The 68,160-nt window shown below is 46.2% G+C and overlaps 1 protein-coding gene and 1 long non-coding RNA gene across 2 annotated transcripts; one reads left to right on the top strand and one right to left on the bottom strand.

Annotated features, from left to right (window-relative positions):
- The first annotated feature begins 9,305 nt into the window (after positions 1 to 9,305).
- TRIB1 (tribbles pseudokinase 1) lies at positions 9,306 to 14,698 on the top strand. The gene is made up of 3 exons (XM_061447725.1): positions 9,306 to 9,739; positions 10,164 to 10,456; positions 12,458 to 14,698. The coding sequence occupies exons 1-3, from the start codon at positions 9,437 to 9,439 to the stop codon at positions 12,924 to 12,926; spliced, it is 1,065 nt and encodes a 354-aa protein (XP_061303709.1). The 5' UTR covers positions 9,306 to 9,436; the 3' UTR covers positions 12,927 to 14,698.
- Positions 14,699 to 44,216: 29,518 nt separating this feature from the next.
- Positions 44,217 to 49,184, bottom strand: LOC133266302 (uncharacterized). Its single transcript, XR_009742310.1, has 2 exons — positions 49,068 to 49,184; positions 44,217 to 44,434 (listed from the first exon to the last, which is right to left on the bottom strand). It is a non-coding gene; the product is annotated as an uncharacterized LOC133266302 (long non-coding RNA).
- Between the last annotated feature and the right edge of the window lie 18,976 nt (positions 49,185 to 68,160).

Raw genomic sequence — 68,160 nt, 5'->3', positions numbered from 1 at the left:
ACTACATCTATGAATTAGAAATAGCCAAAGGTAAAAGGAGCTGCTTTGCTGGTCAGATGGCAATTATCCCTTGGCATACGTGAAGCAGAAAAGACCGGTTTCATTGAGCTTTGGGATCCTGAGTGTTTTAGATGGTGTTTTCCTTGGTCATATTGCTGCATTTACAATCTCACATTGAGTGTAAAATGTAGCTGAGGTTCCTAAATGCTAAACATCTCACTCTGGGTTTCTGTGTGCTAACAGCTTTCCTTTCATAGACCGTTATTAACCCCAATTGCACATCAGAGTGCCAACCACTTCAAACTGAAATGGTTATTTTGTAATTGAAGAATATTAATCTGCAAGCTGATTTCATAGCTGGAAAAGGGAACTGAACCATTATTATTTGCACTGAGCTTTTGTGTTCAGAACACTTCATGGGAATTAGCTGGGTAATTTTCATAATGTGGCCTAACCCCAAAGGTCCATCTTTTCAAATCTCAGCAGTGATCATGAGTGCTTCTGTCTGAAATAGCTGAAGGAGACAGGGGGTGGTTGAGCAGTATGTACTTGTTTGCATTGTTATGTGTAAAAATCAGGTCCCTTTTGAGCTGGCTCAGGTCTCAAACCCATAGTATTTAAGACAGGTCACTATTTTCAGTTAAATACCGCAAGGGAGGATGTTAAATAAAGCATTTGTCAAAAAAAAAAAAAAAAAAAAAGGGGGACTAAGGGGGAATGTCCTGAACTGTTCATAGCTTTTCGTTCCACTTCTTAAGTTTGTGGTTAAATTTACTCCAGCACCATTTATAAGCAAAATACAGAAACTTGTGATGGTTAAACAATCTCTGCAGTTTCTGACAGAGGTGCATTAATGTCCTCATGGATCTAATTCAATCCCTGGTGGTAACCAGGTTTCCATGTGTACATACATTCTACATGGCCACAGCATCACACCTCGAAGTTAGTATAGGTGCCTGGATGCTTGAGTGTGCCTTCCAACAACGCATAACAGTATAAAGGCTAAGTTAGACACAGATTGATTTGTACTGACAGACTGGTGGCAGCAGGTTTGGTTTGCTTTGCTTTCGGTGGTGTTTGTACCAGTATACCCGTAGATAGCTACAGTTCCTGATACAGTCATTACCCTCCTGTTCCCATGAGTAATGCTGTGAGGGAGATTGCTGTCTTGGTTACACCTTGTTGTCCTACGTAAAAGAGAAAGGTTTGACCCATATCAGTGCTGGTGGCCCTAGTTGTAGCTGCACTCAACGTGTCTCTGTGTTAGCTAATGCCCAGGTAATAAGGTGAACCGCCTGCTTAGGATGATGCAGCTGAGAGAGAAAACAAACAGATCTGAAGCAACACTTTAAGAGAACAAATAGTCAATCACTCACTTACTGCCACTCTAAGTGGAAAGGTATTTCTGAATGTTCACATTCCTGCCTCAATATACATGATCTTCCTTCTCTCCTTTGCTAGCCTGAGCCAGGCAGCATCAGTGAGTCAGAGCACCCGAACAGTGAGTGCCTAGATTCTGAAATCCAGTCTTCAGCTGAAAGAAATGATGTTTGGCAGCACTTACTTGCTTAGCTTTAATACCAGATCACAGATGAGGTGAACAGGCACGTCTATTTAAGTAGAGGTAGGTGTCTTTCTTTTATCATCAGATACATCTCTTTTCAAGTATGGCCACAGCCGTATTATGCAGAAAAAGATGAATACACATGCACTTCCACCAAGATTGCTGACGAGGGTACTTGAGTCCCCTCAAAATCAGTGCTGCACTGCATAGATTCAACTGAGAAAACTGTCTGTATTTGTTAAAATCAGTGAAGTTCTCCCCAAAATGTTGGCATTTCTGAATTTAAGCTGTATCATAACACCCAAAGAATGCTGGTTCAATAAATGATTACTGTTCTTTCTCTGGACCTCAAGTTTGAGCAATCCTGTTGGGTTTCCTTGGCTGTCTCTCTCTTGTTGATTCTCACGAGTAATTTCCTTCCGAAACAGAGATTACAGGCTTGGTCATCAGCGTGAATTGCAGCTGACACTTTACCAGGTGGAAGGACAGACCAGCCTTGGCAACTGGGGAAGACTTCTGTGCCTGTCAACTCACCTGATGGAAGTTATAAACCGCTTCTGACCCGCTGGGATGGCTGTGGTTCCTGGCAGCTCTTTGCTCTTCCATTTGCAAAGTCTGGGGTTCATGATGCAGCTGTGACCTCTTTGTTCCCATGTTCATGTCCCCAGTGAGATCTGCTCTGGATAGGAGTAGCTTGAAAGAGTTAAAGGGTAAAAATAAGTGTTTGTGATGAATAAGCTGATCTGTATGATTCACAGAAGTGGAAACTCAACAGCAGTTAAACCTTCCAATCTTAATCTGTTTTGCCTATAAGATACCATATGTAAACAGGCATATGTTAACAGTTCACAGGGTAATTTGTGTCTCAGTGTTTGACGTCAGAAAGTTTGCAACAAGATGTAAGGCAAGAAACTCAGAGGTGAGGTGGGTTTAACTTCCCTTAATGCAGCAAACCTCAGTGTGGCTGAGGAGGGTCTGTCACTGACACAGGTGAGAACCTGCCGCTGCCGGAGAGGCAGTTCCGTGGAGTGATTGAAGAAATGCCCAATCAAACATTACAGCAAAGACAAGGCAGGAGGGATCCATGTGCAGCAGCTTTCAGTGGTACCCCGAGGCATGAGCTGTTAAGGCAGCTCTCTCACTGGAGCTGATTTCCCCCATGAGGCAGAATTCTCCATTTTACAACAGTCTCTGAAGTTTTCAAATCCATGGAGCCAGGACATGTACAGATCAGAACTAATCAGGCAGGCACCCCACGGAAGATTTAGCACACTTGTGCTAAAAGGAGCACACATTCCTCTGAATCAAGGACATACTCATCATTGCTGCTCCGGAGCTGTGATCTTATTCATTCTAGAAGAATCAAAAAGACCAGGCTAAGTCAGTGCTCCCTTGAGAAATACCCGGAGCAAAAGCAGGGGCTGCAGGAAGTGATACCGATGACTCAGCAGCCAAGGCCAACACACTGCCTTATTTTAGACAGTGTCCTCTTGGACATACATCATGTTTCCTCATGAGTGGCTGATGACAAAGGTCTTACCTGCCTGTGGTCACCAGTACCTCATGACGTTCTTCTTGAGAATAGTTCTACTGTTGTGGCCCAAACTAGCTTAGAATGCACTGTGTGATGTGGTAACTTCCACTGCCACTTCAAGTGAATGTTGATCTACATCTTCCCTAGAAATCTCCATGTATGGATCCTGAGGTACTGTGTGCTCCATTAACTGCACATTTCTGTAGCAGATAGTGCTGTTATACAATGAAGAGGTTGCACTTAGGAAAGGGGCTTCCTGGAGTGGACAATGTTAGAGTATCCCAAGAACAGGTCTTCCTTTCTTTTGCTATAGCCAAAGCCTTAAACTGATGGCTCCCCACAGATGAGTATTGGCTGCACATTTCAAGTCTTCCATAAAAAATGATTTATTTTCTGGTCATGAAGTCCTTACTGTTAACGCAGATTATTCCAACCATACAATGTGGTTCCAGCAACGCACAGAGCAGGACCCTATGTGGAGGTGCCAGAGACTCTAGGCTGCCAGCCAGTACCTGTAAGAAGCAAAACCATTAGATTGATTGTTAAGCAAAGTACAGTTCTGGGGTACGTGTACATCGCACAGTAGATACCCGTGTGTATGCATGAGTAATGTCAGTGACTTAACAGGACTGCAGCAATGTACAGAAAATAGAGTGTTTCTTCATTTCAGAATGGGCTGAGCAGAGAGCTGCCTCGCTTGCTTATTCTGATGTTAGCCCGGACCTGAAGACAGAGCTTGAAAGCACGCACATGAATTGAATTGCATGGGAAGCTTACCAAAGGAAGTGTTTGCTTGTAAACTCAGTATGAATAGGATCTTCTCTGACCGCAAGGGAAATGGAGAGACACTCATTCACTGTCCGCTTGTGCAATCGGCTTCTGAACTAAAAACAGGATTTGAGGTTTAAAACCTGAACCTTCACATGTCTTTCAGGCAACAGAAGAGTTGCTCTTTAGTCCACAAAGGAACAAAGTCAGGAGGTGCTGCTCGTGAGTCTCCTTGGATTTGATAACAACTGGCTTATCAAAAGGGAATTATTTAGAGTTCCTAGCAACAGCAACCCTCAGTGCGGCTTCTGTGCAGGCTTGAGGAGAGGCATCTGAGCACCATTACACTGCATTTCTTTTGATGTCACTATGTGCTTGTCATGTGTTTTATGTCTTCACAGGGAATCTGCTGCTGAGTTCCACAGTGTCTAAGGATGGTTGTGGCTTTATCACAGGTGCCATTCCTGCTATAAAAAACAGGAAAGTTCTTTATCACCTGGCCACACAACTCCTTTGAGCCCTGTCTCTGCAGGGTAATTCTGTACACTTGTAGATTACGGACAACCTCCTGGTTTTAGATTGCTGCCTTTCAGTCTAGCAGTAATTTAGGTTTAATTATATGGCTTGAGACAACTTGTAAAATAGAGATACTTCTTTTTCATCATTTGCCTGATGGTTTAACATTAGCTGCAGTATTTGTGTGTCATGGCTCTCTCATCCTGTAACTAAAATAATGACTTCTTAATTTCTCCCCATAGCAAGCAGCCAGTTTATTTATAAGTGGCCTAATCTAATAGAGATTTACGCTGTGCATCCCATGAGACATACTATCAAAGTTACCAGACCTGTCCCAAGCACTTGGGAAGTGGGGAGATGGTTACACAATTCTCATTGCCTCTGGCTGCTCTAGTTACAAAGATAAAGGGTCAGAGAACTGGAGCAGCGGAGTTAATTTTGTGAGCATCCAAGGAAAAGCAGCCAATCAGGTGAGGCAGGCACTGGCTGAGGGTGAGATGGGCAGATGCTTGAATACCATGTAACAAAAATCTCCTTGAATAAAACAACATGCCAGGAAAAGGGAATGGCTGTGCCTGACCCCCAGACAGTCTGGAGTCTTAAATCTTCATCTAGCAGGTGCAATAGTGCTGCTTCTATGTTTTAAACCAGAAAAAAAACTATATGAAGAACAACATTCAGCTTGTCACAGCCCTGGCAAATCTGTGCAGGTATGTGCCCGATCTGTGATAACACATTACACAGGAGCTCCAGTCCCAGCTCCTCATGTAGTACCTGGGACTTAGGAAGACAGGAGCCAGTGAGCAGTCCTGCTTGCTGTGACCATCGTTTTCCAGGCAGGATCTACTCTTTGCAGTGATTTTGTCATGTCCTTTGTCTGGGAGCTCCTCGGACTTCCTGAGCATCAGGAAGGTGCCTGTTGCACTCTGTTCTCCTCTGCGAAGTATTGACCAGTACTGCCAAAGGCCATCCCTCCCCACCTCACTTCTACTGGGCCCGTTGGAGCATCCTAGGCTGGGTGTTTGTTCCCCTGTGGCCTGCTGGTTCACAGCAGTTTGTTTCTCCATCTCTCGTGTAGCAAGACTCATCCACATGAAAGTCAATGTTTTATCCCGGCATTAGGCCTGTAAGTGTAACTGTGCACTGATTTGTGTTCCACAGTGATTTACAGCGCTATCCATAGGGGATGAGGAACACTGCCCTGGTTCATTTGGAAGGGCTCTAAAGCCATTCAGACTGAAATTCTCTGCAGGCACAGCTGAGAATTGCCATGCAAATATTCATCTCATCTATGCTAAGCAAGTAGCCCCCCCCCGAATTTGGGGGCAGAGATGGAATGATCAAGGCTTGTGCAGGGAATAGAAGGAAGACTCCCAAATAACTTGATTTCAGGAGGAAACTAATGCAGGAGATATCCTGGATGCTTAAAAGCCTGTGGTATGACCTACAACAAACAAGAATGAACCAGATGGCAAGTGTGGCAGCCCCATATTCTGCCAACATGTTCTAATACTGAAGTGCTGCAACACTTCTGATCCTCACATACCTCTCCCTGGAGTTCCTCCTGTTCTCTGCACTCGGTCATAACCAAACCGTGGTTTGGTTACATGCAAGCACTGGTGGAGATGGGAAAGAGGACAAGTTTCAACCCTTTTGAGAAGCACCATGCCCTGCAGATCAACAGACATCATGGCTGGCATCCCTTTGGTTTACATTTTGGGGATCAGCCCAAATTCAGGGAAACAGAAAAGCCAAAGTGGGACTCACTTCTCTGCTCTGCATCTGGTAATGAATTCTGTAGGGAAGGAAAGGAGTCTGGATGTAGACTGGAGCTTTCCCCAAACAGCAAAACCGAGCATTATTAATTTGGTTAATAACTGCTAATATATGATTATTTATGACATTAACGCTCTGAGTACCTGAAAACGTGATGGACATTTTAAGGAAGCAATGAAGGTTTCCTGCTGCCAAGAACTGCCCCATTTTGCAAAGACCCAACACGCGGGACATTTAACCTTGGTTCATCCCAGCCCCATGCAGACACTGAACTTTGGTCTGTACACCAGGATTCACCAGGGATTCTCTTTTCCTGGCCTTCAGGGACTGCATTCCCAGTCGGTGCTCCAGCCAGCAGGGACACCCACAGAGCATCAAAACTGGACACCAGGAGCCTGTGGCAGCACTGTGGGGTGTGATGCTGTGGGTACCTCTGTGCTCTGCTCTCCTCTTACACCCCAGATAGTTTTGGGGGACAGGATGATGAGAATGGCTGTTTGCCCTTCTCAAGATGAGTGGGAGCTACCCCCATTTGGTAGCCTGAACCAAGCACCTGTGCTTGTGGCATAGGGCCAGCTCTGGGGCCCCCAACACAAGAAGGACATGGACCTGTTGAAGTGAGTCCAGAGGAGGCCATGAAGATGATCAGAGGGGCTGGAGCACAGGCTGACAGAGTCGGTCTTGTTCAGCCTGGAGAAGAGAAGGCTCCATGCAACACCTTGTTGTAGCCTTCCAGTACCTAAAGGGGCCTACAAGAAAGCTGGAGAGGGGCTTTTGACAAGGGCCTGTAATGACAGGAGAAGAGGAGATGGCATTAAACTGGAAGAAGACCGATCAGATATTTGGAAGAAGCTCTTCCCTGTGAGGGTGCTGAGGCACTGGCACAGGCTGCCCAGAGAAGCTGTGGCTGCCCCATCCCTGGCAGTGTTCAAGGCCAGGTTGGATGGGGCTTGGAACAACCTGCTCTAGTGGAAGGTGTCCCTGTCTGTGGCAGTGGTTGGAACTGGATGATCTCTAACGCTCTTCCAACCCAAACCATTCTATGATTCTATGAGGTGGCCAGCTGTGGATTCTAAGAGGCTTCAAATGGGTGGGAGTCTGGCGAGGTGAAGGACACAGCTTCCAACAACGTGTGCAAAAGGATCCACAGTACAGCTCTTCTCCTCCATGGGAACAGTGAGGTGGCACAGGGGCTGAGAGAGGTGGGTCTTTGGGAGGGTGAGGACCAAAGGCAAGCAACTTACCTCAGGTGCACCACTTGGTGTTCACACTGCTGCTCACACTGCATCTCAGCCTGAGAGCACCACTGAGGAGATGCTGTTATACACTAATCATGCCTGTGAGCATTTTTATGTAAGTCCATCACTATTTTGATGTGTCTGCACCCTTCCCTTGTCCCCAAAAGCACTGACACCCTCACCTCGTGCTATCCCAGGCAAGGGAAGCAGCCCACACATGCAGCATCCTACAGCTCAGCTCACCCAGCAGCAGCATCCCAGTCATAAGACTTCCAGGAAGGGAAAAGTAAAACAAAGGTCTGATGGATGCTCGAGTGTGTTTTACCCATGAGAGGAATGAAACAGCGTGCTGTGAGAGCTGTGGTGAATGGCTCAGAAACGATCTGCAGGCATTAATGGAATTGAATTTCTGGGAAATGGAAAGGAAAATGCCGGCCCTGGGATATCCCTTTATGGCATATGCATTTCATGTTTAACTGCATTAATGGGACTGCTATGCTATGAGTCATCCTGAACAGGAGTTTCATGTGTTTCTTAAAATACACTGGAAGTAGCTGAAGGCATGCACGGGTTTGCGGTGCAGTTATCTGTCAGGAATCTGAGCAAATACCTGCACGCACAGCATCACAGCTCCAGAGCTGGGGCACCCGAATGGGGCCCTTCTGCTGCTTAAACAGACCTGGGAAGCGAAACGGGAGAGGAACTGATCCTGCAGAGTAACAAGGCGCAGGCTCCCAGTGTCATTAGGGAAGCCTCAGCACTGATTTGCATATATGTAAACAGCAAAGCTGGAGAGCTGCTTTCTGAAGCACTGTTGTCAACACGGGAGCTGTCTGCAGCTTTTCCAGGGATCATTTGTTGTCTGCTTTTCTCTCATTTTTCTTCTGTTTACTCACAGCCCTGGCTGCAAATCTATTTACTGTTCCTTTAAACCCACACGTTCGGGGCTGGACTGTCTGCTCCTCACCGGTCACTTCAGCAGCGGGCTGCTGCTTGCTCTCCATGCTATTCCTTTTTCGGAGAGTCGATAGTTTTAACATGGGAAACACCCAATGCCAAGTGGTTCTGATGGTGCACGTTAAGCTGGTGCGCATGGTTAACGCACAGCAGCCTCATTGTGCAAACCTTGGGATGAATGATGGTTATTTAGTGATTAGTGAAAAGCAAGGATTGGGGCTGGGGAGAAGCCACAGTGCATGTATACAGGAGAAGCTGCTGGCACTGAACTGGGCTCGCTTTCTCTCCGCATTCACCCTGGCTTCACTCTTTGTTTTCACACATCGCACGAGGCGATGCTGTCTCGAAAGCACTACAGCAACATTTGGAATTTCTGGCACCGCTTCCCAGCGGCGCACGCTGGCCCTGGATAAACCCGCTGCTGCCATGGCCAGGGCCGCCTTTGCAGGAGAAACAAATGCTCATCCTTCCGTGCCGGTGACTTTATTGCTGCTTAGCTTCGCTAGGAAACCCTCCCTGCACTGGGCTCATGAAGCCTCTCTTTGGGCTTACAAGTGGGCAGTGGAAGGTTGAGAAGTTCGGCAGCACGCTGAGCTTGTGAGGGGCGAACTCCAAAAGTGAGGGGTGATCCCCAAAAGAGTGGGGCGACTCCCAAAAGAGCGAACCCCAAAGGCAAGGGGTGATCCCCAAAGCGAGGTGCGCCCCCAGGCTCTGCCATCCTCAGCAGCCTGACTCGGACACACGATGTCCTTGCTCAGGACCGGCTGCAGGACCTCAGCAGGGTGACCCCACCGCCCCGCCCGGCTGCGTGTCCCGCCGCGGCCGGGGTTGCGGCGGGCGGAGCGGAGCGGAGCGGGGCGGGCGTGCCCGCGGCTCCCTCCTCCCCTTTCCCCGTGCGTCAGCCCTGGGAGGAGGAACCAGGGCGCTTTTTTCCCCCCTTTTTTTTTTAAAGCCTCCGAGCCCCGGAGCGCGGAGTCGGCTGCCGATGGTGGGCACGGCCCGACGTGTCTGCGCCGAGAGCGAAGGGATGCGCGCAGCGCGCACCGCCCGCCTCTAGCTCCGCGCCCGCGCCCGCGCCCCCCCATGAGCCGCCCCGCGTCCCTGCTGCCGGCCGCCCGCTGCCGCAGCGCCCCGGCCAAGCGGCTCCAGCCGCTCCACGACGGCCCCGCCGAGGAGGCGCCGGCCGCCAAGTGCCCTCGTCTCGCCGACTGCGGCCCCCCGGACTGCCTGAGCGCGCCCGGCTCCCCCTGCTCCCCCGCGTCCCCCGGCGGCGGCGGGGCCCCGGGACCCAGCCTGATCGCCTCGTACCTGCTGCTGCCGCTGGCCGAGCGGGAGCAGGTGTCCAGGGCGCTGAGCGTCAGCTCCGGGCGGGAGCTGCGCTGCAAGGTGAGCTCCGCGGGCGCGGGGGGCTGGTGGGGGTCGGGACCGTCCCGGTGCGTCTGAGCACCGCGGGACCGCTCTACCCGGGGGGAGCCGCGCAAAACATCGTCCCGCTGCTCCCCGGGTGGAAGTGCCCAGCCTGCCGCCCTGGGGAGTCATTTACAGGCGCCGGGAGTAAGCGCTAAGTCCGGTTACCTCGGAGCACCTTCCCCAGGAGGCTCTGGGGACGGCGCTTCGTTTCACTTGGGGTTTTTACCCTCTTTTCGATGCAAAACGAGCCGGAAGGGTCTCGGTAACCGCTTTGAACGACGCTCCAGCCGAGCCCTGGCTCCCCTCCAGCTCCCTCGTCATTGTTTGGGGAGAGTTGCTACGCGAGCGGCTGCTTTCAACGCCCTTGAGAACGAATTTTGCTTTAATTTCCTCTTTACAGGTGTTCCCCCTCAAACACTACCAGGACAAGATCCGGCCGTACATTCAGCTGCCGTCACACAGAAACATCACCGGCGTCGTCGAAGTCATCCTCGGGGACACCAAGGCCTATGTGTTCTTTGAAAAGGACTTTGGGGACATGCACTCCTACGTGAGGAGCTGCAAGAGGCTGAGGGAAGAGGAGGCTGCCCGGCTGTTCAAGCAGATCGTCTCGGCTGTAGCTCACTGCCACCAGTCGGCCATCGTACTCGGTGACCTCAAGCTCAGGAAATTTGTCTTCTCCAACGAAGAAAGGTGAGTGGTTGTCAGTAGCCGGCCGGGGGGGGGGGGAGTGGGGAGGGAGGAAGGTCACATCCAGAGGTGCACAAGGCAGTGGGAACGGCTGCTGTGTCAGCTGGGCATCACTTTGCAGGCGATCCGAGTAGGTCCCCTCACGTGTGTGTAGTAGGTCCCGGATCTAACCGGTACGCGCTGACTCCTGGTTAGATCGGAGTTGATGAAAGGGAGGAAGCTCGCCAGGAGCTTCCTCTCATTCAGCAGAAGTTCAGTGGAACCCGCTGGTAGACAAAGGGACCATAGTTCGGGTGCTCGTTAGCGCCAGGAGATGTCGTGTGTGCCCCTCGGTCAGTGTGAAGTGAATCAAAGGCAGAGGAGGGAAGGCTGAGGCACTGTGCTGGGGAGGGGGAACATCCTGGCTCTGGGAGCAGGATGGAGCCTCTGGTCCTTCCTTGGGAAAGCCGTGGTGCTCCGGAGGGGTCTCCTTCCTGGAATCCCCTCATCAGAGTCATGCTGCTCACCAAAGATGTGCTGTGTCCTTCGAGGCTTTTATCCCTCCTCACTACTGGGGGCAGTGCTGTCTGTGCCCCTGTCCCATGGATGTGAGCATGCATAGGAGGGAAGGTGTGACAGTGTCCAGTATTGGTTTGGGAATCCCGCACTTGGGTAAAACTTAGCCTAAAGCCTAGGTTTATAGAGAGGAGACCCAGAACCTGGCTGTTACATTTAGGTTAGGGAAGGAATTCAGTATTTCCCTGGAGTGCTTGCTGCGTTTATAGTGCCTCACCGCATGTGGCAGAGCCAGAAATACACTTTTAATCAGCAAAACTGACTCTGACTAGTTGCTTATCATAGAATAGTGAGGGTTGGAAAGGACGTTAAGATTATCTTGTGGAAAGCTAAAAAAAGAAGTAAAAGCTGTAGTGGAGTTGTGCTTAATCTGATGAGCCCGGAGGTGATGCTGCTGAAGCAGAAGAAAATGCATTTTCACCTTGTTTAACCGGGCTGCGGCTGTTCAGGGTACCATTAATAAACGTGATAGGAAAACGAAGCAGCGCTGCCCCTCTTGCACAGAAACAGCCCCATGTTGACACGCAGAGAGAGCAATTCCTTTGAAGGAAACTATTGCAGCTTTTCCCGCCCATGAGGAGGTGAAACGTCTGCTGAAATGTTACATTGCACACACACTGGTCCCATGTGGAAATAGCGCGTTGCACAGGCGGGTGTCATGTGCGCGGCGTTTGGCAAGAAGAGGGTTAAGCAATGGCAGGCGGGTCCGGCGCTGGGCACAGGTGCAGTTTCAGGGCTTCCCGCAGCCAATCCCGGGCCCACGGTTCCCGTTGAGTCATATTTTCCGTTCGCAGAACCAATGGGTATCTGGCGAGGTCAGGCTGAGGACAGGCTGCAGCCAGCGCCTGCCAGCGCGAGGGGTGGCTGCTTTGCTGATGTGGAGCATCCCTTTCCCACACCAGAACGGGCGGTCGGGGTTAGAGCCACCTCCAGCTGGGGGGGGGGGGGGTGCGTGGTACCCTGGGGAAAGGCACAGAGAGTAAAGGACCAAATCAAAGCTAAAACAGAACCCTCAGGAGAGGCGATGATCCCGCAAGCAGGGAAGGGAGCTGGGGTTTGCAGCTTGCAAAGTCACGCAGCTGGATGCTGTTTGCTCAAAGTCTGAACCACAAATAGCAGCACTGTACCCAGTTAAACCCCTGCAGTCGCAGTGCAAGCCGTGTAGATAGAAGGTGACTTTGCTGGTGTTCCTCGAGAGCCCTCTGTGTTGTTAAAGCCTCCAGTACATGAAATAATCAGCCGTCGCTGTACACCTACTCGGCGCACGTAGCTGTGCTTCCATTACATGGGTCCAGGAGTCCAGGCAGCTTCTCTGCTGCACATTAAATAGTGTTTCCTCTCCTTTTCATTATGCCAATGCAAGAAGGGGGGGGTTACAGGTTGTTGTGGCTCCCTTGTGCCTGGGTGCTGCTATTTCTAACCCTCAGCTTCCTCTCCTGCCCTCCCTAGGACTCAGCTGCGGCTGGAGAGCCTGGAAGACACACACATCATCAAAGGCGAAGACGATGCGCTCTCAGACAAGCACGGCTGCCCGGCGTACGTCAGCCCTGAGATCCTAAACACCACGGGGACTTACTCTGGGAAATCGGCCGACGTGTGGAGTTTGGGAGTGATGCTCTATACCCTGCTGGTGGGACGCTATCCCTTCCATGACTCGGACCCTAGCACTCTCTTTTCCAAAATCCGGCGTGGACAGTTCTGTATTCCTGACCACGTCTCCCCCAAAGCCCGATGCCTCATCCGCAGCCTCCTGAGGCGGGAGCCCTCAGAAAGACTCACTGCTGCGGAGATTCTGCTTCACCCTTGGTTCGAGGCAGTCTTGGAGCCTGGATATACAGACCAGGAGACGGGAACTTCGGATCAGATTGTTCCCGAATACCACGGAGACAGTGACGATATTAGTTCCTTCTTCTGCTAACCACAAAATCTCACAAACCTCAGCGGTTCCCACCTCCGGCATCTTCATAGGGTTTCATTTTTCCACGTTTGCAAACGCAACAGCATCTTAAAGTGCCAGTATGGTCAGAGAAGTGACCTTGTTTCAGACAAATGCCGACCCGTAGGTCTCCGCTCCCTGAATGCACTCAGTTTCATTCTCTTGCTCTGCTGGTAGGTCGGTCCCGCCAGCCCTGGAGGACCATGCAGCTTTGTGAGAGCCCCTTGGCTTTTCTCCTGCCTCCCGCATCCTCCACCGGTGTAACTGGTTGCATCCTGGCTGCAGAGTCTTACGGCTGGCGAGGGGTGAGACAGAAAGGCAGCCCCCTTCTGCTTTCCCATGGGGGTGCAGAGCCCCGGCCGCGATGTGTAGGGGTGGGAGGCACGAGGAGCACCTCTAACCGAGTGAATCTGACACAAGAGGTAGGAAGGGGAATCGGCTCGGCCGCACCAAGTTGCAAAGTAGCTTTCTGACTGTAAGAGCACTTTAGCGAGGGAAGGAAGTCTTCACCTGACACAGTCAGCTGCCTGCTGGCTGCTGCTCCTGCAGCTCATCTTTCTTTCAGAGGCATGAAGCTCCTAGATCCACCTGTAAGACAAACCACTGCTGTGGCTCTTTCTGAAGCAGAAACAAGTGGATCACCCAGCTGGATCCCCTCTGATTCCATTCGCTGACCGGGAAAGCATTTTAAATAGACTTAAGCTTTGCGTTACCATGGTGTAGCCTATACAACTTTATGCCCTCTGCGAGCTTGTCAAGTAGCAGGTCTCGTTAGCTCCGAGTGCCAAAACATATCCGTTTACCGACCCGTAACACTATCGGCTGGGGCGCCTTCCCTTGGAAAACGATGAGGGGTATCTTGTACAGTACCTATAAACACGTCATGTTTTCCTACAGGCTCAACTCTTAAAAACATCACATCCACTCTCCTCTTTCCCTCCTCCATCCCCCGAAAAGTTAGTCTTAAGAGTAAAATCTCCATATGCCCTTAGTTGATTATTCAGGTATGTTGTTTGCCCCCAGCTACAGGGGTGGTTTTCCCCTTAAATTTCGTTTTATTTGTTTTGCATGATTATTCATAGTCTTTCCAATGTGCGTGGATAATGAATATATCTCAATCGTTAGCTTCCTGGGTTGGGGGTCAGTAAAGCTTAGTCCTGCCGAAGATTTCTGCTTCGTTTCACATTCGTGTCCAGTGGCTTATGCAAAGAGGTGTCCGTTCGCCTTAGGCGAAAGCACGGCTTCGGGAATGGCCGTGAGGTGGGTAACGCATGCCCCTGACGTGACACAGGTCGAGTGAAGTCATTTTTAGGGTTAACCCCTGGCAAGCTGCAGTCCCACCACGCGTTGCGAGAATACCATGTATACCTCATGGACTGTGTACTTTGTACATACCTTACTGTTTGGGGGGGTTGTTTTCTTGTTCTGTTGTACTTTGTTTGTCCTAATAAGAGGTGTCGAAGAGCAATTTAATGTGAATTATTGTTGGCAATACTAACTTGACAGAATCATGAGCATTAAGAGCAGGGCGCTACAGCTCTCCGTTGCACTAAACCTCTCATGATTGCTTGACATTTGTATCTGTGATACAGTTTAACCCTTCTATGAAAAACAGTACCTTTGTATATATTGGTAGAAAGTTCTGCCAGAAAAGCTAAAAACACTATGTCCAACTTGTAAATATGTATATGTATGTGGAAACCTGGATCATAAAGTCTGACTTGTAGAGAGTTTTAATAAACTTGGTTTCATAAGGTTTGTCACCATTTCTTGCGGTGTCTCAAGGGGAACACAGCCTGAGTATGCCTGGTTCAATCTGAAAAGATGGGGATCTGCTCATCTGTGGTCTCTGTGCATGCTCCATCGTGCCTGAGCTACCAGGGTCTGCCTGGGGTTGTGTCCCCAGAGGGATGAATGGGAATGGGGGATGGCTTCTGCCTCTTGTGGGGTAGAAAGGGCTTGAGATACCCCTAGAGCTATGTGAAATGGGGTATCCATCCGATAAACAAGAGGGAGAGGAGTTACAGCTCTGCCTCTGAACTTTAGAAACCCTATTGCCTTTCAGCACATGCATTCACTTCCATCTGCACCCCGTGAGCAGAAAATGCTGTGGCACTGCACGGCTGTCATCCTGCACCTGTGTGAGAGGCAATGTGATGCTCAAGACAGTGGAAAATCAGATCTCAGGTGACTAAAAGCGAGCAGCCAGAAGCAGAGGCAGCAGTCGAGGGCACTGGCTTTAACGGGGAGCTGGAGCCAGTGGCAGGGTCTTGATCCCACTGCTGGGAGGCAGAGCTGAGGGCACCCGGTGCTCCAGTTAAAAATGGAGAGAAAGATTATTAGAGCTGCTTTTCTTTGTGGTGAGAAGAGAGGGGTATAAATAGCAGCAGTATCAAGGTTAGAGAATGCGCTTTCCTGAAAGAGATCAAGCCACCCTTGCAATCCACCCGGAGCGGTGAGATCATCGCTCACAAGTAGAGAGGAGGAGGAAGAGAGTCTTGATTTTTATTTATACTTTGCCTCATGTTTAACTTTGTCCTTTTGCTTGAAATCTGTTCACAGAGCAACTGCTTCCAGGCAGCTCTTTGAGCAGGAGCAACTTCAGAAAGGATTTTGCTTTTAGAAGGGGAGTGGAAAGAGGAGGAATAGGGACCTGGTTGGTGCTAAAGTGAAGTGCACTGACTTGAACCAGGCACCTTGACTCCCACTGCAAGAAACCAGCGATCTGTGGCAGTAAGCATATTTTCTTAGCACTTGCTGAGTGAATGTCAGGCACCGAAATATCTCAAGTTACTTTACTGATGTTATTCTTGCAAGACTTGTAAACATACATGCGCCACATAGCCTGACTGATTGAATTACCCCCTGCCCTATGATGCTTTCGGGCTTGGAGAGAAGCCCTGGTGCACCCTTTTAAAACAACTGCAGAACGTTTGTGTTTCGGTGAAACCTTGAGAACTTTCAAAACACCTTTTTTTTCACCCCTTGCATTAAGTCACCCTCAGTAGGTGAATGTGTAGGCCATCCCGTGACTTTATTTCACAGAAGCTATGCTGCAGAGCAATTAAAATAAATGCCAAATTGTAGTAACATCTGCAAACAGCCTCTGTGTTGCTTTAGGGATTATAATGCAACATCCGTTTGTACAGCAGAATAAATTGCTATTGCTTCGTTACCCCATCGTTTGTATTATTGTATACAAAGTTTCAGAGCATGTTGAAAGCACCAGCATATTAAGTGATTAAACTTTGATGGTGGGTGTGAGAACTTTGATTTATGCAATGCATACGTTTCTTTTTGAGAGAGTCATAATTTGTCTATTTTTAAATGGCCCTTTTGGATGGGGAGTGTAGGCATCTCTTATGTATTTCTCAGACCTGGTCACTATTTTCATCTTGAAGTTGCAAGGTGTTGCTGGCCTCTCTGAATAGTGCTGGGAGCCTTCATTCCTCTGTTTGCTGCTCAAAATGCAAGCTGAGGATTTTCAGTACATCCTCGGATCCATCCTAAACTGGCATCAAACCACCTCCCAGTCAGGATTGATCCTGCATCCCAAGTACATATTTTTATCAGCTCTTGATACTCTGGCTGCATTTTAGGCATCGGTTCAATAATTTTCGTTTGAAGTAGCACAGCAGAATTTATAAACCAGCTTCATCCTAAAGCGCCAGGTAAAAGAGCCAGCTCAGCAAGCTCAGCTTTAAGGTCAGCATCTCTTTGCCAAGCAGGTGATACTGCTGAGGTTATTTGCAGTTAATTAAGAAGGATTGGTAGAGGTTCAGTTCTACTTATGATAACCACCCCCCCCCCCCCCCCCCCCCCCCCCCGCCTCTGATTTTAGAACACCTTCAAGTCAGTCAAAGGCACTTCTGCACCCAGGTATTATTTATGAAAGAAAGGGGGGAAAGAGCAATTTTTTATACAAATGTAGAAGAACGGAGATTCATTGCACTTGGCTGGATCACAAAGCCAGCACAACGCTCTGCTCTAGCTCTGCTTTAATGCACTGAGGGTAGGCTTGAGGGGTAACTTCAAAACCACATTTTGTTCAACCAGTGCTGAGTGCATTCTGTCAGGCAAATCTCTGCAGATTATCTCTTTATATAAAAGCGGATTTTTTTTCTCACTTTTTTCATGCTTTTGCATTCTGTCAGGGAGAAACCCCAGCGTTTAGCATTATGGCACTGCACAGATTTAGCAGCACAAAGAAATCTCCTATGCAAATGCCTCTTACATGTATAACGTTTTCCTATCCAGCGCTGAGAAGAATAGCTTGACACATAACCACGGTCTGAATTAATGGCTTTGCTAAATGCAACATCTCTCAGAACTATTGTTGGTAAAAGTACCGTGAAATTTGCAACAGTTCTTACCACCATTCCTCCATAACTTGCAAAATCCTGTTCTCCAAGTGAAACCCAGAGTTCAGATTTCAGAAAGGATCAATTTTTGTTGCAGCAAAACGACAAATCCTTCAGGATATGAGTTCACAGCAGGAACATTTTCTTTTATATATTTTTTATGGAGCCAGCTATTTAGAAAATGCCTTCAAGAAAACTCATTAGTTTTCATTGCCCTGTATGTATTTATTTACAGTATTTAACCAGCTAAACAAGCTAATGTGCAGCGCTTCATTTCCTAATTTGGCTTTGAAGCCGGAGCAGCCGAAGTATCAATTACATTCTGTCAAATGCAAACATTAACATAACTGTATGAAGCAATCATGTTTCTAACAACAGCAAGCACTGCCCAGAGGACCAAAATAAATAAAATTCATAGAGCAAGAGGTAACGCTTTTCTTTACGGCAGGATTAGGGCTGGTGAGCACCCGTATGCTTTCCTCTCAAGGGATGTTTGTCTCGCCCGGCTGCGGAGGCAGCTCCGGTGCTGAAATGCAGGTGATTAATACGGCACTTGCTCACCAAGGGCACGGTCTCATCACAGCGGGTGTGGATTTCTGCATGCAACTCCCACTGTTATTAATGGTTAATTAATGTGTAATTTGCAGAAAGAGATGAAACCGGGACCTCGGTGGTGCGCTGTGAGCACACTCGCAGGCTTATCGTTCGAAGAAGTATCAGGGTGACACGAAGGGTGGATGACAGAAAATAAGTGCTGCATGAATCAGCTGCCCCGTGTTTATCATACGGGGCTGTTGTGGGAAAAACATTCACCTCCACCGACTGCCGTCTGCTGCCAGCAACAAAAGTCGAGTTTGATAAATTATTAGTGGAGATGTTCTCAGTGGCTTTGCTTAGATTTTATTCCTCTTGCGCAAATTGCAGATTAGGAAAGGATTAAGTAACAACAGTGTGGCTAAAGTATTACACATCACGCTGGCGATTAGCCAAAGAATGTAGCATGCAAAAGCTGACATTGCCTAAGAAATCAAATATAGCTCTGGTCACCACAGAGAATGACTCTTCTCCACCACCTGAGGTAGTTGCTCAGTTTCTCCTATGTCACCCAGTGTCTTGCACCAGCAAATGGTTCATTGCAGGGCTTTTTTTCTTTCCTTTTCATTTTTTCCTTTTCTGAACTTCCAGGTAGTGACAAAGTCATAAACATTGAGATGAATCACAGAAACCATCAATGTAATTGAGTGGAAAGCCCTTGTTGGGCCTTGTGATAGCATCCCCATCAAGTCTCGACTTGTCAGTGTTGTATTCTCGCTGAGGTTCAAATCCTGTGAGTTTTCCTTGCCCTGCTAGCAACCGGGGGCAAAGTCTCAACATAACTTGTACAAAAGGCTTTGCAAGACTCTCATGCCCAATGACAATGACTTTGCAGATGGGATGTCTGGTGTGAGTAAGGGTTTCCTCTGGTGAGTAAAGGCAGCAGAATAAGGCTCACAAAATGAGCCAGCAGCCTTCATTGCAAGGTGGGGGGGGGGCAGCCCTGCTGGTAGTTCCTCTGACTCCTCAAACACCAGAAAAAAGGGTAAAACCCACCCTGGTGCTTGTATGATATCATTGGCTGACAAGTATGGGGGTGAACCCTCTCCTTCCTACCTTCATGGCACTGCCCAAATTGTCTGGATTTGGGGGAAGACAGGAAGTTTTGAGGCCAACAGGTCTACCCAGCTCCAGGAGAAGCCCCAGCAGATGCCTACAGGAGTGCATGGGAGCATGTCCAGCTCCCCCTGTGATGTCGCCCCTGCAGCACAGAGACACATTACTTAAAAGGGGCCTACAGAAAAGATGAGGAGGGACCCTTTATCAGGGACTGTAGTGATAGGATGAGGGGTAATGGTTTTAAACTGAAAGGGTATAGATTTAGATTAGGTTAAAGGAAGAAGTTCTTTACTGTGAGGGTGCTGAGGCACTGGCACAGGTTGCCCAGAGAAGCTGTGGCTGCTCCATCCCTGGCAGTGTTCAAGGCCAGACTGGATGGGGCTTGGAGCAACCTGGTCTAGTGGAAGGTGTCCCTGCCCGTGGCAGGGGGCTCGACCTAGATGATCTTAAAGTTCTCTTCCCACCCAAACCATTCTATGATTCTCTGACGTCATGGCCCACTGATGCCCACTCTGGTGTTTAAATGTTCTCTGAGGATCTTCTTATCAAACAGTTCCTGGGCTGCCTTTGACCCTATCTCCCTTTTGGGGTCTCTAAATCCTGCGGCAATGATTTCCAGAGCAGAGCTTGGTGCTGTTCCTTGCTTGGAAAGGGGATATGCACCAAAACACAAGGATATGACTGGAACCACTGAAAAGCACTGACTGGTCCAGTTTTGGGGGTCTTTGTGCTGCTCTCGCTTGCAATGGGGCGATGCAGAGCAATGTGCTCTGTGCAGGGCAGCAGCCTTCAGAGGCGGCCGTGGTGCCAGGGGTGATGAGGACTTGAGCTCAGTGGACAGAAAGGCTTAATCAGCGAACTCATGGGATTTTTCATCATGAGTCTTGTGATCCTTAATATGTAAGAGCGCTGCCTGCTGAAGTTAATGATCGCCAGGAGATTTCAACCTTACATGTCAGGAAGAACGAGCAAGTGCCTGTCCCGAGCTGTTGCAAAGAGATGTTTGAAAGGATGTGTCTCGTGAACTCTTCGGACTATTCCCTGCTCGGCACCGGTGTCCCAGCCGGATGCTCCATGCTGCAGAGACATGCTTGACTGGCTGCCTCATTAGAGCAGGCAGAGCTTTGTCCTTTTATCTGAGCAGCTGGCAAAACAATAAATTAGAAAATAAGGCAAAATCAGCAGACCGTTTTCTTTGCCCATGTGCGGGGTTAGAGGAACTGCTCCCCTCCTCCAGAACGATTTCCTGACTTGGTAGCATTTTTCTCAATCTCCTCTTCTTCTTTTTCTTTGGGCGTGTGGGGAAAAGCAGGATTTGTGGTTTGGCTGGAGGGGGAGCACCTTTTTGTGCTGTGCTGTGGCCAAGGCATCTCATATGCATGTGCCAGCCACAGTGAAAGCCCTGGAAAATCTCTCTCTGGCACTGGGCAATGGTGGTTTTGCAGGGATGTTGCTTTCAACACACCGGGATGAGACCTAGACTCCAGCCGTGAGGGACCCCCCCCCTCCTGCAGGCTCACTGGGCAAGCCATGCTTGCTGGAGGCAGCGCTGCCTTTATTAGCCACAGCCAGGAGATGGTCCATCCTGGGACGTCTTTCTATGCTGGAGGCACGATGCTGGAGTTGCACCTACCTTCATTCCCCAGTGCTGGAATGTTTTAGGATGGCTGGCAGGGCTTTGGCTGCCGGACAGAGGCAGGGCTGCTCCCGCAGGGCGCCGTGGGGCGAACTTGGTGACCGGGGGCTGGCCCGTGATGCACATCCTGCTCATGCATGTGGGCATGAGTCAGAGCCCGAGAGGAAGAGGCCTCACCCAGCGGCAGGCAGAGTGGTGCAGGGCTCTGTGCTGATGAAGGAGATATTGCTTATTGCTGCCGGCAGCCTCCCTCCGCAAAATCCCTGCACGTGCGGCACAGGGAAAGGGGTTTGGCACTAACCAGGTCTCCCACCGTGTTGTCAGAGGGTCAGTGCAAATGCGATGGATGGGTTTGTAGGGGCAGCCTAGAACCTGCCTTTTGGTGCCTGTATGCCTTAGAGCTGAAGGGGGTGCAGGGGCTCCCAGCACACGCATCCTAAGGTGGTGCCCATCACCTGCAGTGAGAAGGCACAGTAAGGCTGAGCAGTTCCGTGTCCATCTCCCCCTACTCCACTCTCATGACGCTCCACCTGAAGTACTGCATTCAGCTCTGCAGCTCCCATTGTAAGAAATACATGGATCTGTTGGAGCAAGTCCAGAGAAGGCCCACAAAGATGATCAGAGGCTGGAGCACCTCTCCTGTGGGTGCAGGCTGAGAGAGCTGGGCTCGTTCAGCCCGGAGAAGGCTCCGGGGAGCCTTAGAGCAACTTCCAGTGCCTAAAGGGGGCCTACAAGAAAGCTGGAGAGGGACTTGTTGCAAGAACCTGTAGGGACAGGACAAGGGGGATGGCTTTAAGCTGAAAGAGGATAGATTTAGATAATATTAGGAAGAAATTCTTTGCTGTGACGGTGGTGAAACACTGGAGCAGGTTGCCCAGAGAAGCTGTGGCTGCCCCATCCCTGGCAGTGTTCAAGGCCAGGCCGGATGGGGCTTGGAGCAACATGCTCTAGTGGCAGGTGTCTCTGCCTGAGGCAGGGAGCTAGATGCGCTTTGAGGTCCCTTCCTGTCCAGACCATTCTGGGATCCTATGATGGGTGGACACCTCTGGAAAAGCAATGCAGTCTTTACCTCTCTTCTTCCCATCAGTTTGACCTCGGTCTTGCTATCCTCAGCACCCACCAGCTGTTCTTTACCAGGTGCTAATTTCACTCAGGCACTGCAGCAGCCGAGTGGTGGTCCAGCCCTCCCCCCCCCCCCTTGCCTGGAAGCAGGTGTCCAGATCTCTTGTCCCTGCAAATGGCTGCATTTAACCATTTCTGGACATTTCCCACGACAGCCTTAGAGGGATTCCTGCAGAAACTGGGTCCGTCTTTTCTAGGAAGCTGCTGCGTGTCTCAAGCAAAGGTCAGGATGAATCATGTTGGAAAGCGCTCCGGCTGCAATGGACTCCCAGCACCGGGTGAGTGGAAGCGTGTCCATGGTTTGGCACTTACACACACAGCCCTGAGCATCCCCAGCGCTTCTCAGAGTCAATGGGATGACTTGCATAGAGTAACAAATGCCAGGTATGACTGTAGCAGTTCAAAAGGCAGCGGCAGACAGATCACGATCTTGCAGCTGTGGCTTTAAAAGGGTTATTGATTCATTTGGAAACAACTAGCAGGAGTGACTTTGTAACAGGCAGGATTATTCAGTCTCACCACATGCCCAACATAGGCAAAGTACAGTTCAGCACTGAGATTCTTCCAGTGACCAACACATAAAACACCCGACAGGATAATGCACCGATGCACTGGGTAATGCACTTGCCTTAGGTATGTTTGCAACCAATGAAGGATGTGTGTAGCCCTCAAAAGCAAAGGGAGAAATTCCTTTAGTTAAAGACCTAATGGGAGGAGTTAAGCTGGGAAGAAATCATGCAAGCCAAAAAGAGTATGCAGATAATGATAGAGACATGATCCAGGCTTCTGCAACAGTTCAGTGTAAGGGGAAATAAATCACTGTGTGTGTACATAAAATATGTGCTCTGGAAACACGCAAGAGCAGCTTCTCATCCCATATCTGCTTGCTATGCTGGGCAGCCTAAGAGAGCTGGAGTTTTCCTTTATGGGCCAGCTGAGGATGCTCCTGGTGACAAGGACACATCAATGGAGCCATCTCATACCCCAGTTGCACCTCCTTTGTTAGCAAAGAATCAGAAAGTGCCAGGGAGTTACAGAGGCTAAGACAGCCAGGGATGGGAACAACCAGTACGCTGAGTTGTCTGCTGTGAGCCCTTGTGGGTCCTACCCCATTGGTGCAAGTCAGAAAGGCTTCACTCAAACCAGATGCCTCTGAGAAAGCAGAGCTGCAATTAAACCCTGGCAACCCCAGCGTGTCTTCTGCAGGGATGAGCCAGTTTCCATGCATGGGGTATCTGGTCCCACAGATCCCACATGCAGAAAATCCCCAGATCATAAGAGTATATCCAAAAGTTTTGCTCTGGCACGTACTATAATGCAGCCATAATCAGGATATAGGCAGGAGTTTTGCTCTGGCATAAATTATAATGCAACCACTGTGATCTGGAGTGAAGTCAGGCTTGGCCTGCCCAACAGCCCACTGCATAGCCTGCTGTGTGCTGGGTCAAACCTAGAGATCCCAACTCAGCGTTCACCCTGTGGAGCCTAAGGAGCAACCCAAGGAAAAATTCTCCAGTGCATGCAACATTCCTGTGTAAATCAATGGGAACTGTAGAGTCTGGCCTGAAGTCAGGATTTCAGGATTTGACCCAATTTAACCTTGGCAGAAATAGTTGCCCAACTCCTTTTTGACTTTTTTTTTTTTTTTTTTTTTTTTTTTTTTGTGAGGCTCAACAATTAACTTTCAAAACAGCTTTAAACAAACCAGCCAGCAGCCGGGCTTCAGAAGTGCTGCGCTAGCCAGCAGTGTTTTGTTAAAGCTACTTCCACTATTATGGTATTTGTTGGCATCAGCACTTTGCGCAAAGCAAAGCGCTGCTCTGGGCTCTCCATCCAGGCCAGAGCTGAAGGAGCCCAGGGCAGAAGCTGTGACTCTTCCCATATTGGACACACAGGCACGGTAGTTCCTTTTGCTGAATTCAGCTGTCAGGGTTCTTTTTTACTCACTGGAGTGAAATTCAGCCACGTGCAAACTGCAAGGGCTGCTCACTGCTCACATCCGATGAGTCCCGGTGTTGGAGGTTTATTGGAGAGGCTTTGAGGGGGACCAAGGGTGGGATAAGATGGGAAGACCCGTGCGCAGTACACCCATGCTGTGGGGCGAGCTTTAGGACTCACACCCTCTCTGTCCCTTCTTGTGTCTGTGCAGGGGAAGGGTGCCGCTTCCCAGGCTGTTTTCAGGAATCTCCTTCAAAGAGCTGATGCAGATGTAAAGCTCTTTTGCTCCACTCACCTTCCACCCACAAAAAAAGGCATCATTTTAACCTTAAAGATTTTATTGTTTTAATTACTTCGATGCATCTTGGAGTTTACTATGCCACTACTTGTTAATACAGTTAACAGAGCACAGGGGATGCCAGCACCATTTGAGCTTGCTGACATTTCATTTCACCTCTGATGCTGACTGGTAACCCTGCACCAAGCAGTCCCACAGCTCCGGATCTGACCCAGCATCAGCTGCCAGGAATGGGTGTCCGGCTGTGGTGGCAGCTGCTGTGAAGGGAAGGACGAGCCCAGCACTAACTCAGTTGCAGCCCCGTTGTGCCCTTTAGGCAAAACCAAATGCATTTGCAGGCAAAACTGGTTTTATTTCCCTGGGGCAAATGCATTCATCACTTCTCTCTGGTTTAGAATAAAATCAACACAGTGGCCAGTTGCAGGGTGTTATGTAGAAGTGGGTATTAATTAAGTGCTTTGTTTAATTTTGGTTAAAAGCTACCTTCCCTTCACTGCAGATGAACCTGGGTAGGTCCTTGGTGCTTTAAAACATTTTGGGATTTAGACTCAGGGTCTGAATTTCTTTTGGCTCCCAAACCAGTTTCAAACTTTGGCTTCAGGTTTTTAATGCTTCCAGCTATGAGATATCCCTCTAGGTTCTTCAGCTGCAGCTTCACTTGCAAAGGACTGTGAAAATAAGAAGCAAAGGGTGATTTTTGGAAGTAGATCCATCCCACAGAGGTTTAAGAGCCATGGGGACACCCATCCTCAGCACCATGAGGTGTTTTGTTACTGTAAACATTGTGTTGGGGTGTAAATTGGCATGAGAGATGCTCTCAAACCTACCAGTGCTACAGGGAGGAAGAGTGTGGATGTGCAGGGGGGCTCTGGGACTGAAGCAGCTCGGGGTGGGTATTTTTCTGGGGTTGCCCTGGATGTTGCTCATGTTTTCTAATTGTAGGGGTGATACCAAGCCACCGGCCACATTGCCTCTGCTGCCCCTTGTCTCAATAAGCGACTGCAGCTCAGCCTCCGGGCTTATTCAGACTGGGGAAGGGTGAAAAGGGGGTGGCGAGGCACTTGTTCGGATGACTCCACGGTTGCACACAGCCTACTAAAAGCCAAGAAGTGCCCTTCCACTCACTCACTGGGCTTGCAAGTGTGCGAGTGGGAGGGTTTCAGTAATAGTGAGAATCTCAGATTCATGTAGGAACTTTTTACTTTCACCCTTGCCTGTGACTCAACACCATCGGTGCACAGCAGCGTAACTCCGGGCACACAATTGTCCTCCAGATATTACAACTGTCAGGCAAAGATTGCTCACTCCGTCCTGTGTTCAGCTGAAAGGATTACAATATAGATTAGGATCAGGATTGCCATCCTAGTGTTCTCAGCCTCAAAGCAGGTGGAAGGGGAAAACACGTGAGGGAAATTATTTGCCAGTGGAGAATCTCTCCAGGAGGAATTGTTGGATAAATACTAACTGGAGATTGGGATCAGGCAGCTGCTGAGTTGGGCTTTTCCCACTCAGAGGTAGTCTGAGAGCAGCGTTACGGGCTGCAGGCCCGTGCAAAGCAGAAATGCCATTGCATGCATGCATGAGGGTAATTACCTGTGCGCTCACATGCTGCGTCCTGAGAGACTGCGGTAAAATGGTAATACAATGATGGCAAAAAGGACGGAACACAAACCTTTGCCAGTGAACCAGACAATGTATGATACCTGCTATTGGATGCGGATTAAAGAATAGGGTGAAAAGCATGACTGCAGAGCAGGATCCCAAGGATTCATGCCTATATACACCCTTTTATTCAGGTAATCCTGCATACATCGAGGTGCTTTGGGAACTGCGAAGGGAAGAGCCACAGGCCCAAAGTCCGTATGTGTTACTGTAGAGCCTGGCATCTTTATTGTGGAGTATTAACTCTAGCCCGCATGTGTGGCACATCAATTCAGATTCCTTCCTGTAAATACATCTGTGCTGGAAAGCTCAGACTGGATTCAGCATGTATTGCTCGCCTGTTTTTTTTCAGCTGGATAGGCTTAAGCAAACTGAGATCATGTGACTTGCCAAAACCACCCAGTGAGTCATTGGCTCAGCCCAGATTAGATCTCAGGAGCTTTCTAGCTTTGATCTAGCCACAAGACCACATGGCCTCTTTCTATAGTCTTTGATGAAAGGCTACATAAACACACATCAGGGAGTTTACTGAACTTTTATGGAGGTTCTGAAGAAGTTCTGGCCCTGCAGCAAGCAAAATTGGAATGGGCTATAAACGGGTGCCATGCACGTATCTGCTGGAGTGAAAAAGTAGCAGGGAGAAAAGCAGATGTCCAAGCACCCAAAAGAAAAGCTCTTTGAAAACAACAACAGGATGCTCTGGATAATAGCACCATGGATGCTCTACCTGCCATATGGGTCTTTCCACAAGAGCCAGTTACCTTATAAAGAGACCTTGTTGCGTCACCCTTCAGAAAGTATAAACACATTAGGCAATGTTATTCTCTAAAATATCAACACATGAGCTACTTACAATGGACTAAAAAGTCATTGTTGCTTTGAGGATGTATTTGTCCCAAGTGATTCATAACAATCTGTGGCACTAAGGCTATGAAGACTTCTAAAGGATGCCTCCACTTCCAGGCCAGTATCCACGGAAACAAGCCCACAAGTTTGCTTTGTTTGCCTTCCTTCACCTAGGATAACCTTTTAAACCGGTTTGTAGACAGCCATGCTTCCCAGCTGCAGCAGATGTCTATCCCCTCTGGATGCTAGGCTTCGCTTTCTGTACCTGCTGCGCTGCTGACCACCGCAATCCCTCCTGCAGGAAGGGCAGTGATGCCCTTTGGTTGGGCTGGATGAAGACGAGGACATCTCCATGGCAGTAGCTCCCTACAGTACAGTACTAATGTGGTTCCAGAGGTGCCTGCCAAGAATTGCTTGCCCATGCCTGCCTGCGCCAGGAGATGCGTGGAATGACGAAACTGAAGCTAGCGGAGTGCAGGGACTGTGTCACCATGACCCTGGGATTTGGAGCAGGACCCGAGGGCAGCTCACATACCCTCATGCTCTCAGGGTGGGCAGCTCAATTAGACAAAGGCAGTCCTTTGTCAAGAGAAAGCTCAATCATGACCACTGATGCCAGATGAGTGTTTTGGCCTCTAAATCATCTTCTTTATTTCTTTTTTCCCTCCCTGTTCTGGTCTCCCTGCCCATCCAAAATCGGCTCTGACATACAGGGAGACATCCTGTAATATTCTGGATCCTGCATTTCCCCCATGGCCACCTGGAATTCAGCTCTCAGTTTTCAGAGAGACCCACGTCATGAGGGTAAACCAGCATGTGTGTGTCTGTGTCAACACATAACAAAACACATTGTACGCACCCTGAGCTCAGGAACTAATACGTGCTCTGGCAGGAAGACAGCTGTACCAGCGAGAAGACAGGGTCATAAGCAAGGCAATATTGTCTCCTGTGGGACTAATAAAGACAGAAGACAAAGCAACTGTTTACTGTACTATTGAGGGAGCTGCTTTGGAGCACTGTACTTGGGAATGCAGCAGCTACTGTCACATGGTTGTTAAGCACAGGTAAATGTTCAACCTGAAAAGCATACAGAAACTCAACCCCAAACTATACATAAATCTTCTGAGCACTGGGGCAAGTGCATAGCTGGGGCATGTCAGAGAAGCTTGTCTGCTATCCTCCTCTCCTTCTGGTATTAGCTTGTCCTGCTTCTTACTTTGAATTGTTTGAACAGTCTCCACACTGACTCATGCTTTCTATTCAGATCAGTTGTAGAGGTGCAGAGTCAGACCCCTTCTGACGCCCTGGGAAATCCAGGACCTCTGTGCTTCTGCACCAGGACCGGGGTCTGTACAGCTGCCAAGCTCTAAATGCCTGAGCAGCATTTGTGCCCAGTACCAGCAGGAAATGTCTTCCTTCTGGTACTGCAAGTAATGTGATGTGATTTATGGAGTGAAGTTCTACTTAATAAAACTGGGAATGAGATATTGATGAGTGGCTGTGAAAAGACCACCACACTGTGCAAGAGAACAGGGCATTCAGTCCTCCAGTCACCCTTTCACAGCTCAGAGGAGGAAACCCCACCAGGGTTTTAATTCACTGTTAGTTGGGTCACTTTATCCAGCCAACAGCAGTTCCCCAGGGTTATAAAAAAGAGGGCTTCATTTCTTGAACTTCAGCAGCTCTGGCTAACCCAAAAGAGAGCCTTCTTCTGACAGAAATGCAAGGACTAATCACTCAATCTGAAAATTAGAGACTGTTTTTTGTACCACAGATCATAATCAAGTTAGATTTATCTCATGCAAGTAGATCAGAGCGCTAATAGCCTATGCATGCAGTGTGCACACAGAGGTCTGTGAAAGTAAACACCCATGCATTTCTATATTCAGAAATACACACAAGGTTGAATCCAAACACCAAGTGGAGATTATTGCTGCCCGGTGTGGGGAGGAGGATCTCCACATTTGTGGTGCTGGACAATCTTCATTTCATCGATGGCTTTTGATGCTTCATATATCTGGGCTTGTCCATAAAGATGGTATCTTGGAGGTGGAGAATTTGGCAAAGCTTGTGGTGGTGGTGGAAGAACAGTTAAGCCATTGACAAGTGTATGGCCTGGTAGGGCTGGAAGAGATTGCATAAAAGATTGGGTTTCCGCCAGTGAAACATTAGTAGCCATGGGGCAAGTGAAGCCCTTGTGACCTTGTGGTCAAATTTCTAGCTGCAGCCTCTTCAGAAGAAAATCCAAGTGATGCTGGTGCCCTTGCTGAAGTCAGCAGACCTGAAGAACATGCATCATTGTCAGAAACCCAAGCACACACTGACAAACTTTGTCACTTCTTGGAGACACAGGCTGGTACATCACATTACTTCACTGTGACTGATGGAACCAAGACCTCTGTGGAGCAGCAGAGAGCACCATACTGGAGACAAAGATCACTGACTTTTTTTAGTCATGACATGACTGAAGGCCTGCTCACCATACCAAGTGTGGGTTAAATGCACTCTCTCACTTCAATGTCATTACAACACATTGCCAAGTCTGTTCTTTGGTGTTCCCACTTCATACAAATTATTGCTAACAAGACCATTTTTTTGTGGTCCCCTTGTGCCTAAGTTTTCAAGGTTGTACTGTGTTTATGTGTGCCTGCATGCACATGTGTGCGCACATATTTAAAGCAGTTGCTGGCACAGTTGCCTGGGAACATAAATGTAAAATGTGAAGAGTTAATGAAAACTGGAAATTATCCAAGACTATTCTACTGGATGTTCAAAAATCCGTGATATCATAGAGATGGAAAATAGATATATGGGGTAAGAAACAGCCTGTTTGCAAAGAGATCTAGAAAGAACAATATGACAGGAAGAAATGATGTATAAAGCAGGCAAACTCCCCTTGGAAGTAGAACAGCGATGACTGACCGTAAATTACAAGGTAAACCAATATAAGCTATTGATAAATGGAAATCAAAGGATTAATAGACTATCAATAGCCAGTGGAGTGAAAGAAATGCAGAAAACACTCGAAAAATCATGTCCGGATCAATGCTGCCTCCTCTCCCAAACCCTTGCCATGGCAGTATAGATCAATTGCAGATGGTAAAGTCATAAACAGTGGTGCAAGAAAAAAAGAGGCAGAAATGTTCAACAGCTATTTCTGCACTGCATTTGGAAAGGAGCGGGATATTCATCCCATATGATGTTACTGATGGAGCACAGCATTTACCATCTGGAAAAACGGAGGATGTGAGGCAGCATCTGCTAAAATTAAACGTGTTTCACATCATCTGGCCTGGCTATCTTTGCGCCTTAAAGGAGCCAGCTAAAATGTGCGGTGAAGTTTTATATTTACAAATCTGGGGAAAGTCCAAAGACGTGGGAGACTGCCAGGGTAGCTCCAGGACTTTAATAGGCAGAAAAAGGGATACTCCAGGAAGCAATAGGCTGGTTAGCGGGACAGTATCCTTTGACACAATCACCAGAAACTTAATTCAGGCCTCCAGCAACAAGGCATTAGAGGCTAAAATGAAAACTGATGCTAACCAGCAGGGTTTGTGGAAGGTATGTCTTGTCAAATAAGCCTGTTGTCTTTTCCTTCAGACAAAATTAGAGATCTGGTTAACACGCTACTCTTGGCTTTCTCCACCACATGCCAGGTTGATTAATGAACCTGCCTTTTACAGGATGAATAGGGCACACACCACCTGGATTAAAAGCTGGTTGAGTGACAGATGCAAAAAAATAGTTATTAATAGGGAATTAATGGGGAAGCAGCGAGCCAGGGATGTTTGAGGGGGCAAAGTCAGCCATGTGGAGCTCAGTGTTTCTGTAGCTTCGTTCTGGGTAACTCAAACATCTCCGTCCTACAGTAAAGGGTTAGAGGGCCTAACATTGCATATTTGTGTTGGCAAGACCTTGTCTGTTTGCACAGCACTAGGATCCATCTAAGCAATTACCTCCATTAGCCAGGTAGAAAAGCAAAGAGGTAACAGAGATGGGCTGCTATTTTAGGAAGCTGTGAGAAATGGAGGACACTGAGAAACCAGCTGCTTTCTTAGGGGCAGTTTGAGCAGGGAATATCAGATTTCTAGCCTGACAAACCCACCAAGGCCATCAAGCAAATCAGTAGCAGAGCTGGGAAGAGAACTCAGCAGTTGCTGGCTTTGGGCCTGACCCGGGATGACTCACTTATCTTACACATGTTGTATCTTTTCCATTCAGGGAGCAGGCATTGACATCAGCAGAGCCCAAAAGAACTTCTCCCGCTGGCCAGCACTGACTGTTTGCTCTCTTCCAAGCACACACGTCAACTTCCACCACCAAACAACTGGAGCAGCACTTCATTTAAAACCCCACCACCCTCCTCTGTTACTAAATATTTGATGGAAGATTAAAGAAACAAGTTCGCGTATGCTAACGTGCTCATTAAGTGTTTGCTCCTAATTTATCACTTCACTTGCTTTGCTGCCTCTCCTGACAAGTTGACTGTTCACAGGAAATGTCAGTTTGCAGGATACCACACAGGCTGATGTGGCTTTTAAACACAGGTGTAAGAAGAAGCCAGGTGAAGGTAAACTTTATTACATGCATTCATTTTGTTGCTGCAGCTGGCAGACCAAAGAGCTTGTGTCTCATGCTTTGCAAGTACCCCACCAGCAGCAGCTGGTACCCGGTTTAATGCTGGGGGGCTGGCTGTGGGGCTGCACGTAGAGCCCTGTTCTGTCCTGGGAAGGCTGGAGCAGAAATGAGAAACACCTCGGTGATGTGGCACTCACTTACAGCAGAGCTGCCCTGCACCCTCCCTCCAAGTACTGCTCCCTGCCAGGCTTGTGCATGGCACGCAGAGAAGCAATAGATGTTCTAAAGGTGAGGGTGAGATAGTATTTATTAAAAAGAAGTGGGAAATGAGCTAAAATAACTGGCTTGCAAATAGTTTATTATCTGCTGGAAACCAGCGAGATTAATTTTGCTTCCTCTGCTTGACATAGGAGAGCTGCCAGCTGTGACATCTCCCCTAGGATCAACAACCCAGAGAGCAGGAATAACTGACAGCTGGACCCGTTTGGGCCTTTCATGAAAGAAAAATAAGACTATGATTAATAACCAAACACAGGGCAGAAAGCGTCATACTGGGGATGCAGTTCTGGGCTCCTGTGCCTGCTCCAATGAACAGGCAGTTTCCCACCCCTGAGGAAAGCAGATCTCTCCAAGGCTGACTGGCTGCTGGTGGCATTGGGAAAAGCAGCAGGAGCAGTGGCAATGAAGGTGTGGATAGAAATCCCCTCTGGGTGAGGGGAGCTGAAACTCAGCCCTTGCCTGCATAGCAGCTCAGGTGCTAAAGTTGGTTGGCAACTGGGAAGCCCTACCTGGCTGCAGCCCTTTAACAGTATGACCTGGCATTTGTTTTATCAGTAGCAGTACCCTTCATTCTGTAATAACAGCCAGTCACCCATGAAAATCAGCAGAAACTCCAACCCCTCCAGCAGGATGACTGCAACAAACCCCAGGTATGCAGCTAGCACACCCAGCTGCTGCTTCTTGAGGTCCCAGCACAGGGCTGAACCCGTGGCCATCTGCTTATTGCATCAATGGCTACCTTTTTCTGGAGACCCCAGCATGCACCCATATAGATTCTGTCAGTGAATGCTGAGAGCATGGTCATGATAATAACCAAAAGAGACGTGGCAGGGCTAGGGGGCTCTTTCCCTGGTCATTGGCGACACCTCTGTGAAGGTGGGGTGACTTGGCAAGGACCAGGGTGTCCAAATAGCCCCATTTGTTCACTCACCACACCCCTGGGTGAGGAAAGCCTTATTGTTCCCAGCCCCAGTTATCTCAAAATCGCCCACAATGCCAGCCAGCATGACATGAGACACTGACAAAAGCACTGGGGCACAGTGGAAAAAACCAGGCAGGGCTCAGTTCTAAAGGGAGGAGGTCAGACCCCCCTTCCTTATCTGCTTACACCAGGATGAAGCTGCAGAAGTATCCCTGGTCACCACCAACATCCGCTGCCTCTCCTGATGTGAAGGTGCAGGGACTGCCATGCTTCCCTGGCTCTTACACCTCTGCAGCATTCTGGAAAGACAATGTTCCTTCCTAGCAGACTGCGGCGGTTTCAGAGCCTGCCTGCCCGTGCCCATCCACTCAGAGAGCCTGGCAGCATTCACCCAGTTTCCCAGAAATTACCTGATTTCTTCCTTTTTCAGGGATGGGCGGATAGCTCTTGGCTGAATGAAGCCACTGTTCACCTCCTTGCAGTTCAGCTCTGTCCCTGTCAGATGGGCATTCACATACTGTCATTCACAAAACGATGGTGAATCTTCCTCCCTCCTCTTCACCTGTTTGAGTGGGAATTGCCCTTTCCTGGAAGCAGTCCACTACAGCTCCTGGCATGTTATGGTACCCAAGATTAAACTTAAACACAACCAATATGTTTCTCAGTGCTGGCTCCTGGTTGAGGTCATTCACTGTGGGAGTGGGTAGGGGGTTCTGTCTTCAATAGTTTTCCTCTAGGCAGAGCTTAACACAAATTTCCAGTACCAGATTCATGGGAAAGTCCTGGAGCTGCGGCATTTCTGCCTCCATCTGGTGCACAGACATCCCAGCATGCTGCATGCTAAGACATCTTCTGCATATTTGTAAATAGTGCTAATTACTCTGAGCTCCTTCAGAAGCACTGGAATTAGGAGAATAATGAGTAAAGCTGGCCCTCTGAGGTGCTGCAAGCCTGGGTCCATCACATGGTGCTGCAAAGCCCCAAAGATGAAATGCAGCCGTGCAGCCCTCATGTGGACTCAGACCTCCCTAAAACTCCTCAGCAATAGAGGAGGACATCAAAAGGCTCAGTTCTGAGCTCAGCTGAGGAGTTAAGATGTAAAGGCTTTTTCTTGAGAAGCAGTGGGAAGTGGAGGCTCCCAGGGAGGCTGTGAGATGAGCTGCTCTGGGACTGACAGCAGCCCCAACATTGCAGCCACAGGAAGAGGCTCACATTGACGTGGGCTCCACAGCTGAGCTATGAGGTCAGCTTCTCAGGAGCAGTACATTAATGAAATCCATGGATCGATACAGAGGATGTAATCAGTGCCTTGTGAGGCTGTGAATAGGCCAGCAGCAGCTAAGGCTGAGATGCTGACCACAGGAGGCTCTGTTTCTGCTGTGACCAAGCCGTAATTTTTTTTAGCTTGTCTGGGATTTCTTTATTTACCATAGAGAGAAATAAATCAGTGATTTTCAAAGGGCATGGAAAAGGTCAAAGACCCTCCCCTTTTTGTATGTGAAACATATTTTGCAATATTACAAGAAATCTAATGCTTATGGCAAATATCATTCTCATTCATTCTTGGGTCAAGCACAATTCAACCTCAGTTATGCCCAAGTGCCAAGTCTAATTTAGGTCTGTGCAGCTGCAAACTTGACACTCGCTGCCTCAGCCACATACATTAACCACAGTCTCTCCCCAAACAGTGACACATGTCTTTATGCTGTGGTCAGTCCTGTGGTACTGCCTATAGCACGGAAATAGCTGGGGGAGCTCCACAGGCGAGTTTTGCAGCCTGTGCTGAGCTCTAGCTGAAGGCAGGTAGTCTCACACTGACCCAGCTGCTCTAACATGGATGTGGACAAACTGTGGTGGCCAGGAGCTACACCAGGGGATTGGTGCAAGGTAAGAGAACATCTATGCCATGAAACAGACTGCAGTGTGGGGCTGCCCAAGGCAGTCGAGACCCATTTGGCACATCAAGAGGGCAGAGCAAGGGTCTGGCTAGCTCCAGATTGGAGAAGCCAGGCTGTATTTACATGGCACTCCCTAGGAGCTCCCAAACCCTGGCTCTTGGCAGCTACAGCCTGATTTGTCTAGACTACATCTGGACTTGAGCTGGCTCCTGGCCAGCATGAATGAATCTCTCAGCACCACACTTCCCACACTTCCAACCATGGGATTATCATGGGCAGAGAAAGCACCCGTCCATTTGCAACAGCCAGCATGGTCAGTCCTGTGGATGCTGATAAAATACCCTGGATTTGATGGAACAATCATGTCCCCAAACCTTTGAAGTAGACACATCTTGGTTTGTTTGCAGCTCGTGCAAGGGTCCCTGTCCTTGACTGGCATTCCTTGGCAATACTGCAACATAAATACTAACAATATGCACTATAAATACATATTTTCTAGCAGCTGAGCCAAAACTGACTGAAGTCCATGGAGAGGCGTAGACAACCTTCACTGGTTTTACAGCAGGATGTTTATTTTTGTCCTGAATAAAAGGATTAACTGCCATCTAACTAAAAGTTTTCAGGTCATACTTGACAATCAGGTCATGTCCATATTAGTATATTAAGCAGCACACATTCCTGGGCCCTGATACACAATCGTCCATGCAATGGAATAGTTAAAATGTTCCATTGTGCAGTGCTGGACTGTGTTAACTAGCAGGATTCCAAGCAATTCCCAGGCACAGTTGTTTGGGAGTCAGTACAGGCTATTCAGCTCTCAGTGGACAGGTTGGGTATGGTTACCCTGTTTTGATGGGTAGGGGAATCGGGGATTTAACTGTATGGACACTCTGTTCCATGCCAGTTGGCCTCAGGGCCAGAAATGGTCCCAGGCACATTTATTTTACCACTACAGACACAGCATTTGGTTGTGACCACTTATTTCAGTGTGTGTAAACAGGTGATTAGGATTGCACAATTGTTGCTTGCATTAACTGTGTGTGCCAGATCTTTAAAGGAGGGTCGGTGCTCAGCACCCGATATGCACTGCTTTGCACAAAAGCAGCCGTAATTTTGCATAATAAACACTTGAAAACCTGGCCCCAGGGGTCTGTGCAAGGCTGGCGGAATTCAATAGTATTTGACTTTCCTGTTTCTATGGTGGTTTGGGTTGGGGTTTTTTGTTTGTTTGCTTTATCTTTATTGCAGTTTCTGAAATTTGTGACTTACTGTGGCTGCCCAGATGGATGTGAGAGTAAAGCAAATTGGCATGCAGCATTTTCCAGAGAAAAACGCTAAGCTAGAAAGTGGAATCCTTAAGAGTCCAGAAGGGAAAAAATAACAGGAATGGTTAAAAATGGAAGCCTGGGGCTATTGGAACACTTGAAGCTCTGGCTGCTGGGAACCGGGTCCACAGCACTAGAATCATGGAAGCAGGTGATTTAAACTGGTTATTTAAATAGTGTTAACTAGAGCTATAGCAATAAACTTATTTTTCTTTTCACAGAGGATCACAATGGCACGTTTTCTACTATCAAAATATGTATTTTTTCATATTTCTTCAGCTCATTACATTACCTACTGCTCTTTAATAAACATCAGATTAAAAACAAGGAAATTTCAACTGCAACTTCATGTGTTTTAGCATATTTCTGTTTGATCAGCTTGGTTACTTGGTGACTGCATTCCTCAGACTCTTCCCTGCTGTGCTGGTCATTTAGCACAAGTTGAGGACTATGATTACAGTGAGTTTCAGACTCATGACCCTGCTTGCAGTTGCAGAACCTCCAGTTGGGTTTTTGAGCCCTTTTATTGGGAATCACGGTCTTAGTGTCAAATTCCTCAGTTCCAGTTGTCTCTAGTCTAAATGTGAAGGTAAGGTTGAGGGTTTTCTGATTCAGTTTATCATCTGTTCACAAAATGAATATAATGCAAATCAATTAATCATGAGAAAAAATAATCCTACTCTGTGTATACATTCTTTTCTTTCTTTCCTTGTAGGATTCCAGAACCTCTTAAAAATGTCACAAATAGTTCCCAGAGATCACTTTATCTCTTGCTGAAGTACAGCCTGTTTTGGAGTGATCTGTGGCAAATATTTAACATTCCAGAGCAACAATTTAGGCTAGGAAGTGGAAAGGAAAGCCTCATTTAATTGAAACTAGAGGGAGATGTCAGATAGGCGGGAAGTAAGTACCTCAATTGTGCTTTGATTAATTCTGGCTACCTCCCTGAGGTAGTCATAAGCTTGGTCACCTTTTATAAACAGTCATAAGAGGAAAGGAACTATAGAAAGGGAATTTCAGAATCATCCTTTGCAAACACGAATGAGTTAAACACTATCTGATAAGAAAGCAGTGTTTTGGGTTTTATTTTCAAAACATCCCATGTGTAAATGAGTAATGCAATGTTCAACCTCTTGAGCAAGTGGCCATGTACATACCAAGCTGTTTACTCAAGATACTTCCATCAAACACAATCAGGTTGCCTAACGAAGTTTGCAAGCAAATGTTACAAGACCCCCATTACAACAGGTACTGACTGCAAAGGCCTGGCATAAAAGTCCAAGAAAGGATTAAAGCTGAATGTGACATGGATAGATAGCGAACACTGACGTACAAAAATGTTATCTCTGGGAAAACAGGGCCGGTGACAGGTGGGCTGCTGGAAAATAAAGCCTGACAGGGTGCCAGCAAGTGTAGCACTGGAAGGAAAACCTGCCAGTCAGGGGAAAGGTGAGAGAGAGGAAAGATTTAGTGGAGATTTTGCCCTTTTCTGCAACTGATTAGATCCTTCCCAGCACAGAGCCTGGTACAGCTTGATTTGATTTGACTGCTCAAGGCAATCTGGCCTGGAAGTACACATGTGCTGCAAAAGCATGCAAGATTTACTTTTAAAACTATACCTGATAAATAGGACCCATGATATAATGGGCCGGTTTATCTCAAGAAAGCCATAAAGCAGAGCAGTAATCAGGAAAAGATTCATAACAAAATGCCAGGACATAGATATCTTATTCTGAAATCAATTTCTCTCCAGTACTGGAAATCTAAGATCTCTGCATAATAAAAATCTTGGTCTTTCCAGGTTTTGGCGCAGGAGCCATCAATTTCTGCTAGTCAGACATTATTCTCCAGAGCTGACATTTAAAGGTGGTTATTTTGAAAGTGTCATTCAAATTTACCCATACCTTAGTAGATCAATATCCTCTATCTTATTCCAGACAGGAGAGCCAGCTCAAGGAGACTTGGAGCTGGGTCAAGAGTCTCACAGGCCTGGCCAGTCCTGAGGTTCCAGTATGAAGCTCTGACGCATCTTCCTGCATCATTTCCCTCTAGACTCTTCCATGAATTAGGCATTTCTCTGGCAGTATTAAGATTGGTTATATGTTTAAAATGGAACAGAAGAGAGGGAAGAGGTGGAAGGATGGCCACTTTTCAAAACCTCGAAACCTCTGGAAAAAATATCAAACAAACTGCAAGCTCAAGAGATGGGCAGCAGTCAACATGAATTTGTTAAAAGCAAGTCATGTGAAATGGATCTTTCCTTTTTTATCAGGGTAATGATTTAGGGAATAGAAAGAAGTTAAAGGTCTTCCATCTTGATTTTTGTCTTGGTGTAGTCCCACACAACAGGTAAATACTCTCCGGAACGAATCACTAGCAGTAGCTAGCAAAATGGTTTGGAAAGCACACCATTAATTTAACCATGAGTTAATCACCATCGAGACAGAAAATTAGACAGTGGAATTCTGTAAGGGTCTGCCCTGGGTCACCCTCCACTATAACAACCTGGGTGATGACAAAGCTTGTATTCTATAGAAGCCATGGTCAGAATTCAGAATGTTTGGCACAAGTTCCAAAAATGGGCTGAGAAAGGAAAAGTTCAGTAGTGCAGGTGCAAAATGCTACATGTGAGCAGAAATAGAGCAACTAGATCAAGTTAGGATAGGGAACAATTGTTTAGCTGCCAATTCCCCTTCGAGAAGACTCTAGGGTTATAGTAGATCACATGCTGAACATGAATCAGCTGTATCATGGGATTGCAAAAAAGGCAGACATTGTATTGGGTTCTCGTAAGAGGAATGCAGCTTGCAAGACAGATGAAGTCATCCTTCTGCTCTACTTATCATTAGCTGGGGTGTTACGTTGAGTCTGGGGCACTTCAGTAAAGATATGGGTCACCTGGGGAGAGCCTAGAAAGGGGAAATAGGAATGAGCACAGATCTGAAGAGAATTACTTTGTCATGCTGAGACTGAAGAAACTGTGGTCAGCTTAGTGAAAACTGAAGGGGAACACAACAGGGTTCTCCAAATATAAAAAGAGTACTTCGTCTTTAAGAGATGTATAGTGCATTATCGGAGTGGCTTAAATTTAATTAGAAAATATTCAGATTACTTACTGGGATAAAAACCCTAATGATCAAAGACAATGAAACACTCGAATCAGTAGTAGAGCTTGAAGGACAAGCGAGGCAAACATGGCAGGAATTACATAGGTACAGTTTATGGTTTTGAAAGGATCATGTTTTAAAACAAGAAGGATCATCCTTAGAGTTCCTTCCTCTTCAGTTTATCTGTGTTGGACAGCACATTTTAGGTGACCCAGACTCACATCATGGCTGAGGTTGGAAGGGGCCTCAAGAGGTAGTTTAGCCCAACATACTGCTCAAAGTGTGGGCAACTAAAGATGGTAGCCCAGGTCCACATCCAGTCAGGTTTTGACTATCTCCAGGGATTTAGACTCCATAGTGTCTCTGTGTAACCTGCCCCAGTGTTCAAACATCCTCATATTATTCTTTTTTGTTTAATTTAATGAAATGTACTGCATTTCAATTTGTGCCCATTGCCCCTTGCGCTGCCACTGGCTGCCACTTAGATGAGTTTAGCTTCATCTTCTTAACCCCCCTCACCAGGCATTAGTTCACATGGATAAGATGCCCCTAGCCTTCTAATCTCCAGGCTGGACAGTCCTAGTTCTCTCAGCCTCTCTTCATATGACAGATACTCCAATCACTTAATCAACCTCATGACCTTTCTCTGGATATGGCCAAGTGCACCCAGCACTAGACACAACACTCCAGATGTGTCTCACCAGGGTAGAGCAGAAGGGTAGGGTCAGCTCCTGATGATGCATCCAGGTCACCAATGAAGATCTTGGAGTATTGTTCCCAGTATCGACCCCTGGGGTAGACCACTAATGAGTGGCCTCCAGCTTGGTTTGTGCCAGTAGTCACAACCTTTTAAACCTGGCAGTTTAGCCAGTTGTCAGTGCACCTCAACATCCAGTTACCTAGTCTGTATTTCGTGACTTCATCTATGAAGATTTTATGGGAGACAGTGTCAAGACACTCACTAAAGTAAACATGAACAATATCCACTGCTCTCCCTTCATCCATCGATCCAGGAACCTCATCATACAAATCTATCGGGTTGGTTAAACACATTTTCCCCTTCATAAATTGATGCTCAGTGTTTATAGTCACCTTCTTGTCCTTCATATGTACAGATATGGTATCCAGGATTATTTGCTCCATCACCTTCCCAGAGATGGAAGTGAGACTCGCTGGGTTGTAGCTCCCCAGTTTCTCCTCCTTGCCCTTGTTGAAGACAATAGTGACATTTGCTTTCTTCCAGTCCACAGAAACTTCCCCAGTTGTCATGACTTTTCAAAGTTAACTGAAAGTGGCCTCACAATGACATTAGCCAGCTCCCTCAGCACTTGTAGGTACATGCCATCAGGTCCCATGGGCATGTTTGCTTCAAATTCCCTAACTTGGTCCTCACCCACCAATGGTAAGTCTTCCAAGCTCCAGACTTTCTCTCTGACCTCAGGGCCCTGGGATTCTTGAAGGCAGGTCTTACCAGTGAAGAGTGAGGCGAAGAGGGCATCAAGTACCTCTCCCTTTTACATGCCCTTTTCACCAGGTCCCCTACCCCATTCAGTATCAGAACTACATTTTCCCAGTCTTCCTTTTGTTGCTGACATACCTGAAAAAAACCTGAAGTTCAGGTTGTGATCCTGCTTTTTGCTGTGCTCCCTCCTCTCAGGATCCTGTATACCAACATCACTGCAGTCAAGTCTGCCCCTGACCATCTTATTATACAAAGGTGTGTCAGTGTGTGGGAAAGGGGGAAATTGTCATGTGCGGGAGTTCAGGAATCAGATTATTTCCTGCTGCTGTCTGAAAAAAAAGAGAATTAAGGTATGGATCTCCTTATTTATTCAGCCCATCTGTCTACCCACACACACGCCACTGTATTTGGATAGGAGCTACCTCTGAATTAATATTTCAGCAGGCAGGGTTGGGCAGGTATCTGTGTTAGAGTTTTGAGTCTGGTCCACTACAGTCAATCTGACTCAAAATTTCCCCAAATCCTCCATCTGTGCCTAGGCAAAGGGAATTATCAGAAACTTCTGCTGGGGCTGTGAGAAGAGGTAAGGTGTCTAGAGAAATTGCAAGGACACAGTTTGGAAGGAGAAGAGTAAGGGATAACATGCAGAATGAATGTAAAAAGAAAAGAATAGGTCAACAAAACCTTCCTGTTTGCAAAATATGACCCTGGGATTCAGAAGGCTGATTCAAGTCGCACCTCCACCAATGACCTACAATATACGTTTAGTTAAGTCCTGTCATTTCTTTGGGTTGTTCTTTCCCTCCAGCTGCAGAAGTGTTGAGGGCAGGACAGGGAAGAGGAAACATTTTGCAAGAGAAATCTATCTAAGCCTGCACACGGTAGGCACGTGTCTCCCATCACGTGAGGTGAGCAGTTATGTGGCTGTGTAGCTTGCTTCCCTGTCTGCCTCAATCATGTGTAAGCGTGTCTGCTGCAGGAGCTTTTCCTCATTCTTGCAATAAGGTTGTGACCTTAGGCCCCAGCATTCTTCTCACTGAGCACTGGATTTCCTGCAGAAGGCCAGGTTTGGCCCATCTTCTCTATGCCTGGGAATGTCCTATGTTCTGTGCTGTAGTGGCTCTTCTTTTCCTGGCTTAGCAGAGAGGAAGGATGTTTGGGAGGCTGGAAATGAATGAGGTGAGTTGGAGGATATGGAGGTGACTTTGTCAGGGATATACAATAGGTTGGTTTATTTTTCCTGTTTCCAGGGAAATATTTTCTTTTCTCCTAGGGCAGATAGGAGAGGTTGTTCCTCTGCATTGATAGCTGCATTTTACATGACCTTGTCCAGTGTTTGAGATGGCTGCTCTGAGGTGTAGTCACAGGAATGAAAATTAAAAAAAAAAAAAGGAAAAAAAAGACTGAATTCCCTTGTTCTGCAAATAAAACATAAGAAATAAAACATGAATGGATGTAAGGGAGAGGAGGATGGGCAAAATTATCACCCTCCATAAGTCAAATGGCACAGCCCCAAGAAGGGATATGGCTTACACTTGCACAAACAGGCGTTACCTTTTGCCCTTGCTAGAAATGACTCAGCTGCAAATATCATCTGCCATTGATTGTTACCCCAGAAAAACAAATGATTCAAACTTTGTGGAAGGGCATGTGCAAGGCACTGGAGCCTGGCAACAGGGCACAAGAGGGATGAGCAGTCTGCTTGCAAAAGACATCTTCCCAAAGACCACAACAGCTTTTGAAGCACACTTTAAGGTGCAGAGTAGCACTACAGGCAGGCAAATAAAAACTGGCTCTCCCCAGAGTTAATGAAAGTATTGCCACTGGCTAACTTCCTGGCAACAGGCTGGGAGCTGTACTGCAGCCTCTAAACTAGGATTGCATACACTGCAGCAGTATTTACTGGCCTTGACATGTGAATAAACAGCAGGAACAAGCTTCTATGCAATGAGCAGTGGAGAAATATTTACCTCCCTGAAAAGTCAATATTTTAGCACAAACACTATTGAGAGGGTTTATAAGGGTATTTTGTTTGTAAGCAAACTTCAAAGATTTTTATGGGTTAGTTTTTTAGCTACTATTATTTACATTTTTTAATGGCAAAACAGTTCCCAGAAGACTGAATGGGAAGAGTTTATAGCTCTAGCAAACCCAGGGAGTGATACACAGCACTTCTGTGCAGGATGTGCAATGGGAGTGAACGTGCTAGGATGCTGGCCCAAGCTGTTTCCCAGGAAGATGTTCAAAGTGATGTCCTCAGCCTGGGCTTCTGGCTGCTGCTACGTGATGTGATTTTCAAATGCCCTGCAGATTAAAGATTGCTTTCCAGTGCTCCTCACTTCTGAAACCTGTGCAGATTGACTCAGTTTAGTTGGCTGATATTTTTTACCCTGTCCAATTCAGTCCTTCAGTGTTATTTCCTCTAACAGAATACTTTTTGATATCTTGGGAGCTATTTTAAGGTTCCCAATCCATCTGTGAAACAAATGGAGGGACTTGAGAGGGGTGACCTTGGACACAGAAAGAATGAAGCCAGGCCACCCAACTTTAGCAATGAGTGCTCCTACAGCTGATAGAGACATTATCCTAAGCTCTCCATACCCCCTGAGTTTAGGTTGTAATTCAGTATTATTATCCCTGACAGTCCAGGGAGCTGAGGTAACCATTTTCGCAATTTGGCAGTGTACCAAAAGCTGAATGATGAAGTGGCTAACCTGATGATACTTGGCTTGGTACAAAGACTGGAGTCTTATCCCCCAGCCTCCTTTACGCCTCACTGTGTAGACTCTCTGCTTAGCTCTGTAAAACTGCTTAGAGACAAACATTAAACACCTCTCCCTCTGGCTTCCTTACCCAAACCTCTCACTTTAATCTTGAAATGCTGTAAGAAAAATACATCCAGACATATGCTTCATACAAAGCCCTGCGGCTCTAAATAGATAGTTTAAATAAAAGATGATGTGCAAAAGTGAAAGGTCATGGAAAGATCATTAACCATGCAGAACTGTAGAGTCTGCAGTTTTTCTCCTACCTCACAAATTATTCGTTTCCTGCTTTGACGACTTTAAGCATAAATGTGATATTACTGTGGCCTTCCTGAGCACCTCTGTCCCATAGATTCCAGAGAAAAAAAACGCTGCGATTTGCATCACTGTGCTGCATATGAAACAAGATCTATTTCTCACATGTAGTGCTTCAGAGCTGCACCACTTAAAATAGTCTTGATAACTCTGTCTAACCAAATCCCAGCTGTATAGCTGTTGCTGCTGCTGTTGCTATACCCTGCCCTGTGGATGGCTAACATGACAAAGAAGCCAGGGTTTCCTGGAGTATCTCAGTGGTTAGGTTGCTGGCAGACCACTCAAGCACAGAGGGGTTTAATTTTTCTTCTATTCAGTGACCTTGCATAAATCATTTCACACCCTCTGAAAGTGCTTTGAAAATGATGGCTGACAGTGGTATATAAGAAAGAACTTGGTGTTTTAGCAGGGCCTGGTAGTCATTTCAACACAGCCATTTTGTAATCAGAGAGACAATGGTTTATACTGGTGCCAATGTATTTCATTTGGGCCCTCCAGTACTATGTGGTTCCCAGTGGTACAGCTCACTGCTGTGACATGAACACCTCAGCTCTTTCCCACTGCTCTAGAGCTCCCATGCCTGTGTTGCTTGGTGAGAGGGATAACTCCAGCTTTAAAGGAAAGGACATATGGTTAGTTGGCAAATACAATATTCAGTTCCCGTGATCAAAAGAAAGTGTGCAGCATGGGAGGATGGCAGACAGTTAGGGAAAGGGAGTATGAAGATGGATTTTGGGAGAAAGCTTTCTGACAGTGAGATTTGAAGCAAGAAGCTCATGCAGCAGGGACCCAAACCACATGGAAATTCCAGGCTTGCTTCTGAGTGTTGAATTAGTGGGAACTCTTCTCAGGAACAGATTAGAGAGGAAGCACTCTGACACTCAGATGAGTCCTTGCATTTGGGGCAATGGATGCCTCAGTGAATGTCTGTTCCTTACTTAAGCTTCCTTGTTTGCAGAGAAAAGACAGTATCTTGTACTTCCTTCAGCTACTTAAGGTTTTGATTACTTCTGGATATTTTTGGCCCTTTTGATTGCCATGAACTAAGTGCCCATGACTGTATCCTGTAAAAAGAGAGAGCTCAGCCATGCTATTACATTGAGAATCAGGTGGGGAACAAGTGAGATTTATACTTTCCTTTCTGTCACTTTGTCTCACACGTAGGAGTATTTTCACATTAAGCTGTCCAGATGTTTCTTAATCTGTATCCCTCCCTGTCATCCTTCCTGTTCTTCTTGGTCTTCTTGTTTTTTCTTCTGCAATCCTGAGACATTCTTTTTTAAAAGATTTGTTCAGATGAGGGGCTTGCTTGCAGAAGTCCAGCTGAGGGACAGAAAAACATGACTGTTGAATGGCTGTGCTGGTACGGCACCATTGCAGTGAGTGCTGGCTGACTACAGAAAGAGCAGGTCATTAATCACCAACTGAAGGTTGCTCTCTGCTCTAGAAGAAAGGGCAGTTTTCCAGTAGAAAGCTGTCTATATGCAAATCACCACTTCTGTTGGCGTTAGAGACCAGATTGAACGGGTACAGGGGACATGTCGCTGAAGGACATCTCTCGGTTTGTGTCAGGAGACACAGAGAGCTGAGTTAAGAAGCATGTTGATTGACCTGCTACATCTCTTGTTTCTGTTCTGTGGAGCGTAAGCAAATACACATTTTGGAGCTAAATTACACCCATGTCCTTAACTAACATCACATTGCTAGAAAGGACAGGAAACACTGGAAAAAAGCTTTTTCCCTGCCATGTCCTACCTACCTCTTTCACACTTGAATGCTCTCTGCTGTTGCTTATTGTTTCAGAGAGGTTCCTCAGGTCCATGGGCTATGCTTTTTACACTACTGCCTGATCATGCACTCTGAGAGGTTGTGATCTAATCTTGTAAATTGCTCTGAAACACTGCTCATGTAAAAGGTGCTCAGCCTGACTTGATGGCCTTAAGAATCTCTTTTCAGTGTTTGCATTTCAACTCAGTGCTCTGTGTCTCTCTGAGTGCTCCTTTTCATAATGCCTGGAGGGGCAACAGGTATCTCAGGGTTGCAGGTAAAAGACCTTCCAGTGTGTTGAGTTTGTGCACTTGACTCCTATATTCCTTTTTTTTAATACAAAACCAGTGTGTCTCTTTGCATCCTCTACCATATGGCCATGAAGAGGAAACTGTTGGCACAGTGAGCTGTAAGTTGTATTTAACCTACTGGGAAGCCAACAATGGCTTTGCTTGTGTTGAGCACTTAGAGCTTTGAAATCCCATTTCCATGACAGGAAGAAGAATTAGGAAGAATCCCAGAGCGATAAAGTGAAGAAATGATCTGACGGCCTCAGCAGGACTGCAGTGAGATTCAAGCAGACATTAGATCATTGTCACTTACTGCAGTAAGGGACCCAAATTTGGCTTTTGTACCGCATATTATTGTACAAGTTGGCCCAGGTACATCTTCTGTTTTCTCAATTCAGTTTTGCAAGACCATCTTGTTACAAATGAGAAGTTGAGCAGTACTACTTCAGGCTTGAATTCTATAAAACAGTTTGTGTTTCCTTTGCTGCGCATAGCAAACTTAATGGCAAGAACTTTTTGATGGCCTTCCTCTAGTACTGCTGCATACATAAATGATATTCCAGTCCCAGCAAATGGACAAATACATTTTGAGGGTGCAGTCCAAAAGCCTTGTTTTCCAGTCCAAATGCACAGAGCTCTACCAATTTCAGCTGGATTTTAGACGACTGGAAAAGAAACCAGGAACAAATTCATCCCAATCTGCAGTACTGAGATTGACCTTTCAGACCACTTTAACTCCCCAGCACAGGTTCAGTTTAATATGGGAGTAAAGAGGAATCCGCATAGTTTTTGTGGCAAAGGTACCCCTGTCCTGATGGCCTGGGCCTATGGGCTACCCTGTGTGTTCCTCACATTAAGCAGCAGACCTCACACCAAACAGCACTCATGGGTTCAGTGTCTCACAGCAGTTGTAGGGCTTTTTGCCAGTATAGGAAAGGAGCTCATAATTTGGCCCTATAGTTTTTTAACTTCTTCAGTGTTTTTGAATACTGAAAGAAGCCATTGTCCTTATCCAGATCCCCAGGTCTCTTCTCCATCTGTGTTGGCAGTTGTGTCATGGAAGAATAAGGTCTGGGCCAGGAAAACCCCCAAGGCATGGAGGACAAGGGCTGCATATGTGAACCATGTCTCAGTGGATGAGATCTGGCAGATTGCTATGTGTGAAAAGGCTAAACCCCATGTGTTTTTGCGTGTGCTGAGCCATCCTTTAAGTGACCCTCATCAAGGTGCTGCTGAGCTGACACACGTTAGGCTGTGAATGCAGCAAAAAGTACAGAACTGGCCCCAAACAGAAATGGAGAAAGGATTGGACAGCACTGGTAGATAACGGGTGGAAAAACATGTTCCTTCATGCCTTCCAGCCATGCCTTAATGCTGGGTTTAAAAGTGAAGAAAAACACCAGCTTGGCAAGATAAAAAAAAAGAAAAAAATAAGAAAAAAAGGGCTCTACAGATTCGTCTCCCTTTTTTCGTTGAGTTTGCACATTTCACTTCTACAGGGGGAATAACAGCTGCAATCTTTCCTCATCACAATTGCAAAGAAATGATCATCCCCTTTCGCTGCATTTCCTAACTCCCCCAGTTCCTCTTTCAGGTTTATGCCTTTTCTGTATGAAGTTCTCTTGGTAGCATGGAAATTAATTGAAATGAGTGTGACTAAGAGGGGAAGACCAAATAATGTCAGGATTTCAGTAGTAGCTCCTGAGTTGCGTAAGGACTATTTTTACAGTGATTGCAGACAATCTCATGAATCATTGCAAATGTACACAGCTAAACACAGGCTGTTTCTTCCCAAGGCTGGGCCTGAGTGGTTAAAGCTTGTATATCCACAGAGCATGGGTGCTAATAATAACCCCTGCATTTAGACAGCTCCTTGAGCTGGTGTCCTTCACAAACATGATGGGGCCTGATCTGTAGAGGTGTAGCAAAACCACAGCACACATTGAAACAAATCTCCTGCAAGCAACTACCAATTCCTGTAGCCTTCTTGGACTTCCTGCAAAAGACCTCACTCCCACAGACCATTAAAAATGTCCCTGCCAAGATTCTAGAGGTAAAAACATGTTCAAGCCCTCACATGCTGTATTACTCCTTTCCTTCCTCTGTCTGTACATTATTTAAGTGTCTTCAAGGCCAGCTGGAACCCTTAGAGGCCCCTGTTTGAGGCAAATTCTGTACTCCACATACCACTTGTCCAATTTTCCTGTGGAGGCGTTTGAACTTTCTTCTGTCTGTGTGTCTTGCCATCTGCAGTGGGAACTTCTTCCTGAACAGAGATCAGCTGAGATCAGCTCATTGTTCAATGCCCATCTGTAGAACTATCAGCCTAGGCTGTTTCTTTAGAAAGAATCAAAAAAGGAAAAGGGAGAGAAAAACCTATCCTCCCTACTACATGACAGGCAGTAATCCTTATTAAGTTCCTCTATAATCCTTATTGCTATTACCTCTTGCGTCCCTCTCCTCTGCACTCCTTTTTAACTTCTTTCACTCTGAGAAAACTGAGAGTTTTACCCTCTTGTGCTTTTTCCATTCCCACTGACCTTGAGATGGCATATTTCACTTTGGGAGAGGCAATATTAATCAGTGTGGTTGCATGAGTATCTCTAATGCCTCATGGAGAAGGCTTCCTGTGCTTCCAGTCTCAGCTCCTCTTGTGCCTCTTGGCCCCATGGCCGCATTACATTACCCTTACTTACTGCTCTATAGTCTCCATGCTGTCTACACTGACAGGATGCAGCATGGCAATTTGATGACTACAGTGCATTACAGAGATGGATTCCAGCCAGGGAGTCTAGCTCATGCAGCAAGAAGCAGGTGTGAGGCTAGTAAATGATGGGGACTGGAAAGCAGAAATGACATTAGCTGGGACAGAGAACTATGGGGACAGATGAGAGACTCACTTTCATGCAAAGCCTATGCTTGGCGCTTCCATATTACTGTAAAAGTTGTGCAGGCATTAATGGGGTCAGGGAACCCTAAAGTACAGGGTCATAAGACACTGTGTGTCCATTTCCCAGCTGAAAGGTGGGAACTAGTGACTCAGTGGTGAGGGACAGAGGAATGTCATTCTTGCACCATTTATACAGCTGTCAGAATGTAGCTCAGAAGATGAGATTGCTTGGAGTCAGTTTTACAGTGTCACTGTCGTCCTCCAGGCGTTTGTGAAGCATCGGGGTGTATGCTCAGAACATTGCAGATTGAGAGCATGCGTCCATTGAGATGTATATTTACAGTTTGCTGTTGCTCTTAAACCGGATCAGTTTCCTGTTTGTAATGTGACAGTACTGGCTTTGGATGGCCAAGGGGGCTGTTCCTCTTACACTACACTTTGCCTCTGTGCTGAAGAACAACGGAAGGATATGCTCTGAAGAACCTTATATCGAAACATTAAACTAGGTTGCAAATTGCTTCTCCTAACCCTATTATTAGGATTAACAGAGAGAGTTACCCATAAATCATGACAGATTGTGGTTTTTTTTTTCCCCTTCATAAGATATACGGCTGTATTTATAGATTTTAAGAGGTTGTGAAGTCACTGCAAGCAGGCTTCCCTGGCCAGGAGCAAAGGATGCTTGGCTGTAAATTGGAGAAGGATATTTTATTACTAACACATTTATTTGTGAAAACACTGTACAGTGATATAAAATATTCTGCCTTTAAGAAGTATGTGCATAGCCACAGGGGACATAAAATATTATATATCTATGTATGAGGTAGAAATATGATAACAGCAATGTAAGAGGGATGTGCATGTATGTTTATTATAGTATGTAACTGTACTAGTCTTAAAGGATTGAACATGTAGTGAATAAAACACTGGCTTTTGGATTATAGGGCTGGGGCTCTGGGACTATCTGGGCATTGATATGTATTGGTGTAGTGTCTGATATGATATGTACATTTAATACAATTTCTCCAGCTGTGAGCCTCCTGCTCCCCTCTGACCATTTGCTCAAATTGTTCATTTCTGTAATTTTGAAGAAAACTCAAGATTTTGAATTCCATGAAAAAAGAGGGTTGTAAACTTCCTCTCTTAGCCTTCCCTCTGTGCCTTGCTGTCTCTGAAAGCAATATGTTACATAAAGGATGATGAGAAATGAGATGGAAAAACGAGTGTTGTTTCAGTGCTTTTAGAGATCAGTGTCTCAAATGCCCAGTGAACAAGTTTGTTGAAATTGCTGCTCTAGCAAATCCCCAAAATACTAAAGATGGTGAAGATGTGAGAACGACAGACTTTAACTGTAACATGCATCAACGCTCAGGGTGTATTTCTTCTTGGATCCATGATAAACGAGCTAGTTAGCTACCCTTTATCTTAATCCTACCTAATACTAATTACAGCAGCCTGGGCCCTGCAGGGAATGGGGATTTGTGGTAGGAGCTACACAAGGACAAAACCGTGGAAACCAATGTAAGTAAAAGCATCTGCTCCTGTTCATCCTCCACAACAGCCCATCCAAGGCTTAGTCTGGGAAGGAAAGTGGGGCTGTGCGAGTCAGGGGGTGTCTGAGGTGCTGGTCCATGGATGAAGCTGGGTACTACTGGGAGGGAGGTGGGAGCTGTGGGCTGCGAGGGGGTCCCGTCTGGAGGGTTTTGTGCAGGAGCTGGGCCAGTTTGCTGGGATTAAAACATTAAAACCTTAAAGGTGTTGTCAGGGGGTCACTGGGGAGTGAAGGCTGCCGGTGCCCATGCCTGGGGTGTGCAGGGTGCTGCTGTGGGCGCTGGTGGGGAGGGACGGCATCTGGCACAGGGGTGAATCACCCGCGCTCGCCCTTTGTTGTCCCACCTGGGTGCCGGCCAAGGCACCCAGCCATTTTCTCTGAGGTGATCCGACAATATCACAGCACAAGCAGGGCAGGCCGCCTGCCAGGAGCCAGGCTGCTCTTCGGCTGGTCCTGAGAGAGAGTGGCTGCTCAGCCCCAGTGGCTGTGAGGCCTGTCTGTTGTGGGCCAAGTGCCGTTCGCCATCCTGGCCCTTGCCTCCTGCCTGCAGCTCATGGTGGCCAATGTGGGAGCCCACATCACATCCCCAAAGCTGAGAGGAGTGGGGCCATAGGATCCAACCGCTTCCCTCTGGCCTTTGGAGCTGCAATGCTATCAGCCCTGCTTTCTCCAAGCCTTAGCCTCAGTACGCCTCTCCTGCATTGCCTGTCCATGGTGCAGTGTCCTGGGGCTCCTGAAGGTGCTTGGTCATATCGCTGCGCCTGCTCCCATCTCCATCTGTCCCTGTGAACGTTCAGCACTGTCCTTTATCTCTTGCAAACCCGCAAACAGTAATCCATTCTGCAACCCAATCTGCTTCTCTCATCAAGATAGATGCATATCCCAGCTTTTATTAATCCCACTGCTCGCAGCCATTCGCCTCAGTGGATGCTTTGTACACAGAGGGTGAGCTGCTCTCCTCCCCATACCACTCGCACTGATGTCATGCTGGGCTGCTCCTGCCTTGATGCACTGAAGGACACGTGGAATCTTGCGAGGTAGAGCCCAGTGCATTGCCATGCAGGTTGGGTGGGACAATTCAACATGTATCTTGCTCTATTTTTTCACCCCAAACTATAAATGCTTAAAGATGTGAATATTTTGTTCTTCTGCGATGCACGTGTTAGAGAGCAGATGCTCCCATCTGTGCATCACGATGCCTTTGGTAGGAGGGATGGGCACTGGGGGGTCTGTACATCACATTGCACAGAGTGATGTTTTCTCCCTAATACCTCTTGTTGACAAAAGAGTGCTTTGGGAGATGCTGAGGAGAGAAACAACTCTTTGCCTATACGGCTTGCAGTTAAAGCCTGTTTGCTGGGGAAGCAAATTTTTCTTGCTGGATGAAATCCACCTCTATGCCAAGATGCAAAAGAGCATCTCACCGTTTTGCTGAGCTGGCACCTGGGGGGTGAATGACCTGCTTGGTGAATACAAAAACAGGCTTTCTAAAACGGTGCTTATTGAGCTGCGGGACAGATTTAATTTATCTGAAGTTAAGGTGAGTCCATGGTATTGAAGATGTCAAGGCCAATGATACATGGTTAGAAGTTCACAAAGCGAGAAAGAGCACGAGAGACCGTAATTTAGTTTAATGTGTTTAATTTGTGGTATGACAATGTATTTCATCATCCACAGACATAGTCCACACAGGTTAGAAATCCCCTGGGGACAAGATAAGTCAGGAGAGTGCTTGCTTTAATGTCATCTGTGGGGACATCCACAAAGTGAGGTAACTGGTAATTCCTGGGGAATAGAGGAAAAAAAAAGTATGAATTTCTCAGATTCTGAGTATTACTGGGTATCACTTCCCAACTGATATAACTACCATAAAGGCAGCAAGGCACAAAGAGGGTTAGTGGAGCAAAATTCAGTGGAAGACAACATTGAAATGCCTTGAGTCAGCCCTGGAAAGTTCATTTGTCCTTACTGACGTGTGCTGCCAGGACTCTGCTGTGGTGTGCTCTATCATACCACCTCCTACTTGAATGTGAAATAGTAGGTTTCAACAGGCAGCCTCTTTCTTCATGGGAGGTTACTCCATTTCAGTGGCTTTATATCGCTACATACTCTGGAATTTCTGAAATGTTCTAGGGGACAAGTGATGACTGCTTGGAGCTGATTACGGGCAGCAGGAAGACAGCAGCTCTTTATGTTCAGCTTTGCTTCTGGTACACTTCTGGGTGTGGGGAAGTAGCAGGACTGCCTTTTTCTTGAAGCGCCTGTACAAGCATCAAGCAGAAAGGTTGCCTTCCCATGACACATACTAAGGCAGGTTACAACAGGGTTTGTTGGTTATGTCACACAGTTGATGTGGTGTGGTAACACAGCATGACAGCAAGATGAAATGCAAGACCCTGTGTCAAAGAGTCTGCTTTCAAAACATAGCCTGCTCCTTACCACCCCACAGGGCAAGAAACTTTTCACCCAGATGTTGCATGCTCGCTTTCTGGTTTGCGCCTCTGCTGGGATTCTAGCTCGAGTTTATATGCCGCAGCGAAGCAGGAGCTGAGGAGAGATCAAACAGGCACAGGGAGCAGACACTGGGTGTTTTGCTACTTCCCCTTTCTCTCCTGCACTTGTGTCACTTTAAGAAGAATAGACGTGCATTAACAGCTCTGAATATGTTGTTGGGCACTGCTGAACACATGGCAAATCCCAATGTTGTTTTTCCAAATTCACTGGATTTTGACAGGAAACACAGGTCAAGGTTTAATGCTTATGAAAAAGATTCCCTTAAGTCCATGAGGGAGCATAGCACAAGTTATTCTCCCTGTGCTGCTCTGGTGATGGCCCTCAGCTCTGTCCTGGAGGTATTTACCTCTGTGGGCAGGACTATGGTGTTAATTATAATGCCCCAGGAAATAAGGTAATTGTGTAATATGTTAAGGAATAGCACCCCTCAACCCAATAACCACTTTCCATTTCATCTTGTTCCCTTTTCCAGGCAGGATCCTATGCTTACATTTGTGTCTGAAGTACATAATATAATGATGACCAGAACTTAATTGTCCTGTCTGACTACATGCATTTATATCCACTCATTTAATGGATATAATAGTTTATTTACCTATTTCTAATGACCTCATTTGTAGTCAGCTCTATTGCTTGCAATGGTGATGTATGGAGACAACAGTATCAATATTGCTTCTACCACACAAACACAGGTAGTGCAGAATGGTGATGAGCTGCTGCAAGTAGAAGTACACCTAGGGTCCTTGTGATCTAGGAGGCTGGAGGTAAGCTTAAAAGAAGGATTTAAATATCTAATTGCTAACTTAGACCCTCAAAACATCTGTTTCATTTTTTGTTTCTAGGCACTGTCATTTCTGACAGGAATGTCTCCATTAACTTCATTACTTCGACATTTGCCTCTGTATATCTCTGTGGAGAAAGAAGTTTGCTTCTTCATTAATGGGATTCACAAAGAAGGTGCACTTCCTGTCTTGCAGTGGTGGTCCAGTCTGACTCTGAAAACAGCATATGAAAACAAATACCCTCATGTCTAGAGAGGATGAGAGTGCTGGGGAGCACCTGTGGCATGTAGGAGGCCAAAGCTCAGATCCACTTTTCGCTGTTGGTAGGGAACCCAGGTATGCATGCAGCTCCATGTCAGCTGGGTCTCTGAATCATTATGAATGCCTCTGGATGGTGGGCTTCTGTTTTACATTGCAAAGTATTATTTGGAGCAGGGACTGGAACGTGACTGTCCCAGATGATGGTATAGTACACCAGCTATTTAATTATAGTCACAATGAATCCATAGAAAGATTACAGCATCGAAGTCTCACCTCTAGAGAACAGCAAGCCTAGACATTAAACAAACTATGAATTAGGAGGTATGTAAAGCTAGCAGGCATCAGGTTTTCACCAGCAAAGTTGTGGCAGTCCCTAACATCTCTTCTAGGCATGTCTGCTTTGTTTCTGCTTTGCTTTGAACAGAGTACTGCCAACACCCCCTACAAGATCCACAATCCCTCCTGCTCTTGTTTGTCACCTAGGGCCTGAGCCAAAAGGCATCCCTGAGCACACATAGAAAATCAGATATTCCCCCTAAAAGTTGCATCCATGTATTGTTGTGGTTAAGGCATTCATCCAGAACGTGGATTCATTCACCCGGAACCTCTACCTCTTTATGAGCGGAGGCCTGAACACACACCTCACATGTAGCTGTCCCATTCGGCAGGTTGGAAGATGTCCCCCGAGTGGGACATTCTCCATCCTTCGGCTGCGCATGGTCTCTGCAGCACGGGGCAGAGAGACAATTCTTCCCTTCCAGCGGGGCCGAGGTTTCCGCACCGCCGGAACCCCGCTGGTTTGGAACATGGGGCCGCGCTGCCAGCAGGGCCGACACACGGTGGCGGTGCGGAGCCGGTGTCGCTCTGAACAGGGGGAAAGAGGGGGAAAGGAAGCCCCCGCGCAGCGGTGGGTCCCGCAGTGCTGCTCCTCGGGAGGAAGTCTTGGCGTGCTGCTCTCAGAGCTGGAGGAGCCATCGGGGAAGAACGGGCTCCGAGGGAAGCCGAAGTGAGTGCAAGAGCCCTGGCGATGGCCAGGGTTCCGTAAGACAACCCTTTAATAAGAGGGACTGAATAAGAGGGTGGACCAAATTCCCAAAGCATAGATTAGGCTTGCTTATTCTCTTTGTAAGCATACAGAGAACTATCAGATGTCTTGCTATTGTATTCCTATCAAACAGAAAAGTAAGTGTGACTCCACATTCCCAAAAGCCTCTTGAGAGATGGCAAAGGTGACCAGGGGGATTAATTTTACTTTCCTAGAGCTGCTGTGGGTGGGAGCTCACCCTGCAGTTTTAGTTACCCAGAAGGACCTCCAAGCTGACAGAGCAAAGGCATCAGAAGTCCTAAAGAGAGAATTTCTCTGGGAGACACACTGTGAAAGCACTTCTGTGATGTGGGCAGTAAATGTCCCTTTGGACAACAAGTGACATAGGGCTTTCTGCTAAGGGCCTTTTCATGCTAGGGACACTTGGGAGACACAGTTGCCAGAGGGAAGCTGGGACATTTCGCTGCTGCTAGGCTTTCTGGGAAGATGCAGTTACCCAAGTGGGCACTCGTGCTCTCTTTTGTCTGACAAAGGGGATAAGTAAGATGATCCATTTGCTGAAGAAGCAATTTCAGAATGTGTTGATATAATGTCTGGTAGAGTGATAGTGTGGTCCAGTTTTTGGGTCAGGTTTTGGTTAGGGATGTCACGAGATAGACATTTATAAATGCTTGTATAAGGAAGGTTTATTTGGGAACTTTGGTGTGATGGAGGAATAGAGACGATGGGCTGAAGATATTAAAAGTTAAATATATTTAAAGTCTTGTTTGTTCATTGAGTGGAAACAGCTCTTACTCCAGTAAAACCACCAGGTTCTGTAGCCATCAGGGAATGTGAGAAAACAACTCATGAGTAAGTTAACAGAAGACAGGTTGCTTTTTCTAAAGGGCCCCAGATTATGCCTGTCATGTAGAAAAACCCAAACCAAAATAGAAAGTTTCTGTTCCAGCATGGCTGTGATGAGACATTATAGTATTAATTCTTTAAGATGGTGGAAATATGAAGGGAAATACAGATCTAAACCAGAGTGCATTAATCCTAGGAATGTCTACAGCAGAAGAACCTATCATACTCTAACTTTTCAAATCCTAGGAGACAATGCTCTCCCAAGAAACTTCCCCAAAATGCTCCTACGAACTTATTTCAGAGTGGCCACTGACCAGCTATTAAGTATCTCCTTGGGAAAGCAGGGATTTATGCTTGGATTAAATCTAGAAGACTAAACTCCAGTCCTAAAAATTCCCTAATCCTCTCCATTTTACAATCTGATCAGGAAAAAAAGAACTCCCTGAAAACCAAAACCAGAAAAGCATAATTTAAAAAACAGTGGCAGGGTTTTCTATGAACCACAGCACTACCTGGTTATCAGTTTTACAGTGGCCTGAACTTGACCTCCAAGCAGAGAATTAGCTTCAAGCAGGCACCACTTAAACGGGTGAATTTTAGTCTGTGTGATTTTAATATTCCTCTGACTATTGCAATCAAGGACATTAGCATAGAGGGCACACTCTGAAGAGCTTTTGACTGAGCACGCAGCATTTGCTTAAATCCTCAGATCTTTCTCATGTAGCTAAAGAGAGAACACTTTCATGAGCTTGAAGACTTTTTCTTCTAGCTGTTTTCCATTTCCAAGGAAACAAATAGGGATGACTTTGAAGAGCTGATTAGCCTATGAGGTAACTTATGGATTTTTCATAGTCTGGTTCTTTTGAGCCTCTTGCATGGAACTGCTTTTTTGTTTGGGACAAGACTGTAGATTTTAGTCAATACAGACAGGATTTTTAAAGAAGCTTAGGACTGGCTGCAGTGTTCACCTCAACGTTAATGGGAGGTTTGCTTCTAATTTTAATGAAAACAACAACTAGATCTCTTGAAAATCCGATTTTCCCTGTTTGCTGAACCCTGTGTGTTCACATAGGAGGTTTATTTAAAGCTGGTTTTGTGAAAGAAAAGACCATGTTCCATCAACTATAACTTGGCACTAAGATATTTGATGGCAAAATCTAGGCCAGGGTGTTCAGGGGAAAATGCTTTGCACTGAGTAGGGGGAGAGGAAAAGGCTGTGCCAAGGTGACTGGGAAAAGTCCTGATGCCTCAGTTTCTTCAGGAACACAGGTGGAAGTGCCCAAGTGCTTGCATATGGGGTATGTCACAGCCTCTGCTCATGGTGGCACTTCACAGGAGTCTCAGATTTGCCATCACGGGGTATATTTGACTACACAGCATCTTTGAAAGACAGCTAGGACTAGTCCTCCTGTAAAACGCGTTTGGAGAAAGCCTGTTGGGGTTGTCTGAAAGGTGGCTGGTGAATATTGCACATATGCTGGTGAAGCATTAGTTTGGCATATGGCAACTTTAAATTCAAGGCCATCCAGTTCCTCTTGACTCTCAGAAATCTCAGAAACCTGAATCCAAGAACGATAACTGTATGATTAAGTGATTTCTTTTTTAATTTTTATTGTTGTTGCTATTGGTGTTTTGTTTTTTTTTTCCTTTGTTTTGTTTTAACGGGAAAAGGCTGTTTTGGGATCTTCACTCTGGAACAACTCCTAACTGACAATCCTGGGAGCACATAGGTGTGTCCTTCTGACATGGAATCATCTGTCTCATCAATGAGACAGAAACATCTCATTCAGAACATCTCACATTTGATTAATTTCTGCCGAACCCTAAACTTCACCCATTAAAACTTGCCTGGGTGCCTTGATTTCCGCCTTGCCTTCCAGAAATTACTGCTACAGCAAGTGAACATGGGGTTGTCCAACAAAATTTTTGCCCATCTAAATAATTACAAGAATCTGAACCTTAAAGGACATTTTAGACTTCCCCTTTCTCCCCGCTGTTCCTTTCTTGTGCATGCTAGCAAAGAAGGCAATCAAGGACCCAGCAGAGCAGAAAATCTGTACTGTTCTTTGTTGCTGATGCCCTGAGCCTTATCATTTTATTTTGAATGCTGTTTGTAGAGTATAGTATCTAGAAAACTATGCAGGTACCTCAGAGACTGTGAGAAAACCAGTCCCAGTCCTACCTCTGACCCACTGGATGGCCTTAAAGAATTTGGTCTCCACATTCTCATCTGCAAAATAGGGAAACTAATTATTTACTGACCTTGCAGGTCTGATGCAAGATGACCCTCTCCACTGTGCTCTATTCAGACAAAGTACTGTGCTCCAGCTGGCAGTTTGCTGCCTTATTGTAACCTTAGGATACTTCTACCCTCTTTTTCTCCTCTTGTACGTGGACAGCTCCTTGAGGCTCTGACACAGCAGCAGCTGCTACCCCTTGCTCTGATGGCAGTACCTTGCCCGGCTGTCAATGACACTAGCTTTTTCCTTTGGTTTGTCTTAGCAGGCTCAGGAGGGGGAATTTGTGTTTCTTTGCCTGGCGAAAGTAACGCAATGGAAGTCTGTAAATGCTGAGGGCCTCAAAAAATAAGGAGAGAACAAGACGAATGATTTTTAAGATGACCAAAATGTGGTGCAAAGGAAACATCCTTCATGGTTTTTGGTTTAAGTATCCTGGTACATTGGAACCACAAAATATAATATGAAGAGTGAAGCAAAGTCAGCCAAATGGATAAATTGATGTTATGAATCCGGGACAAGATATATCTGATTATCTTTTGAAGCTGAACTGACGGGGTTTGCTCTATTTATGGCTGAGCCGTTCTGTGATTTTACAGAATTGCTTCCTGTGCACACCATTCTTAATAGATTTTTAAATTCATGGCTGCTCTAGGAAAGTGGATTATAACACAACGGATTATGCATTTTTCCCCAGCTTTTAAGGAGCAGCCTTAATGATGGTTATTGTTGATGAGGGCATTACAGAGCATTTGTGTAGCAACCACCTTGAATAGCTTAGTGTTGAAAGCTTTAATTTTCCATTTAATAATAGTGAAACTAGTTAATACTAATTTTATACAATCACTTCCTAAGCTTCTTAGAAAGCATGCAGTCATGGATTTAGTCTGTGCCATGGGGGAATGCCATACAGCGTGAGGCTCAAAAAACCCCAGAGTTATTAGAGCTATGTGTAATATCTTACATCCCGCCTCAGATCCACTTGGTAAGGCCTCTGATTCATGGGCGATGATGACTTACCCGGAGATGGCTGCAGTGATTCCTGCCGCTGGCTGTCTGCCCCACCTCTCTTTCGGAAGTTTTCATTCACACTGGGAAGGTGGCTCAGCTGTTTGGGAGGCAGCTGTTGAACCAGCACGGTTCACAGACCCAGTAATATGAACAGAAAAGCTGGCACCCGCTCTTCTCAATACACCAAGCTGTAATTTGCAATGGTTCAGTTACTGCCACACCAGCAGCTGGGCTGTCTTGAAGCAAGGGCAGGGCTTGGAGGTGAAGATGGGAACCCCTAGAGCCATTCGCTGCCATCCCTATTCATCAGCCAGATACCCAGATTGACGCTGGGGTTTGTAAACATGTGTGGTGGTTCCTATGCATATTCAATCAACTCTTTTTTTCTGACTGACTTCCCTCCTTGAAGAGACCATGGGGATCTTGCTGCATCCCATAGGGATTCCCATGGGGAGGACACAGTTCTGCCTTTGGGATAAAGACCCCTGTGGAGTGCTGGGGCTTTGGGAAGGATGAAATATGCTTTCTTGCACAGGAATGATGCAGGACCAAAGCCCTATGTGTGTCTCTCTGAAACCTGCTTTTGAGGTTTCTGTGGTAACTTCTTCAAAAGCAAATGTCAGAGGGTAATATTGGGTTGGGGATTTCACAATTCACTCTTACCTAAGATGCCCAGCCAAGGGGCAGAGTCAATACCGTGTTATTTAACCAGCTTATGTGGGACATACCAGCCTGTTACTGGTTCACAGGAAAGCTTCCTCCTCCCATGGCTGTCTCGCTGTGGGTGCCAATAATCAAGATCCAAGACTGCCTCACTGCTGGAAATCACTCACATTTTTTCCCTGCAAGTCACTCATGGGCTGGTGACCTTTGTGAGCAGCTTGTGCTTTCTGCCTGTGTTTGGTCTTAACAGCAGGACAGAGCATCATGTTTGCCATCCAGTCAGACAATAACACACAGCTGCTCTAAGAAAAAGGGGGGAACAAAAACAAGGGGAGGAATGAATCCCAGTTTTCAGGGCTTCAACAGCTCCTGCTTTTCATTGGACATGTCCTTTTCATCTCTTTGAGGTGCCTTTGAGGGAGAGTTTTTGAGAAGTGGCTGATGTCCTCATTGTGTCCAGAGCAAGGACTGATAATTGTTTATGTGGGAAGGGCAGGCCAGGCTCATGTTTGATTGTGGTAACCAGCCTTGTGAGCCTTAGTTGCTGCCCTCCCCAGGGCAAAGTCTGTTGGGTGGGGAGCATCATCCTCTTGTGGATGTAAAACCTCTCTGAGTTTTGCAGACACTCCACTGTCTCTGAGGAAGGGCAGATCAGAGGCGAGAGGAGAAGGACATTCAGGAGTGGGATAAGTCATAGAATGGGCTGAGAGGGGATGTGCGAAGTAGAGGGTACCTTGAAGAATAAGAGATCAAGGCTTTTCTGGGGCTGGTTGCTGAGAGTGGTAGGGGCTGCTCTGGTGTCAAGGCTGAAAGACAGAGTGGGGTGGGGATGGAGGGGTACAGTGGGAGGTCTAAATCATGGGGCCTGTGAGGTGACAATCATGACAGTGGAAAAGGTCAAGCAGGGGGCTTAGAAAGTAAGGAACCCTGTCTTAGGCTATGTTTAAATTTTGCATGGGGTACCTTTGATTCTTCCACAGCTTCATCTCTTCTTCTTGGCTTCGAAGCAGGAAGCACACAAAAGCCTACCAAGAAGTTCCCATCCCATTATTTTTTCCCTGCAGGAAGCAGAACAGTCCTAGTTGCATATTCAGTAGTAATTTACATGGTTTTGTTTAGTTACACAAGATATGTGGAGTTTCTCTTCCCCTAACTTGAATGTCTTGCACAACTAGTCAGCATAGTGTGAATTGCCAGTGTGAATTGTCAGCCCTGCAATCAGGACTACCAACTGCAGTGCCCTGACAAAGGAGACAGCAGAAACACAGGGGAGTTGAGAACAGGCAACAGAGATAATTAAGCATGGACAGACTTCCCTCAGGAAGAAACTGAAAAGAATAGGACTACTTTGTTAGAGAGCAGATGACTAAGAGCTATACAAATTAATGAATGGAAGAGAGAAAGTCAGGGGGGAGGTGTGTGTTTGTGTTTACCCTCTTGAACTATAAAAGAACAAGGGAATGTTGAATTAAAGGGGAGGCAAAAAGTATCAGGTGACAAAACCCTATTTGCTTAGGATGGGATTAAGTTGCATTTCAGGAGTCTGTCTCATCAAGGAGCATGGATGGAGCCGCAAGGACTGCCCAGCTTCTAGGCACTTCAGCTGATGAATCCTGCAGTGTTGGGTTTTTATAAGGAAATACTTGTTTACATGGAAAATGAGAGTAAAAATAGGAGATGGTATGTGTTTGAAACCATAAAGATATCTTTTTCTAATTGCTGGCTTCATGAATGCGGGATAAAAAATTCCTGTGTGGACAAATAAGCATCTTTTTCTGCTGGAACTGAGTGTGTTTTATTGGTTCCAGCAGTCTTCCTCTGCCACTATCTGACAGTTATATGGTCATCTAAAATGACATTTTTGCTGTGCTAATTTCCTGCTATTAGCCTCCTAGTATGGGATGAATGATTATTGGCTTCTTTGCTTAGTTAATGTTATACTGTGCTTAACTGAAGCTATACTGAATACTTCACACATATGGGAATGCTCTATTCCAGTGATCTAAAATGGTACCCAAATTTCATCTGAAATGGTGGGTCACAGCAACAAATTCATCTTAGATGCAGCAGATGATATCAAATCTCTCTACTGCTTGAATCAACTAGAACTGAATTCTTTGAGCTATTCTACAAAGTCTTGTGCAAACATGATCTGGTGCCTAAAGGATCTAATTAGGAAAGTGAATACAAAATGAGCTGCTTGCTTTATTGAGATGATGCTCAGCTACCAGAGTAAATATAGGTGAGGTAGAAACAAACTGATTACTAACTACATGGGAAGATAAAGGACTTGGCAGAACTGGACTAGCGCCCAAACCAGCCGCACTAATGAGAGATGGTAGGTTTTCCTTACTTGTGTAGTGGTCACATACTTGACTTATAATCACCACAGAAACTTACCGTGTGCTCTCAGGGCTCTAGGACAGTTCTTCTGGGACTAGAGGTCATGCCCCAAGTAGGTTACAAGTGGCGCCCTGACTCAACAGATACTAAAGTGTTTGGATTAATATTTAGTCATGAGGATGTCAGAAACTGAGTTATAACAGGGAAGTGTTTGAGAACTGCTGTGTGAAGAGCTTTGCTCTGTAAGACGTTGCATAGCTGGCATACCTGTCCTAGCAAAGTCAATGAAGACATACCTGTGCACTGAGTTAAGCATGTGCTTAAATGCTTTGCAGAGTCACTGCCAGCGCACATAGCTGAGAGTCAAGTCTTGGGCAGCTTCTGATGCTTCTTCTGCTGTCATGGTTTCACCCCAGCTGACAGCTCAGCCCCACACAGCAGCTTGCTCACTCTGCCCTGGTATGATGGAGGAGGGAATCAGAAGAGTAGAAGTGAGAAAAATCATGGGTTGAGATAAAGGTATTTTAATAGGTAAAGCATAAACCATCCACACAAGTGAAGCAACACAAGGAATTAATTCACTGGTTCCCATAGTCAGACAGGTATTCAGCCATATCCAGGCCAGCAGGACTCCATCATGTGTAATGGTTACTTGGGAAGACAAATGCCATCACTGAGAATATCCTCCCTTCCTTCTTCCCCTCCAGCTCTATATGCTGATCATGATGCCATATGGTGTGGGATAGCCCTTGAGTCAGCTGGGGTCAGCTGTCCTGGCTGTGTCCCCTTCCAACTCCTTGTGCACCCCCAGCCTGCTCACTGTGGGGTGGTGTGAGGAGCAGAAAAGGCCTTGACTCTATGTAAGCACTGCTCAGCAGAAAAAAACCCTGTGTTGTCAACACCATTTCTAGCACAAATCCAAAACAAAGCCCTATGGTAGCTAATCGGAGAAAATGAACTCTATCTCAGCCAAAACCAGCACATCCACACACACATTTAAAAATCTTCTGATTTCTGGATTCAGTGAAGAAAACCAGTATTGAAAAAAGTTTTAAATAAAAATAAGTCTTCCAATAAACATGAATAAACTTTGCAGTGGTGTGGATATTTCAGACACTTTACAAGATTAAAAAGCAGAAAACCACGCTATAGCCTGAAACATCCTGACATTAGTGTGGGTGAAGAGCCAGGTGAGAACACCAGGGATATATTCTTTCAGTACTCTTTCAGTAGTGTTATAATGAAGGTGATATTTGGCCTAAAGAATCTAAAGACAATTTTTTCATAGTAGCTGCTTGAATTTTAAGATGTGGTAAGTGGCTTGTCTTTCAAAGACACTGATCCTAAAGGTTGTATTTGGATGATAGAGCATGTTTGGTAATTTTTAAGGTCAGGGGGTCAGGCAGATGATCTCATCTGGCTACTTGAGATGGGCCATACCATTTAACTTAGTAATTCTTTCGTCTGAAGGAATTCTTCTCTTTTGTGTAAGCAAACACAGCAAAGCAAAACAATACATATCGGTCTTTCAGTTTCTTGATACCTACAGCAAACAGGAGCGATTATCTTGATGGTAAGGTTAAAAGCAAGGAAATCATGTCTGATGTTTCCCTCCCCAGTGCATACAGGCAATGCTCAGCTTCACTGTGTTTTCTTTTATTAACAAGACAGATACTTTTTTAGTTTCCAGACAAAAAGTCCTTCATACAAACTTTTCCTACCTCTTTGCTTCCTGTGGCCTCTAGGCCCAGGTCTTGGTGTCCTCTCCCTATAGTAAAGCTCATGTAGAGCAAATCAACGCAACAGACTGGCAATCTTTGGACTTTGCCTTAACTGAAACCAGAAGAAAGCATACTGGGAAATGGTTGTGAGAAACAAATGTAATTGGACTAGAAAGTTCAGTTGGAGTAGAAGACCACAAGGAAGGTTTCTTCAGTCAATATTTGATTAGAAGGTTACTTTTCGGGGGAAGGACAGAGGCTTGGTGAATTATAGGCTGTGTTTTCTACTGCTTGTTGGTAAAACATGCACTTAATCCTTCAGAAACACAAGTCCTTTTCTGTTTGTTTGCATACCCGTGTTCAAAGGAGCAGCAGCTCTGTTGATCTGACTGCTACTGCTCTTAGTGTTGCTTCTGTGTACCTTGTATAATAGCTCCAAAATTACTTTAATGTTATTAAAATTCTGGGTCTCTGCAGTTTTCTAACTGATCTACTTGGACAAGAACCATTGCCATGAAACTGCAAGGACAGTCCACTGCAGACCAGAGGAAAATAATCCTCCAGGGTTGTGAGATCTGTTCCTCCTGGTTGCAAAAGTAGTGCCTCTTTGGTGACTTTTGTTATCTCATGTAGCATACCTGGCCCACGGCTCAGAAATGTGACATAATAAAGATGTTAATATGCACATGGATTTAGATGCCACCCAAATTATGTCAGTACTAACAGTGATCACAAGCAGATGTATATCCCAGGATTTTCTGGGATATATTTCTTGAATACTTGAAATTCACAGCATGTTTCCAATCTTCTCCTGTGTGCTTAAAAATCAGGACTTACCAGTAAAAGAAGATGATATTTTATTAGCAAATGTGTTGCAAGTCTGGTAGCACAGAGACCTCCATTGCTGTTGAAAAGCATGTTAAATGCTGAACCTTTAAATTAACCTTGCAGTTATCTATCTCATCACTGCCCTGCTTATGGGTCATGAAAATCTAGTTTATGCCTAAAATGTGATTCTTTTTCTCCAGTTATGCTCATTCCACTCCAGTATGGCTACTTCAGAAGGAGTCAAATGAAGAGAACTTTGTTTTTTTGCTTTGTGTGGATACTTTAGGATTATTGTTATAATTCAGAATGGTTGTCTGTTGGTAATCTGATTCTCCTGTTCAGATTTAACTCTTGAAAGCATCAGCCACATTGCAGGAAGGCAGGTGTGATGATCTGCACCTCAGTTTATTCAGACTGACAGCCCTGTGTGAAAGCAGTTGAGTTAAGCACTATGAACACAAGCACCAGAATGGGAAAAGAGGTGTGATGGCCTTTATTCCAACCTCAAGGTGTAGTCTCGATGATGTGTGACTAAGCCATCAATGGGTGTGTGATGCAGGGTACACAAACATGTGTCACAGGGAAGACATCTAAGTCTGACTTAGTCAACTCTGAATCTTTTGTATTAAGTGGATAGCAAGGAGAAATTGAAGTGAAAATGCTTGTGGCTCCCCGTATAGTAAGCCTAAGGTAATTACAGCAGACACTGGTGTTCAATTTTTGGAGAGTGAAGTGAAGGTGAAGGAATCCCATCCATGGGGAGTGTCTGCCTGCCCTGCAAACCTGACTCACAGATGTAGCAGGGTCAGCACCGTCCCATCTGCTGAAAGCAAAGGTGCTGTATTACATTCTGAGGATTTTGCTTATCTGGGATATTTCTCAGAGCTGTAATAACTCTTGCAGACCACAGTAACAAACTGCTGTTTTCTGAGGAAATCTGAGCTTGTGCAATTCCCTTCCAACAGAAAGTGTATTCAGGGTTGAGACAGTGCAGACTTCACATGAACCCAGAAATCCTCTCTTGCAGGCCACTGTTCAAAGGTGCTTATTAACTTCTCTACTTTTCTGGGCATCTTCTGTAAATGGAATGATGCGAGCTTCACAAAATCATCTGTCTTGGCAGTGTACAAGGCTCCTTGAAATCCAGCTACTGCTGGCTGCATTTATACCAGAACTGGAAAATCAAGACATACAAACAAAATGGTAGGAATCATTTGCAGTCTCTTGATATTGCTCCAAAGCCAAAAAGAAGTTTCAGCCTGAGGATCATGTTTTAGTCTATCATTAGGAGTTGGCTTCTTTAAATTCCCCTAGGTGGGCAGTTGCATCATTTAAGCATTAAAACTCTCCAGTTTATATCAGGCTTCTTCTAAGGAAAAGACTTCATGCTAATAAGAAGCAGTCTCTGGAAGAATTCAGTCTAACAGAGCTGGTGGAGGGAAATGGATTTCCATGGAGATGAAGGTCAGGCAGTAAGTCGGTGTCAGAGCCAGGACCAGAACCAAGTTTCTAGCACACCAGATCAGGCTTCTCTAAGCTTCTCCTGTCAGCTGGTGGGCTGGAAAGAGGAGCTTGAAAGAGGCTGTCAAATGGAGGAAAGAGCATTTAGCTGCTTCATTAACTTTACCAACAGAGGTTCTTGGGAGACGGTTTTCTCAAACAAGCAAAGTAGTTTCATTAACAGTAGTGGAAAAGGAACAAAGCATTTACATTTTCAGCCTAGTGCTGAGGATGTTACGTGCAAAGCATGTGTAAGTATAAAGCACAAGATATCAATGCTTGTGTTCGCAGCAAATTTCTCACAAAATCAGCTGCCTTTGCAGTTTCTGATGGCAAGTGTTGCAATGGTCAGAGACTGTTTCATTTCCCTGTGAAATACCTCCAAGGCCCTTTGGGCTAACACGATGTGATTATAGCCCTTGTATCGCCTAACTTGCAAGCAACCTGCTACCTCTTGGCATTCCCCAGGCCTGGGTTAGGCACTCAGACTTCTTTTCCATGCAAAGCTGAAGGAGCATCAAACCTCTAACACAGAGTTTAGGTCTTATTTGCCTGGTAGAAAAATCCGGGCCCTTAATGTGGTGCCTTCATGTAGGACATGTATGTGATGAAGACCTCTTCTGTCGTTAGAACTTGTCAGCACAGTCCTTCCTCATTGAGGACATGTCTTCTTACTGATACTGAGATATTCAGAGCTAGGTCCGCCATCTGGGAGACAGGACACTTGTTTTCTAATTCTCCCACCTCTTGAGTGGTTGGAAAAGGGAATAAATGCAGCAATTGCTTAGGTATGGCTTAAAATGGGACATAATCATCAAATCACCTTCTCACCACTGGTCTTCTCATTGAGACCAGCCCATGAAGTTGTGCCTGTGTATAGAGTATATCTAGAATACAACTATTGGTTTGGGACCTTGGAGACAAGTAGGAGAATATCTAGGTTCAATCCTGCCCAGACAGGATTTGGGCATTAGTTAAGATGCTATCAAAAAGATTCATAGTCATGTCAAGAGATTGCTTCTGGCATGAACTTGGTTGCCTGTAGCTCTAGATGTTAGCTGAGCAGGGGTTTTGAAGATCCTAGTGATAGTAAGATGCCTTCTGAAGCCCTGCTGAAAGTAGGCCCTTTTTGAGTCACACACTTCTTGTCCAGTCTTGCCAGTATTTTAGTTCACCTTGTGAATAATGAATACAAGTATCATTTGGTACGAGCAAACTCCAACAGACAAAATGTCAATGTCCTAATGTGGACGTAAATAAATCCCTTCACTAAAGTTTAAAAGGCTGTAGATTATGTTTTCCTCCCTGCAACATTAGCTAAAGGCTAAAACTGTATTTCAAAGACTGACTGGTTAATTATAACATGCTGCTCTTTTAATGGAATAGAGTAGTTCTGCATGTTGAGGAAAACTGTCGTCTCTGTACTGAGATCTACTTCTTTTCACAAAACAGAAATGTGCTGGACTGGATAAGTGAGAAGCACCCTGAATTTTTTGTTTACTTCAGAAGTGTAATGGATATTTATGGGCAAAACCTGACTGCAAAAATTTTGAGGGATCAGGAGAAGAAATGCAGGAGCCCTGTTTTCTTCCTTGTGGGGCAAGAAAGCTTACTTGTGCTTATAGAAGTATGTTGTGTACTGTTGTCCTTCAGGGGAGTAGGAAATTGTCTTTCCTTTGCCCTCTGCTTTTCACAGTCCTTTAGGGCAATGTGGAAAGGATGGAACGTCATTTACTTCTGACAGCACAATATCCTACCTCTGTGGTGCACAGCTGTAAAGGATAGAACCGTGTCCAGGATGACAAAAAGCTGGACAGTCCATGTGGAGTGAGCTGAAGAAATGAACATTTACATCATAAGGAGGTATTAATAACACATAGGGTGCAATTGGAAGAGAGCTGAAAGAAGAATGCAATCTTTGAAGAAGTTAGTGACCCACCTACCTTACAGTGAACAGCTCTGTAAAGGGAAGAGATGTTCCAGTCAAGGTGTTGCCTCACCTGGCAATCAAGACAGCATCAGTTTGCTGTCCTCTGGTAACTGAAAGCTAAGTGTGAATTCAAGAGCTTGGAAACCGGGCAGGGTCTTTAATGGATCAATAAATACACAAGAAATGTCAAACTGCTGAGCTATGCCAGAGGTTGGGAAATATACTGCAGGCTTTCCCTGTGGGGTGCAGTACCAATCCCAGTAGGTCTGAAGCTAGTCAAAATGGTGGAAGGAAAACACAACCTCTGCAACAAAACACAGAATCATAGAATCATGGAATGGTTAGGGTTGGAAAGGACCTTTAGATCATCTAGTTCCAACACCTCTGCCATGGGCAGGGACAGCTCACACTAAACCATATCACCCAAGGCCTCATCCAACCTGGTCTTAAGCACTGCCAGGGATGGAGCATTCACAACTTCCTTGGGCAACCAGTGCCTCACCACCCTAACAGGAAAGAACTTCCTCCTTATATCCAATCTAAACTTCCCCTGTTAAAGTTTTCACCTGTTACCCCTTGTCCTATCACTACAGTCCCTAATGAAGAGTCCCTCCCCAGCATCCCTATAGCCCCCTTCAGATACTGGAAGGCTGCTATGAGGTCTCCACACAGCTTTCTCTTCTCCAGGCTCAACAGCCCCAACTTCCTCAGCCTGTCTTCATACAGGAGGTGCTCCAGTCCCCTGATCATCCTCGTGGCCCTCCTCTGGACTTGTTCTAACAGTTCCATGTCCTTTTTATGTTGAGGACACCAGAACTGCACACAATACTCCAGTCTGTTCTGTCGGGAACTTCATCTGGAAAAAGGGA

The sequence above is a fragment of the Pezoporus flaviventris genome, unplaced genomic scaffold (genome assembly GCF_033815535.1).
Source record: "Pezoporus flaviventris isolate CSIRO_AGI_PZ_B2104156 unplaced genomic scaffold, CSIRO_AGI_Pfla_v1 ptg000007l, whole genome shotgun sequence".
Classification (NCBI taxonomy): Eukaryota; Metazoa; Chordata; class Aves; order Psittaciformes; family Psittacidae; genus Pezoporus; species Pezoporus flaviventris.
The sequence above is the reverse complement of the archived record's forward strand: the minus strand, read 5'-3'. Positions and strand labels throughout refer to the sequence as shown.

What these genes read in the sequence shown, in the direction of transcription:
- TRIB1 (XM_061447725.1), top strand. Translation starts at nt 9,437, where the DNA reads ATGAGCCGCCCCGCGTCCCTGCTGCCGGCCGCCCGCTGCCGCAGCGCC. An exon ending in GGCGGGAGCTGCGCTGCAAG is followed by an intron (nt 9,740 to 10,163) that starts GTGAGCTCCGCG and finishes TCCTCTTTACAG; the next exon opens with GTGTTCCCCCTCAAACACTA. An exon ending in GTCTTCTCCAACGAAGAAAG is followed by an intron (nt 10,457 to 12,457) that starts GTGAGTGGTTGT and finishes TGCCCTCCCTAG; the next exon opens with GACTCAGCTGCGGCTGGAGA.